Source organism: Chaetodon auriga, chromosome 8 (genome assembly GCF_051107435.1).
Source record: "Chaetodon auriga isolate fChaAug3 chromosome 8, fChaAug3.hap1, whole genome shotgun sequence".
Classification (NCBI taxonomy): domain Eukaryota; kingdom Metazoa; phylum Chordata; class Actinopteri; order Chaetodontiformes; family Chaetodontidae; genus Chaetodon; species Chaetodon auriga.
The window spans coordinates 2,351,300-2,423,388 of NC_135081.1; the positions used below are offsets into that span (position 1 = coordinate 2,351,300).

General features: G+C 41.0%; 2 pseudogenes; both read right to left on the bottom strand.

The window, feature by feature from the left end:
- Window positions 1-29,656: 29,656 nt before the first annotated feature.
- LOC143324311 (uncharacterized) lies at window positions 29,657-33,051 on the bottom strand (annotated as a pseudogene).
- Window positions 33,052-34,430: 1,379 nt separating this feature from the next.
- On the bottom strand, window positions 34,431-35,847 carry LOC143324312 (uncharacterized; annotated as a pseudogene).
- Between the last annotated feature and the right edge of the window lie 36,242 nt (window positions 35,848-72,089).

Sequence of the window (72,089 nt, forward strand, 5' to 3'; positions counted from 1 at the left end):
GTGTGGGCTTGCTTATAGCCCCCCAGCTCAGCCGTCATGTGTTGGAGTTCTCCCCGCTGAGCGAGAGGGTCGCTTCCCTGCGCCTTTGGGTCGGGGATAGGTCTCTCACTGTTGTTTCGGCCTATGGGCCAAACAGCAGTGCAGAGTACCCGGCCTTCTTGGAGTCCTTGGGAGGGGTACTGGAAAGTGCTCCAACCGGGGACTCCATCGTTCTGCTGGGGGACTTCAATGCCCACGTGGGTAGCGACAGTGATACCTGGAGGGGCGTGATTGGGAGGAACGGCCTCCCCGATCTGAACCCGAGTGGTGTTCTGTTGTTAGACTTCTGTGCTAGTCATAGTTTGTCAATAACGAACACCATGTTCAAGCATAAGGGTGTCCATCAGTGCACGTGGCACCAGGACACCCTAGGTCGGAGGTCAATGATCGACTTTGTAGTCGTATCATCTGACCTTCGGCGGTATGTCTTGGACACTCGGGTGAAGAGAGGGGCTGAGCTGTCAACTGATCACCACCTGGTGGTGAGTTGGATCCGCTGGCAGGGGAGGAAGCGGGACAGACTTGGCAGACCCAAACGTATTGTGAGGGTCTGTTGGGAACGTCTGGCGGAACCCGCTGTCAGGGAGGTCTTCAACTCCCACCTCCGGGAGAGCTTCGACCAGATTCCGAGGGAGGTTGGAGACATTGAGTCTGAATGGACCATGTTCTCCACTTCCATTGTTGATGCAGCCGTCCATAGCTGTGGCCGTAAAGTCGCCGGTGCCTGTCGTGGCGGCAATCCCCGAACCCGGTGGTGGACACCGGAAGTAAGGGATGCCGTCAAGCTGAAGAAGGAGTCCTATCGGGCTTGGTTGGCTCATAGGACTCCTGCGGCAGCTGACGGGTACCGGCAGGCTAAGCGGGCAGCAGCTCGGGCGGTTGTAGAAGCAAAAACTCGGGTCTGGGAGGAGTTCGGGGAGGCCATGGAGGAGGACTACCGGTCGGCCTCGAGGAAATTCTGGCAAACCGTTCGGCGCCTCAGGAGGGGGAAGCAGCTCTCCATTAATACTGTTTACAGTGGAGGTGGGGAGCTGCTGACCCCGACTGGGGATATTGTCGGGCGGTGGAAGGAATACTTCGAGGATCTCCTCAATCCCACTGTCATGTCTTCTGCAGAGGAAGCAGAGACTGGGGACTTGGAGGTCGATTCGCCCATCACCCGGGCTGAAGTCACTGAGGTAGTCTGCAAGCTCCTCGGTGGCAAAGCTCCGGGGGTGGACGAGATCCGCCCTGAGTACCTCAAGTCACTGGATGTTGCAGGGCTGTCCTGGTTGACACGCCTCTGCAACATCGCATGGCAGTCGGGGACGGTGCCTTTGGACTGGCAGACCGGGGTGGTGGTCCCTCTGTTTAAAAAGGGGGACCGGAGGGTGTGTTCCAACTATCGGGGGATCACACTCCTCAGCCTCCCTGGGAAAGTCTATTCCAGGGTACTGGAGAGGAGAATCCGGCCAATAGTCGAACCTCGGATTCAGGAGGAACAATGCGGTTTTCGTCCCGGCCGTGGGACACTGGACCAGCTCTATACCCTCCACAGGGTGCTTGAGGGTTCATGGGAGTTTGCCCAACCAGTCCACATGTGTTTTGTGGACTTGGAGAAGGCATTCGACCGTGTCCCTCGCGTCATTCTGTGGGAGGTGCTCCGAGAGTATGGGGTTGCAGGCCCTCTGTTGAGGGCTGTGCAGTCCCTGTACAACCGGAGCAGGAGCTTGGTCCGCATTGCCGGCAGTAAGTCGGACCTGTTCCCGGTGCATGTTGGACTCCGCCAGGGCTGCCCTTTGTCACCGGTTCTGTTCATTATTTTTATGGACAGAATTTCTAGGCGCAGCCAGGGACCGGAGGGGGTTCGGTTCGGGAGCCGGCAGATTTCGTCTCTGCTTTTTGCGGATGATGTTGTCTTGTTGGCTCCATCGAGCCAGGACCTTCAGCGTGCACTGGGACGGTTTGCAGCCGAGTGTGAAGCAGCTGGGATGAGAGTCAGCACCTCCAAGTCCGAGGCCATGGTTCTCGACCGGAAAAAGGTGGCTTGCTCCTTCCGGGTTGGGGGAGAGATCCTGCCTCAAGTGGAGGAGTTTAAGTATCTTGGGATCTTGTTCACGAATGAGGGTAGAATGGAGCGTGAGATTGACAGGCGGATCGGTGCAGCGGCAGCAGTAATGCGGTCGCTGTATCCGTCCGTCGTGGTGAAGAAGGAGCTGAGCCGAAAGGCGAAGCTCTCGATTTACCGGTCAATCTACGTTCCTACCCTCACCTATGGTCATGAACTTTGGGTCATGACCGAAAGAACGAGGTCCCGGATACAAGCGGCTGAAATGAGTTTCCTCCGCAGGGTGGCGGGGCACTCCCTTAGAGATAGGGTGAGGAGCTCTGTCACCCGGGAGGAGCTCAGAGTAGAGTCGCTGCTCCTCCACATCGAGAGGAGTCAGCTGAGGTGGCTCGGGCATCTGTTCCGGATGCCCCCTGGACGCCTCCCTAGGGAGGTGTTCCAGGCATGCCCCACCGGGAGGAGGCCCCGGGGAAGACCCAGGACACGCTGGAGTGACTATGTCGCTCGGCTGGCCTGGGAACGCCTCGGGGTCCTCCCGGAGGAGCTGGAGGAAGTGTCCGGGGAGAGGGAAGTTTGGGCGTCCCTGCTCAGACTGCTGCCCCCGCGACCCGGCCCCGGATAAGCGGGTGTGAATGGATGGATGGATGGATGGATGGATGTTTATTGCAGGTCTGTTAGGGGCACAAACTCTGGTTCTTGCGTGAAAGTCAGGCATAAATTGTGAGATGCAGAACTGTCCAATATGGATGCAATTTCCAGCAATGCTGAACAGTGATGAAAAGATGGCATTTATTTTTGTACATTTTCTGATACGACCAAGAGTATAATGTCGTCAGCGGTGCACCTGCTCTAACTGATGACTGTTTGGCTGGTGATTATTTTCTTTATTGCTAAATCTGTACATTGAATTGTAATTGGAAATTATAGCTCAGCCTTAGCTTTCTATGTGTCTCACCCATGCTTCCCAAATGCAGAGTGATGTATGTACATTATTTTCATATGGTTGGTCAGTTTTGCCCAGATATATGTTGTATTCACTATAAATAAATCATTACATAAATGAAAAGATGGTGTTGTGGATTAAAAATAGATTTGGGATAAAGAACATTTTGACGTCAAAACTACAGTAAATAAAAGGAAGTAAATGAAAGAATTAACTATTGCAGGTTACACTGTAATAGTTATGAATTACATCTAAACAAGTACTTTGTTGATGTTTATATAAACAAACAAATTAATTAATTAATTAATTTAAAAAAAAAAAAAAAACTCTCATGGGCCATCTTCCAAACTATTCCTATTGTAATATATGTACCAATGACAGTCATAAATTATATAGTCATAATATATTCCTAAAAAGACGGTAAATTTAAACAGGTGAAGAGGTGAAAGGCAAGACATTAAAGGACACTGCTCTTGTGTACTAAGGTGTTAAAACCAAATTTTATAATCTATTTTTTGTGACTGAATTTAGAAATACATCATCTAAGTCTTGTGTGTTGTGATGTTTGTAACAGCATTTCTGATTATTTGTATAAATGAGTGGGGAAATATAACCATACTACAATATGTTACTTTTTACATTAACATAGGTAAACTTCTTTTCAGTTTACTCAACTCACTAGATGTACTTTCCCAAACCTTTGCCCTGCTACAAAACCAGTTCCCTTAGACATCAGGCCTGCCTCGGACAACTGGGACTGTTAACCCCAGACAGGCCTCCATTGGAGGATTATTTATTAAAATACATCAGAATTGTATGTGTATGTAGTGTTACTCATCCTGTTCGAGTGGCTGTGTGAATTCATTTTGTGTAACTGATCACAACTGCATGCGATCCCCTGGAGGTGTGTGTATGTGTGCGTGCATGTCTGTATGTGTGTCATATGTCTACTGACAAATCTGTGTCAGTATGTAAGTCTCTATATGCACATAATCTGCTAGCATGATTGTTATGGCCACACAGGTAATTGATGCAATTTATGTAAAATGGTTCCACACATTTGGTCCAGACTGATGACTCAGGGGAGACTGAATAGCGTATTGGAGGAAAGGAGCATTCTACTGAATGTGTGCAAGGCCCTTACTTCCCCTTCTCTTTACATGTCTGAAGTATCATTATCCAGTTACTCTACACTGCAGACCCGATTTCAACCTTTTCTATCCTGGATTATCATGTGAAAAGCTGCTATTTCATCAGGCTTGCTCTTCAATTGGGAACAGATGTTTTCCTCTCCCTGGGAAATGATTCGCTCCTTAGTGACAGAGGGTGGCGGCCCCTGCTTTATTACTCACGTAAAAAGGCTCTTAAATGACAGCATTCAGAGGAAATATAGGCCTATATTCATTCTTTAAATTTGGGGCCAAGTGGTATAGAAATAATTGCACACTCAGTGAGTCTCTGGTGGCACAGTGAAAATGTCTCCAGCCAATTGCCAGCAGAAATGAATATCTGTCCAAGGTATAATTTTGAATTCACACGGCCACAGGTATAATGACAATTCAACATGCATATATAGGGAGTGAATTCAGTCACACGAATAGCTCAAAACTTTCACTAACTGCTGAGCTTGTATGTCTTCAGATGGATCTTAACTGTTCTGAAGCACTACACCATTTATAGGACTATTCAGGCCTATGTTGTAACTCACAAATTGATTGACTCTAGAGAGTCAAAATGAAACTGGAAATTCTGTTCAAGAAGACAGAAATTCCAGATCATAACCATTGTAAAATAGAACAGTTCTCATGTAATTTGTACAATTTGTCCTACGCCCATGACAAAAAACGGTTTAGTTTTTTTTTACAGAAGATTTGTGTATTATTCCATGACAGTTACCATGAATAACAGAAGATTTGGTTTTAATTTAGCCTTCACAGTTAGCCAGGAAAGTCGTTAATGCATCTCACAGCTCTGTTATGAACTATTGGTTTTTTCTGATATTTATCAGCAGCAACTGACCAGATGATTGGGCAGTACTCCAGGTGTGACAGAACAAGTAACCTAACAACATCAATCAATCAAAACAGAAGATAGAACATATGCAGAACATTTCTTTTTTTTCCCATCTTGGGACAACCGTAAACAATATAGCCAGTCGAAGACCGTAAGTTATCCAATTTAGAACCCAGTAATTTGGTTTCAGTGACCTGCCAAGTTAATTTTGTTCTCAAGTCGCTCACTCAGCAGGGCGAGTATACTAATGGGTTTACAATTCAAGTCAGTGAGACCTGCTTTTCCAACTTTGGGTAAAGGTATGATTTTAGGTTCTTTCCAAATCTCCAGAAAGTTTCCACTAATTAAACATTTGTTTAAAATATGACTTATTGGGTTTTAGAGCAGCCTAGCTGCAATTTGAAAAGATTCCATCCAGGTTATCTATACCAGGAGATGTTTCATCTGAAATAGATCCTTAACTTTGGCCTGGCTAACTGTGTCAAATGCAAAACCACATGTTTTATCAATCATAATGCTGTTAATATAAATAGAAGTCAACAGCATCCAATAGCATATAAGATCGCAAATTGACCACCCCGTTTAAAAAAAAAAAAGTAAAAATAATTAGTGGTGTGATATACCAGGACTCACATAACCCACACCACAATTTATTTAAACAAAGTTACTGAAAACTTTTTACAACTTCAGTGAAAGAGATGCAAAATACAACATGGAGAATGTGTTGCTTGGATGAGGTGGCTGGCTAGAAAGAGCACATATTCGCACCATAGGTCTAGTATCCTGGCTCTAGCTAAATGTACACATGTCAAGTGTAACCTGTGATGTAACGTAAGTACATTACGTCATTTAATTTGTGTAAGCAAGTTAAAATAAGTCAACTTGTGTACAGTGTACCTTATATGTCTGTGTGAGACCGACAAAATGTCGGAATTTGATGACCTGGGAATGAGAATGGTCTGGCTCAATGAACTGCTCTCTCTCTGCTGTCAGTGCCTTTCGACTCACTTGGCTGGCTGTAACTACACCAAATGGATAATGTGTTATTTTAAAACATCTGACTGCATCACCCTCATGGGACTTCAACTTATTCTCTCTCAGCTTTACAACACTGCCTTGACATTTTTTCTCTTTTTGGTTGTCTCTTGCTCCTTTCTACTATTTATCCAAATGTCACCACTTAACAGAGATGGGGAAATGGGTGGGGCCCAGGTAAAGTTACAGCAGACTGCACCAGAAGTAAATGACAGAGAGAGAGAGAGAGAGACACTGACCAATAGTTACATCTAAATTGCTAGTATTTTCTGGTGTTGTCAAAGGGGTACTCCAGTGATTTACAGTAGTATTCTTCCTGCTGACTTACAGAGCAGACATTTGTCCTGCTTGCTCTCTGCTTTGCTTCTATTATTTTGCTTATATCTTTGCTTCTTTTTCTGCCAATAGTTTTAGAAAGTGGATCCTGGATATTTACACCTCACAAGGATTTGATTTGATACCAGCACACCTCTAACATGGGATAAAGATAACTGACAATTTCAATATCTTTTGGAACTGTAAAGACATCTTTAATCCCGATGGGATGCACCCAAGCAGGCGATTCTGCATCACCCAATGTCATGTTCTTGGCAAGCCGTACAAAAACAAGAATGTACCAAGCACCACGGACAACACATAGACCCTCACCCGACCCTCTCCTTCACATCACCAAAGGCATTCAGAGGATGTCTCTGTCCTTGTCAAGAGTCCAGTGCCTCCCTTCCCCTTCACCACATTCTGGAGGGACCCAACAGCCTCTTTCCCCACTGCCACAACAATTAGATATCATGGAGTTAGTTAAAGCTGCCACACTGAAGCTCGGTCAAATTGGTGAATTGTTAAATGATAACCACAGCCATCATCACCCAGGTATCTACATGAAATCAGAAATACACATGCCATTTCCTAAAACATGCCAGTGATCTTAAACAGTCAGTGGCATGGTCAAACACATGACAGTAATCACAATCTTGTAACTCATCCACGTGGCCAGCCATCAGAGGGGTTTCATTGCCGGCATCTTGTCAGACCTCCTGTGCTGTTCCACTCATCTGTCCAGCCCCCAAGCTATCCACCTGAGGTCTCCTGCACTGTCGCCGTCCAGTCCCCAGCCTACCCATCTAAGGTTCCCTGCTCTGCCCATGCCCTTTCCCCAGGCTACCTGCGTGAGGTTTTCTGCTCCCCTACTGTCCAGTCCTCCATTCTTCAGCTCCTTGACCATTTTCCTTGTAATGGGAAAACTGCGACTATGTCTGATCTTCTGTCGTCCAGTAAATACTTCAGCCTTCTGTCTCTGACTAAGAGTTTTGCCCTGCACTTCCTGGTTTTTTGTCTGCCTGTGCGTCTTTGGTGGTGTGCTTCACCAAACACTGAAATAAAATCAGAACTCAACAAAAGAGACTGAACTGAGTGAGCTTCCTCTGGTCATTGAGTGCTTTGGAGCATCAATTGAGAGACTTTACATCCAAGCTAGACTTCGAACTTGTTGCTGCTTATCTGTATCTGCCAAGTCTAAGATTAAAGTTGGTACAAGCTTTATCTATGTTATATATGTATATATAACCATAACCTTAGTTGAAAATAAGGAAAATATGACCAGATTTGGGAAAATGACACTTGTGCTTTTGATATTACACATCAACCCAGAGGATGATTTTACAGGACACAGACAAACATATATATGTATATATACACGATGATATATGATTAGCATTTTGTAATATTTTTGTATGTCAGTGTATCTTATTCATTAAATCACTTTGATTGGTTGATTGATCTGGGGTCAATCAAACAATCTGGGGTCTCGGATTAGTGAGATTCCACCAAACTTGTTTTCTCAGTATGATAATTTCTGTTTGTGTTACTGCTGTCAAAATTCAAATCAGTCGACTATGAACAAACATACTATGAATGATTCCTCTCAGCAGACAACAAATCTAATTGACTGCAATGGACAGAAACTTTTCAAAAAAAGAAACATTTTTAGACAGATATTGCTTTTGCTGTCCCCATCAATCAATGGTTATCATACCAACATTTTCTCCCCTTCTCAGCTCAAATATTGTTTAATCAATGTAATGTCACAAGGCTGAGATGCTCAGGCTGCACTGGGGGCTGCAGATGAAACAGGTTCGTATTTGCATTGTACTGCTTAGGGTACAATATGATTTATGGAGTATCGCCTGCACACGGCACAGTGTTGGAAATGTCTTCTCTCATTTAAAGGCAAACCTCGAAAACAAACAATACGTGATTGCCACTTACTTCTATTTGAGGGACTGAAAACAGATTTTCATCGGGAACGGGTTTCTCATTAGCATAGAAATGAATATGATGACAGATAATGAATATATGCCTCTTGATGCTTCACAGCCAGCCCAGAATGATCAAGAGGAGGGGCAGGGGGGAAAAGAAAGATTGCAATTTTTTTTATTTATTTTTTTGCCAAAGTGGATGCATGAAAAGCATACTACGAGAGAGAGACAGAGAGAGAGAGAGAGAGAGAGAGAGAGAGAGAGAGAGAGAGATTCTGTTGAAAGCAGGCAGAGTGGTGGAGAGTCGGGGACAAAGTCAAGGTCAGTTTTAGATAGAGAATAGCCTCCCCCCTAAGTCTCCAACCAGTCCCCCGCCCCTTCAATCTCTCTCTCTCTCCCTCACACACACACACACATACATACACACACACACACACACACACACACACACACACACACACACACACACATTGTGTCATGCCTGCCCAGCTCTTTGGCCATGGAATGAGGTGTCACATTTGGTTGCCTGGGGTAAGATAAGCTCATTATTAGTTTCAAGCCTGCAGATAAACTGACAGAAACAGATTCCTGAATATGCAGTTCATTCTGTTCAATCAGCAGGCTACACGTGTTGTTAGTGTTTGATTCTGTGGGACTGAAAATCACTCTAATGTTTCTTTTTTCAATCATGCATTCATGTGGCCTCAAAGTAGGTATCAAGTTAAATAATAAATACACTTTACCTGGTTGAAAAATTAAACTGCACTGTTAGGGATCAATGACACACACACACACACACACACACACACACACACACACACACACACACACATATATTGTGGTGGTTATACAACTCAGGACTGAGTAAATTGGTTTGCTTTTTTGTCAAGGATGCTAATGGATGTGATGTTAATGAAATATTCAGCAGGGTCTTCATACTTCTGTCCTCTGATATTACACATAAGCTGAAATGGAACTTAAAATAACTACAAAATATGATTTCACAAAAATGAAAAATGTACTGCACATCTGAATTTAAGATGGATTTCAAATTTACATGGTAGCAGTGGCATCTGAATTGAAACAATTTTAACTCTATCAGGTCAAATTCTAATTCTAAAATTATCATCATCATCCGTCTGAAGTCTGAATTTGTCATCTTGACTTTTTACTCTGTTTTTCTCATGTTTTCTTTCTTTTCTTTGAAATATATGGATTCATTGAAATGCCTAGACTTTCAATGTCTCAGAGTTTTTACTCTTTTTGCAGTGTGCAGTGTGAATTCCATCAGTTTTAAAAAACCTGATTATTTGACCTGAATGTAAGCAAATAGCTCTACTTTTCTTAATAGAAGAGGAATGCATAAAGTATTGTGATGTAATGCAAAAGTATTGCAGGCTAACACAACCTTAAAAGTTGTACAGGAAGAATTAGACCTTGAAATTTGATTTGAATCATTTTTTGAATTTAAATTTGAAATTCAAATATGGTTTTCCAAGTAAAATGCTTAAATGTTATTTCTTCGGGGATTCAACATCAGGGATTGAGTATTTGTTAAGGTATTTAGTTGATTATAAGATTAATATGACTACAGCTGTCATTTGCTTTCATAATCTTCTACATTCCTATGTGAAAATTATCAATAATGTGAAAGGCTTCAAAAACTAAATAGACAGAGACTAAAACTAATATATGATAGAACACCAACAGGTCAGGAAATAAACTGAGAATAGTGAAAACAATTACATTTTAGAAAGATAGAAAACAATACAAATAGAAATTTACATTCAAGATATGTAGATAAACATTCTTTATTTGAAAAATCGTGAATTCATATGATGCTACGTTTCCATTTTTTGATGTGTTAACGTTATTGGCATTCACTAGATTATTATGCTGGAGTAAAAGTACACTTTTCATTCAAGTAAATGTAAAAGTAGGTACTTGTGTAATAATGTATAACCCTGATTTCAAAAAAGTTCCTACGCTTTGTAAAATATAAATAGAACAGGATTCGATAACTTGCTAATCCTTTTTGACACAGTACAGCAGTACAAAAATAACATGTTTAATGTTTTACTTCATCAACTCCATTAAATTTTGTAAATATCTGCTTACTCTGAAATTGATGCAAACAACACACTTCAAATACGAGTCAACACAAAATGGGGAAAGTTGTGGAATGCTCATAAAACACCTTCCACAAGTTGAAGGTGCCATGACTGAGTTCACCACTGTGTCAAAACATGACTGGATAAAGGGCATTGCTACATTTGCTCTGAAACACTTAGTAAAACCAATGTTGGCAAACACATTTCCTTTGCAAATGATTCCATTCTGTTTCTCTATAAAATTCTACCCAGCACCCAGACTTTTTTTTGGAATCAAGATTGGAAAAAAAAAGTCTGTTAAAATGTGTTAAGAACATCTGCAGGCAACAATTAAATGTGAATCCAATAATACCAGTGTATCAACATCACACCACTGAGCCCTGCAGATGTTCAATCCAACAACATATTTCATTTGTATAGAGAGATTTTGCACCCTGTGTACAGCTGATCATCAATTATAAATGTACAACAGCCTTCCTCTGTGTAACATCAGTAGAATTCCCCAGAAAAGAAGACAAAACTCGGACAGACAATGACCAACAATAGATAAGAGAGTTTATGCACACTGCATAGTACATACACAGTTGTTGGAGGCCACTCACCTGTCATCATGGTGTGAGTCTTGTTCTTCGTAAAGTCCTCAACAGTCTGCTCTTGGTTCAACAGAGTGGTTTGACCACTCTCATGTTATAACTAGTCCTGTCAGCCTCTATGTCCCTTTCACGCACCTCACTTAAAGTTCGTTAACAATGTAGCAAACATTTAGCCTTTAGCCAGATGCATCTGTTGGTCACGTAACATCTTGGGTGTGTTTTATTTGTGTCACTTTGTCCTCTACGAATTACTTAAGGTAAGTGCAACCTTTTTTTAACTATGTTTTGGTACAATGAGGTTACAAAATACCCATAATGATCCCGTCCTTTATTTTACTGCATTATTTACTGTGAGGTCTGGTCCAGGTGAGACTACACCCCATGCATCGCCCTGACACTCAGCCAATGAACATACACATTCAACACCCTGTCTGCAGAGAGATGCGTCTGTGTGCACTGATATATCTGACGTAACTCTCCCGAGGGGAACCCCACTGACAGCATACAAGGGTTTTCCAATATGTCAGGGCCAACTGTAGGGAGGGAGGGACACTTAAGAATGGGCATTTTCATCTCATAGCCATCTACAATGATAATTTAATTTAACTAATTTAAAGAAACAACGACTGACCCAAAGTTATGTCAATCATTGCCTAATAACGAACAACTTAAGGTGGAAGGAATATCCATTTCCATCACATCATTTATGTTTTCCTGAATTATGTATTAGGATTAAATACATCCCTACCAGATAACTGCTCACACTCACACACGAGCAACTTAGAGCCATCAATTAACCAACATGCCATTGAATATGGAAAGTTAAGTCTGTCCTTTATATATTACAAATTCTACAAGCCCTTTTCAGCAGCACAGGTCTCTGTAAAGGCTTCGCTGGGGAGGAAAACAAGTCATAACTGAAATGGCAGTTGAGTTTTACACTCAGAGTAGTTGGACTGAGGAAACACTCAAAGCACTTTTACAACACAAGTCTGCATTGACCCATTCACACATTCATATGCTGGTGGCTAAGCCACCTGCTCATTACGCACATTAACCATTCACCCACAATCTCATACTGATGGCACAGCATCGGGTGCAATTTGGGGTTCAGTATCTTGCCCAAGGATACTTCGACATGTAGACTGTAGAGAGGCCAGTCCTTCACCCTACCTGTGCTCATTTCAGGCAGGGTGGATGAGAACTTTATAGATCAAAAGACTGCTGCTCAGTTGGGTATTAACACCACTGAGGCCAGCACCCTCAATGGTCAGCTCCTTGCCCAGATAACTGAAAAAGTTGTTCCCTTGGCTCTGCCTCTCTCAGATAACCATCTAGACAAAGTCTGTTTCCATATTACTGATTGCCCTCACACTCCACTAGTTCTTGTTGTCCGTGGTTAAAGCTGCACAATCCTCATATAGATTCGTGAACTGGAAACATTGTTTCTTCTCTACATTCTATCCTGCTCTAGTCCATCCCTGAACCTCCAGATATCTCTGCAATCCCCCCGTGTACCATGACTTGGCTCCTGTGTTCAGAACAATCCACGCCCTTTCACTCGACCAGCCATATGGCTGCGCCAGTGATCTGCAGCCTGGATCTTTTCCTCCCTGCAGCTGGATGTACACACTCTCCCATCCCAAACATGAAGCTATGGAGAAGTACATTAAAGACTCTCTTGCTGCAGGTATATTATTAGATATTCTTCTTCCCTGATTTGTGTTTACTTTTTCTTTGTTGGGAAAAAAGATGGAACTTTGAGACTATGCAATTATGTCTATGGATAAAATAACATCACAGTGAAAAATAAATAAACTGTGCTTGCCCCACTCCATGGAGCCACTGATCTTCATCAAACTGGAACTACAGAAGACTCATCATCTCATCTGCATCAGAGACAAGGATGAGTGGAAAATGGCATTTAACACACTAGTGGGCCACTTCAAGTATCTGGTACTGCCATTTGGTCTTACTAATGCCCCTTCTGTGTTCCAGAACTTGGTGAATGATATGAAGGATACGACTGGATGTTTTGGACTTTTCTATTTGGATGACATTCTGATCTTCTCCAATGACAATCAGGTACACAGCAACACATACATCAAATTTCCCAGCCGCAGCTTCTTCTGTACTTTTTTGGGGTATGCTATGGCTGGGGGTAGGTGTAAATGGGGTCAGCAGTTACTGCATGGCCAGCACCCAACAACCTCAAGCTACTGCAGCATGTGCTTGGATTTTTTAATTTCTACAGGTGCTTCATCGGAAATTATAGGTTTCTGGGACCACCCCTCACTGCTCTCATCTCTACTTTGTCCCCATTCCACTGGACCCCCAAGGCGTTACAATTCATGGTGGTCAAGTGCTGTTTCATCGCAGTGCCAGTCCTTACTCAGCCTGACTCAGCCTTGTAGCTGGAGGTAGTCCTTCTGGTATTTCTGCTGCTTTGGAAATACAACGTTATCCTTGTTATACTTGCTTTAATCAAGCTTTTCATAAAACTTGTTCATTGATTATATTTTTGTTCATGTTAATGCCCCTGTTATTTTTGTCATATAGTGAACATCTCCAGAACTTTTCAACTCTCAAAATGTTTGAGCAATTTCTGATTCATCAATTCGTATTCATAATTTTTGTAAAACTGCCAATATTTGAAATTGATTTCTCACCTCAAAAATGTCATAAATGAATTCAGTGATTAAACAGCATACAAAAATTGTAAAGCACTTTCCATTGTTGGCTTGGCTGGTTGTTATGATTGCTCCAGCACTTGAAGGCCAAGAGAAGGCAAGGTAGAGTGGTCTAATGCATACTGGAGACTTTTCCAAATAAGTGTGACATCCAGTTATTTTTGGCGTACTGCAGATTTTATTATTATTTTTATTAGCAGGTGCTGTTTCAGTGAATGTCTCCTTGTCAATAGATGTTGCAGCTAATGTTCTACATACTGCCGCCTGCTGTACTGGAGGGGGATTTTAGTAAGCACATCAAATAGATGCCTATGCCTCCTGTCACCTTTTATTTATTTATTTTTTCCACAAGGGTTCATAATACAGATTTATTTGAAAATAATTAAGTGGGAGGACAGCAGGAAAGATGGGTAAACACAAGAGAGTCTGGGGAAAAACAGGAGAGTTGATAGGTATGTAATTGATGGCATCTATTTGGTAATATTAAAATGTTATATTTTTCCTTCACATTGCCATCAAAAGTTGAATTTGAAGTTCGAATGAATCTGGATATAATTAATTCCATCAGACCAGGAGACCAGACACTTTGTGCAAAGCTGCATTCTCGATTATTCAAACTGTGTTTTTCCTCAGATAATGACAAGATAAAAACTTGAGTGAAATCAGTTGGACTAAAATGACAAAAAAAAAGAGAGAAACAAAATAAGGGCTTTGCAGGTGCCAGGAATGTTTATGTGAACATAATCCAGGGTCTTCCTGTGCTGGGGTATGGCACATAAAATAGTTCCAGGTCTATTTGATTAAAATCACCAGGAACAATAAATATACATCTGGTTGTTTTTGTCCTGTGAGCGCTGTTGACATACAGTTGATGTAGTGCATTTTTTTATTTTATTTATTTATTTATTTTAATTTGCATCTTATGCATCTCATACTTTGAACTTTGTCATGCCCTACAACCAACAACTAGGAATCAGTTAATGATTTAATCCTCAACAGCACCAGGCAACATTTCACATTGTTTTTTGTGGGACACCTGGCCACTGGAAGCACCAGTGGTGGAAATTCAACCCAAGTCATCAAGTGTTTTTTTAGCTTCTCAACTGAGATTTAACAGCATGTTAAAGATGTACCACATACCTGTCATTTGTGAGCTATGGATGGTACTTCATCAGTGTCACTCTACAGCTCAAAGATAAATAAAATGGAAACTGCTTGGAAATAGACTTGGTACCAGATGAACAAGGTTGTGGCAGCACTATAGACTGAGCAGGCAGAGAGCAAAAACAGGACATCCACATGATGCTCCCATTTTGTGTATATTTGCATACAAATGATACCTACATATGTCACAACAAGGAACATTCTGCTTAGTTATACAGGTCTGTTTACATTGCTTTAAAAGGGTCAGTGTCTAACAAGCCCATACTGAAGACCCTTATGGTATAAATGCTTATCTATATGCTGTCGGAACATTTCTATGCTTTAGATTATTAAACAGTGTATCTGGTTTCAGTGTGGGCTCCATCAAACTGACTGTAGCTGTGCTGGCACTGCAGCATGATGAAGCAGATCCCAGTAAAGATTACATATGGATGTGTTGGCCCCATCTCCCACTGTGACAGTTTCAGCTCTCTCACAGGCTCTGTAGGAGAAGCACAGTGCCAACACGTTGCCTCCCAACTCCCCTCCACTACCCACAGAGACTCCATCACAAACAACATCAAATACACAGCTATGTCTGCCTCTACCTATCATGTATGCCTTCTCAATGTCAAGGATAGGAGACAGGTGAGTAGGGGTGGGGTGCGTCATATCAGGTCTCTATGATTGGCTTGATTAATGTAGTCAGCCGCTGATCTTGGAAAAACAGATGATGTAAATAATTTTAAGACTGATTTGGTGAGTTACACTCTGACTAAATTGCATCTGAGCATTTTAGTGTATCATATGGACAGCAGCCATTTCCCCCACCTGATGAATAATTCTGATTGTGGCATACAGCAGACACAGAGAGTGGATGAGCATACAATGGAAGTGTTTATGCTTTGTCAATGTAGCACAAAAACACCTTTTACTTTTAAAGGTTCCTTAATAATGGACCTATCTTTCAGAAACCAAAATAAATAAAAATCATTTAATAAATAAAACACTATTATATCATTGTATTATACATATATTGATTTATTGAGTTTTGATCAACTGCAGCAGTTGGGCATTTACAATAGTCTTTTCTGAAAACAACTTGAAAAAGTCAAAGATGGTCAATGAATTCAGGATGATTCCAATAATGATATTGTTCTCAGGGATGTTCTGCTGCAGAGCAGTTTACACTGGCCTAGTAATCTGGCAAAACATGTTATATGCAGTTGTCAGAATTCTTTATATATATGTGTATTGTTCTGCTTTGTATAAACATGGGCATTTTAGCGTCAAATCAAGCCTAAAATAGAGAGTAGATTCCAGTTAACTACTGTGTTTGAGTTTCATATGATATACTATATTAATACTTAAAAGCAGAGATGAAGACGCCTGGTTACCTGCAACACTGTTTGATCTGAGCCACCTGTAACTCAGCAATACAAAATAAACTGTAGGTAGTAGTATAACACGTCCTTCCAGGTGGTCTGTAAACATGACACACACATAGCGGTTACATCATATCGATGACATGCAACATGACAAGTGTGAAGAAAAGAAATGTAGATGCAGAATGTCACACTTTTTAAGAGAAATGGAAAAACTTTTTTTGTTACACTTTTATTACATTTCTGTTTGTGGGAGAAAAAGGCACATCAATGGAGCCTTTTGTCTGGACAGGACTGCTGGAGAACACTGCCCCTACCCCAGTGTCAGATGCATCCACCTCTACCACAGACTGGAGGGCAGGGTCGGGGTGTGCCTGCACAGGGGCAGAGGTAAATAATTCCTTGAGCCCCTTGAATGCGTCATGGGTTTCCCAACACAGCCCATGCACAGGTAAGTACACAAATGAATACAGGCACAATGTAAGCACATTTTAACAACCTTTATTTATTATTCACATTAAAATATTTCCTTTAATAAATTATGCTTCTTTTTTAAAAAACGTTGATGTAGTCCCTATTTCCACAGCGTATGATGTTCAGCTAGTGCAATAACCCACTGATTTAGCTAGGAGGAAAGGGCAGGCCACAGCTAGTTGTGGCAGAGGTCCCTGCACACTCTAATAATCACACAAAAAAATAAAAGAAACCAAACAGAATATCTATATACAAATTAACTACTAACTCAAAACAAACAGAAGGAAAAACAAAAGACATGCACCCATTCAGGAGTTTGGCAGGCCCCTACCTACAACTGCTGTGATAAAACCTAACGAGTCACCACCTGAATAGGCTGAGCACACTTGAACTACAACACTGCATTAAAAAGAGACGTCTACATAACAATGGCAGAGTGATAGAGCGGCTACTCAACCATGAGGCAACATGAGGCAAGAGACCAGAGAGGCAAAAAAAAATAAAAATAAAAAGAGGTAGAAGGGGAAAAAAGGCAAGGCAGGGCAAACAGCAGCCTAACTCTGGGCAAGCTGTGTGTTAGCTGCAGCCACACACACACACACACACACCTTTCAGGCCCAACACACCAACCTGGAGAATAAACACACCGCACCTACGACGCCGGGATACCAAGGCTCAGCGGAGCTGCACAATGGAAGTCACTTGCTTCAGAAGAGGAGAGAGAGCAACTAACCAAACAGCGGGGGTATATGAATAGGTCTGCATTAGTGGCCAATGACGCGGCGGCACTACAGGTGCCGGTAAGGGGCGTGCCACACACCTGCTGTGATCGCCATGCCTGCTATAAAATAAAGAGACGGAGGGACACAGCAGAGAAATGCAACAAAGATTATAAACATCCGGTTACACAGACAACCCAAAAGGCATGACCAGATACTCAGAGTGTTCAAGTGGTGTGTTAAAAGCTGTCTTCCACTCATCCCCCTCTCAAATTTTCAACAGATGGCATGCTTTCCAATTTAGTGACAACAACTGCTGCCTGTTGAGGCTTGATAGCAGAGGTGATGAGAAGCAGAGGATATTTGTTATTTACCTTATTTAAACCCCCGTAGTCAATGCATGGATGAAGGGTCTTATTATTCTTTGCCCCAAAGAAGAAGCCTGCACCAACAGGAGGGACAAATTATACCTGCCGCCATGGACTCCTGAATATAGGTCTTCATAGTATGTGGGCATGACAGGTACTAAAGCCGACTGGTAGGCAAAGGGACTACGGACAAGAGGTCTATGGCATGGTCATAAGGACGGTTGGGGGGAAGAGACAACATCAGATCCTCACTGAACTCCTCAAACAGGTCATGATATGCCTGGGGAACCTGAGACCGGACTGGACCTGACAGGGGTGGCGACCTCCTTGGTAAGGAACAAAGCAGATTGCAGTCAATAAGTGACTCCAGGCTATAATTTTAGCCAAGGAAAATGCAGCAGCAGAGGCGTACATGGAGCAGCAATGACACACAAACTGATCTTTTCGGTGTCATTACCAGACAGGCCAGAAAGCTGTCCTTCAGTGCACTAGCAGTAATGGGCTGTGACAAATCTTCTGAAGGTAAGTCACAATGTTTTGCAACTTCCATCAATAAAACTATCTTCAGCTCTGGAGTCAGTTAGAGCCTATAGTGGCAGAGACACACTTTGGTAACTCAGGGTAGCAGGTAACTGTAATTGAGGATGAAGTGGGAGAATGACGCAAGTTTTACTCACCAATACCCCCACAGCTATTGATGAGTTGAGGATTTGCCAGACTGCACAGGTGGCTATGTGGTGTCCGGGCTCACTGCAGGACAGGCCGAGCCCGGCCAGCAACCACTGTTGTCTCTGCTCTTGAGGCAGCCTGACTCCTCAGGCTCCTCAGGCTCACAAACACATCAAATAACACATTTTCCAATTGATTATTGGAATATAAAGCTTCAGCCCAAGCTAACGCTCTTCCCCGGAGCAGGCCTAAGACAAAACATATTTTAGAAATTTCAGACAAGAAGGTTAATGATTTCTGACTGAACATCATGGAGCACTGCAGCACTGCTTCTGGGTCTGTGGGACTCTCTGGTTGGGGAGACTGAGCATCATGGGCACAGGAGGCTGAGGCTGAACTGGTGAAGAGGTGAGAGAAGCCAATAGTGGAGACATTTGGTCAAACTGAGTGGAGAGCTGATTTAAAGAACTGAGCATGGTTTCTTGTTGTAATGATGTGTTCAGAGTCTGGCCATGTTGATTGGTTAGATTTCCCTGATGCCTGATGGACTGTTGCATCTTCCTGACCTTTATGTCTGAGGCCACTGGGTCTATGTGATTGAATTGTTCCATCATGTCTTGCAAGAACTAGGACCCACATAATATAATGGATGATTTGACAAGAAGATTTGGTAGAAGAGCTGGTGCTTATATACTGTCGTTACAAGGATAATAGGTTAATAGGTTACATAATGGAGAAACAGACTGCTGCATCCAGTGTGTAAGAAAGACCGCCACCGCAGGTCCTTCATCCCAACAGCTGTCAGACTGTCAGACTCCAGCATCATGTAATGTTGCACTGTGTTGATGCTGTCTTTCTCAATTCTACACTATAAACCCACTTTGTTTTGCATTACTGTTATCAATGCTAAGAAATGTTCACTATCCATTTCATCAGGTGCAATTTCTAAGTTGTATATTTCTCTCAATTGTTATGTAATTTCCTATTTTTTATAATGTGTACAAATGTACAAATACATAGTTGTTTAAGTTGTTTTTCTATTCTGTATCCTGTATACTTTTTGACCTCTTTATGCCAATGTGCTTGCTCTTTGTAATACTTGCTGGCTGTAATGACTAAATTTCCCTGGTGTGTGATCAATAAAGTCTTATTTTATCTTATCTCTTATCTTAGGAACGTATAGCAATGTGAGTAACATTTGTAAGAACCACTATTCACACCTACACACAAATAACTTTGTGTTTGCTTTAGAAAAAAGTTCCAATTCAAGGATACAATCTATTTAAGAACTAATAGAATAAAGCACTGCAACCTCCTTGTCTAGATGAAAAAGGTTGCACCTATGAATGGTCATGTAAAAAAGTTGAACCAAGAGCAGATTATGAAAATCCACTCCTGTATCACCCTCTAGCTTGCATCACTCTTTCTTCTTTTTTAGCAGACATGGTCCAGGACAGAAAATGTATGTTGTTTTGGTGACAGTTTAAGACTCAGGTTAAGCATAGAAGCAACCACCTCCAACCACCTCATGCTCAACCAGACCAAGTATGTAATACTTTCCATGCATACTGTACCTCATTTCAGCTGTTTGACCACAGTTTTCAGTAGGACTGTTTGACATGGAGCAGGGCTGGGAGATGAATGAATTCCTGCATGACAGCTGTGATTCTTGAACTTCACCACTGACACAAGAGGCTGTGTTAGAAATCGTTGCTGTTCTGTGATCCTCTCGTTTATGTTTCCAAAACCCCTGAAAGACCAAAACACAGAAACAGGTCAAGGTATGCCAATATGAACGGTAAATGGTATACAGCGCTCTTCTAGTCTGACGGCCGTTCAAAGCACTTTTTACAACACAAGTCTGCATTCACACACACATTTATACTACACCTGCTCATTATAAGCATTAACCATTCACACACACTCACCCACTGATGGCACAGCATTGGGAGCATTTTGGGGTTTAGCATCTTGCCCAAGGATACTTCGACATCTAGAGGCCAGGGATTGATAGATAAATAGACAGCCACTCTACCTCTTGAACCACAGCCACCCCACTGAACACTGATTGCAAGAAAGGTAGACTTGTTTTAAGCAAACTGCTCATAAATAAAAGTGAAACTCTGAACTTTAGGTGAAATGAAAGCTATTTATCACATTCTTATGACTTAAATGCTATTTTAGATTTAAGAGAGCTCCAAACGCAAGATGAGGATGACCACCGTCTGAGACATGTTATGGAGTGACTGTACAAAACATAATTTGTCATGATAAATAATGTTATCTGAAACAATATGTGTAGTGCATTTGTAAATGTGGTACTAAATTCTCCCTATTATATTATATGATGAAACCCAGCAGAAATCCTTCACTCTGGTCTGATCATTTATTCAAAGGGTGGCTTATTATTCTGAACAGAACATCTTTCTTGTGATTTTAAAAATAATTATTTCCAGGACAGACTCCCACAGGCAGTCAAAACAAAACCTAACAGGACGTTGAGGTGTATTGATCAAACCCCCTGAAGGGGAGGAAAACTTAAACTTTTTGACATTCTTCAAAAAAGTTCAGTGGCTGGACCATAAAACAGCCTTCTTAAAACCATGATCTCAGACCTTTAAGTTACTTGACTGTGGGATTTATACTCTTTTCCTCGTCATTTCTCATCTTTCTTTCCTCTACTTGGTGATGTGTGCTTTATTGCAGCTGGTATTGTGACCTCTGACCTTTTGACTGCACCCAACTGTGAAACTGATGTCAAAATAGGGCATCTCCCTGCAAGCGCTCCAGCCAACAAAGACAAAAGCACTCCTATTGGTGCAGGAGTCATTAATGTTTCAAAATAATGTACTTGTTCATACAATAGATTTCTCTCAGTGCACTTTCCTGCCGGCAAGGCTGCACATGATGAGCCACTGCACAGTTTTTTATTGCATTTGATCTGAACTTTGCAGTGGAATGGTGTCTGCTAGAGAATGCTGTGTGGAGAGTCATCTCATGCTGGGTAGACATTTTCACCTTGAATGGCTTCTCTCTTTTTCCTGCTCACACACAAATAGCTATACAAATACAAACACAAAACAAGTCAACAACATGAACAACAGCATATATTCAAAAGGGAAAGCACATGGACTTTGTGGAAATGCAAAAAATGTCAAAAAATCAAAAAGTGAAATGTTCTTAGAAAATCGTATCCTTAAATGGGATAAGGGACTGGGGTAAGGAATTTTCACATCAGAGGTCTGGGCCCTCATTTAACTGACAAACAAGCTGAGCAAATAATTTCCACAACCTACTAAATCCAGGAAGTTTGAGGCACCTAGACACTTGTAGGTTTCCACACAATGAAGCTTGGCTTGACGCTCTCAATAATCCCCTCGTTAACATCAACGTCCACAAAAGGGAATCCACAGGACGGCTCGTTAAAGTTTAAACAGTTTACTTAAGCAAAACAAAGAAAGGGTGATACAGAAAAATATAGAAAATTGCGCATTAAGCATCCATCCTATCCAAAACATTAACAACGAGGTAGAGAGGTCAAAAAAACGTGTGGCTCCACTCTCACCTCGCCCGACTGAATGCCTGACTGACCTCACGGGAGCCTCAACCAAGTAATTAAAGCTGTAAAGCACCTCAAAAAACACCAAACTCTTATATGCTCCTATCCATTACAAATATTACATAAATTACATTTTCATCCATTTTAAACCATCAAAATGCATTTTAAATCATAAACTAATTACATTACCATACAAATGAACTGCAAATACCTGTAAATAGGCCTTTTTAAAAAAAGTTAAATCAATTAACTTATATTACCATGTATTTTAACTGTTTTAAACTTAACTTAAATTACTTATTAACCCTTGTTTAACCAAAAATCAAAGAATTGCCTTTAGGCTCCTACAACACTATTCTCTTTGGCCATGCACAAGCCACTGCCACCAGTACTTAAGAGATAGACACCACTGTTCCCTATCCTACTGAAGCTGTTACATTTCTGCCTGCTGGTTTTACTTTGCCCGCTGCTGCTGCTCCAGCCACCGTTTCTGTCCCAGTCAGCTGTACCACATTACATCCAGAGCCCTATGTTGTTGGTGATTGCAAGAAGAGGGGAAGACCCTCTTCATATTCTTGCAACCCATGCTGTCCAGCTGGAGAATCAGTATGATATCCTTGACTTACATGAATTCCCTTCACTGGCTGGAAACTCATGGTCTCCTTCATATGATGGCCTCCTTGATATTATGTAAGCCAGAGCTGATCTCCCATGGGCCGCCTACCAAATAAACCTGGAAGTCCAATCTGCACCACCTGCAGCTGCTTCTCCCATCACCCTTGTTATTAGTGATTCAACTGTGAGGTGTGTGAGGAAAAGATCAGCAGAGGCATATTGTTTCCCAGGTGCTAAGGTGGTTAACATTCTTGACACATTCTCCAGCCTTTTGGTGAAACACTCCTGCACTCCGAACATTAAATCATCCATGTTGGCTGCAATAAAATTTCCAGTAAGACTTCTGAAATCTCAAAGCAGGACTCTTAGTTAGTGCCTTCACTCTCTTAATGAATGTGCCAAGTAAATTTTTTATCTCTGGTCCGGTTCCTCCACTTGGCCAAAGAGGTGGTCATGTCAGTTGGATTCTTAGCCTAGATACATGGCATGAGTCTGTCTGTATGTGCACAACGTGGTTTTTATTGACAATTTTAACCTCCTCTGGTATTGGGACAGTATTCATCGTAGCAGACTGAGTGCACATACCTTTACCCACAGCATGTTTTATCCAGTTTTTAATTCAACAGATTGACTATCCACTGGCACTATGTCCAGACTGTCAGGAAGGCCCATTGCCAGTCAGTTCCAGTCTGCAATGCTGACTTCTTCTTACTAGCTTCTCCTTGTGTCATACCTGATCGTTCCAAAGCCGGGATGGGACAAAAGCGCCTCCTATTACTGTTTCCAATGATAAGAGAAACAACAGGGTGTATGCTGTTTGCTAAGTTAATTTGCCCAACCTACACCCATTCCATGCAACCATAGAATGTTTTAAACCTCCAACTCAAATTACAAACATCAGGATAGCCATGCTTCTTTTACTCAGGTCTGGCATGCTATTACACAAAAAAGAGTGTAATCAGTCAGCAGATAACACCTTGGCTAGTTAAAACCCTGGCACTGGTCCCATGAACCCCTCCCCCTTCAGCTGAATCCAAACCACACCCCACTGCGGTTGCCAATGATATGTACTGATTTTATTTCAATAGGTAATTTCAATATTCAACAACACTGCTAAATCTGATAATTTTGAGCTGTCAAGGCATGTAACTGTCCACTCAGGCTAGAGATCATACTCTAGATTTGGTCATTAGTAAAGGCCTTAGTATTCCTGGGACCTAGCTCTATACAGTCACTTCTACATTTTTTTTTGATGCATTAGTTTCTCCAGTTGTTCAGACTAGATCTAACACTGAAAAGACACATTAATGAGAGCTCTATTTATGGAACCTCCACCAAATTCATCAATCACAAAAGCGGGGCTTGTAGATGATGAATTTAATTTAATTCCAAAATGAATTGCAATCGCACCTGTTAAAATTAAAATAGTCATTGGCAAACAGAAAGCTCAATGGAGAAATGCCTGTACAGCAGCATATCAGAGGAGACAGTGCAGAAAGGCAGAATGAAGATACAGAAAAGCTAAACTAAAGTCAAAAAGGTAAGGAGTTCGGATACTTTTTCCATTACAACATTGAAAATATCAGACAATATATCAGCTCTACTCAGCCCAACAATGTCACTACAACCTTATCAACCCCTGCTAAAAGAATGGTCTATATGTCTGAATTCACTGTAGTAAATGATAATATCATGAACACTATGCAATGGAAAATGCATGCTTGAAAGCATTGATTATGGCTATAACAACAAAAGAAAGCAAGGGATAACACAGATAACTGGACAACCAAAAATATTTCTTTTCGTTTAATTTTATTTGGAATTGTGTGTGTGTTTCTGCAAAGGTGACATTTTATTACCATAGCTTCAATATCTGCATTTTCTAATACTCCTATTTTACTACTCTTCTTCCTGAGCTGCCATTTAAATAATGGATTGAATAGCACATTCAACCTTCGTACAATGAAAAGTTTTTGCTAGACTGCTTTGCTGAAAAACTGACTCGTGGATAAGTCTGTAATGTGTGGAATTTCCTATGACAGTGACAGTACGTCGAAGGCATCAGCACACATGTTGCAAAACTTCAAGGTACGTGATGTAGTGTGAAAAGATGAGAAAGAAATGACTATGTGCGAGCAGTCCAGTTCATTAAACACTGCTGTGTTATTGAGTGTCCTCCTTGTTAATTAGATGTCAAACAGACATCACGTGGTGTAGGAGTGGCACAACTAACTGGAATGGATCAACATGTTGAAGTTTAATCCTCCTGGGGAATTTAAGTTTGCCAGTCTGGGAAACAACAAAAAGGATGAACATGAGTATTAGCAATAGCGAGTTGTTTCAGAAGTTCCAGCTCACTGCAGACTTAATGCAAGAACAAGTTATCCAGCAAGTGTGACACTCTGAGGAGTTTACTAAGCAACTTAAACCCCAGTCCAACCCACAAAAGATGTCAAAGAGAGCAACGCAGCAAAGGATACATAGCATAAGATGCAACAAGCCAGCTAGCAAAATTTGGATCCCAAAACATTCTGGCAAATTTTTATTTTATTTTATTTTATTTTTTTGTTGTAAGTCCAACTGGCATTGAGTAACAGATTTGTGGACATAAACATAACATGAACAATACCATTTTTGCAAATAAATAAGATTAGACTTTATTGATCCCAAACAGGAGGAATTAAGTTATTACAGCCAGAAAGTATTACAAAAAGCAAAAACAGTGGCACAAAAGGGTCAAGAAAAAAATGTACAGAATACAGAATAGAAAAACAATTATTATGTACATTATGTATATAATATGAAAGTAATAAATGCCATAAAAATCCTATTGCCATAGAAAGTACTATTGCCAATATTCATGTTGTATTGCACTTGAAAAATACTAGGTCTATGTATATGCACAATATATACAGTTTATAAAAATACTGTTGCCAATATGGATAATAAATATTGTTATTGCACAGTTCAGAGACATACAGTATATAAATTAGAAATTGAGGAAATGGATATGAGCATAAATTAGCATTAAATCAAAGTAATGCAAAACAAAGTAGGTTTTGATGTAGAATTGGGGAAAGACAGCATCAACACAGTGCTACATGACATGATGCTGGTGTTAAACAGTCTGACAGCTGCTGGGATGAAGGACCTGTGGTAGCCTTCTTTCTTACACACTGAATGCAGCAGTCTGCTGCTGAAGGAGCTGCTTAAGCTCCCTCCTGTCTCATGCAGGGGGTGGGATGGGTTGTCCATGATTGATCAGCCTGGCTAACGTCCTCCTCTCACCTGCCTCCTCGATGGTGTCCAGAGGGCAGTCCAGGACAGAGCCAGCTCTTCTGACTGGTGTGTTTAGTCTTTTTCTGTCCATCTCTGAGCATCCACAAAACCAGCAAATCACTGCATAGAAAACTGCAGATGCTACCACACAGTCATAAAATGTTTTCAACACTGTCCTACATGCTCCAAAGGACCTCAGTCTTCTTAGCAGGTGCAGATGACTTTGGTCCCTCCTGTACAGGATATTTGTGTTGTTTGTCCAGTCCACTTTGTTGTTGAGGTGAACACCCAGGTGTTTTTCATCCCCCACGATCTCAATGTTCAAGCCCTGGATGTTCACCGGCGTAGTCTGTGGTACCTTCCTTGGGAAATCAATCACCATCTCCTTCATCTTGCTGCCATTTACGTGCAGGTGGTTCAGTTCACGCCAGCTAAAAAAGTTGGTCATGACTTCCCTGTATTGCAGTTCATTCTCCTGTGATACACGTCCAACGATGGCTGTATTGTTGGAGAACATCTGGATGTGACAGCTGTCAGTGTTGTATCTGAAGTCTGATGTGTAGAGAGTGAAGAGCACTGTCCCTTGTGAAGCCACCATCCTGCAAACCACCACGTCAGACACACAGTCACGAAGCCTAACATACTGTGGTCAGTTGGTGAGGTAGTTGATAGACCACACAGATGACTGCCTGCAAATGACTGTGATCAATTAACTTTTTAGCTGGAACATGAACATTCTTCGTGTTTTTGACTCTCCAAAAATGGCCATTTGGAGACTCCAGAGGACCTTTGGTAACCATGGTCACATACTTGGGATCAAATGGCTATTATTTTGGAACACTTCAACACAGTCATAATTTTGGGCTCGAATGAAAGGTGATGCTTAGAAGTATCTTGAAACTTGTGCAAATGAAGAATCAAATGGTTTTAGGCTGTTGTTTTTACATATTACTGGCAACATGCCAGACATCGTACGAGAGGGGACAACACAGTACCAGTCAAAAATCTTTCTATTTTTCATTTTCTACATTGAAAATTAATACTGAAGAAATCCAAACTATGAAGGAACACATATGGAATGATGTAGTAAGCAAATCAGACTATGTGTTATATTTTAGATTCTTCATAGTAGCCATGATTTGCTTTGATGACAGCTTTCCACACTCTTGGCATTCTCTTAATCAGCTTCATGAGGTAGTCATCTGGAATGTTTTTCCAACAGTCTTGAAGGAGTTCCAAGAAGTGCTGAGCACTTGTTGGCTGCTTTGTCTTCACTCTGTGGTCCAACTCAGCCCAAACCATTTCAATTGGGTTTGGGTCAGGTAATTGTGGAGGCCAGGTCATCTGACGCAGCACTCCATTGCTATCTTTCTTGGTCAAATAGCCTTTACATAGCATGGAGGTGTGTTTGCGGTCACTGTCTTGATGAAAAACAGATGATGGTCCCACTTAACGCAATATCACTGCAGAATGCTGTAGAAGCTATGCTGGTTAAGCGTGCCTTGAATTTTGAAGAAATCACCAACAGAAAAGCACCCCCACACCATCACGTCCATGCTTCACAGTGGGAACCACACATGTAGAAACCCGCTCACCTTTTCTGCGTCTCACAAAGACATGGCGGGTGGAGCCAAAAATTTCAAATTTGACTCATCAGACCGAAGGACAGATTTCCACTGGTCTAAGCAATTCTCTTCTTGTTGTTGTTCTTCCTCAGAAGTGGCTTCTTTGCAGCAATTCGACCATGAAGGCCTGATTCACGCAGTCTCCTCTGAACAGGTGATGTTGAGATGTGTCTGCTACTTGAACTGCTACTTGAAAACAGAAAAACCATTGAATAGGAAGGTGTGTCCAAACTTTTGACTGGTACTGTATATATCAAACACTTACATCAAAATACACAGTCATCAACTGCATAAGTTACATAATAAAACAGATACTAACTTGTTTAGAGCAATGTCTTCTCCCTTGAGAGACGTTGCCTCTGCGGCATGGAGGATATTTTGCTGTCCTCCTCAGCCAGTTATTTGGAATTTATGGATTGCATGCATGTTTTTAATTAATTTATTGCATTTTTGCTTGCTTGCATGCTTTTAATCTTTAATCCTTGTTTTTATGGTTTGATCCTGGTTTTATTGCATACTTTTAAGTAAAGTTGTAGAGTTCACTTCTGCCCTTGAATGTGACTTGATGTAAGATTACCTGTGGAGTTGTTGATTTTTGGTACAGTTAACCGATCACAAGAGATAGCAGATGGAGGCAGAGCCCATAGTGTTGGATCGAAGAAACTCTGATGATCCTGATCTGGGAGAGTGGCTTTCGACTCTTGAACTGGCCACTGGCCGCTGGCAGGTTGATATGGACCCTTGAGATCAGGAGAAGACAGCTTTTACCACACAGCTGGGGCTGTTTGAGTTTCAGTGAATGCCATTTAGACCCTCATATAGATGAGATGTTCCAAAAGCTGTGATGGCATAGTTCAAAACTGGCACGGTGGTAGCACGGTGGCACGGTGGCAACACTGTCGCCTCACAGCAAGAAGGTCCCGGGTTCGATTCTCGCTGCGGGCACCGGGGGTGTGTCCTCCAACATGCCTTCGGTGCTGCCTGCTGCTTGAGGGAAAAGGTCTTTCTGTGTGGAGTTTGCATGTTCTCCCCGTGTTCACTTGGGGTATCCTCCATAAAAATATACCCCCACTAAAAACATGCAAGAAGATCACAACCTGACCAATGGTGACACAAGGAACTGGGTCCCCGGGCGCCGGTTGGATGGCAGCCCACCGCTCCTGGTCTGCCGCGGAGGAAGGACGACCAGGATGGGTTAAAGGCGGAAGTTAAATTTCACCAGTGCATGGCGTGTTGGGCATGATGCATGTATCTGTGTGACCAATAAAGGGGATTGTCCCTCTGATTCTAAAAACTGCGGCTGGACAAGTGTAAACTTCTACAACACGTGTAGACGAGAGGCAGACGCCACCCGGGCAGAAGGGCAGTGAACAGAGAGAGGTGGACAGCATGTGAGGGAGGAGAGAAGTAGCCAGCGCAGATGACAAGGATTCACAGGACCGCCACTGTCGAGCCACATGCAGCAACAGGCTGCACACCGCAACTGCAATAATTGCAGTAGCATTGGGATGTGAGAAGTAGGCATAAGAAGAGGATGACAGAGCAATTAGCAGATGCAATGCAATGAAGTAATTCACAGAGTGTGATGAATGATGAATAAATTACCAGTGATCTTATATGCCCACTCACAGCAATGTCTCTACTACTACTAGAATTAGGGTACCTACTGGGCCTGCAATGACCATATCCATGTAATTTATCTGCCAATAATCTGACTTCAAAATAGAAGGAGCAACATGAATGATATGCTGAGATCAGCTTTAACTTAAATAATAGGCTTAGAGAAACACCATCTACATGGAGATGATGTGGCTTGGACACATCATCAGTGATGAACCGGGGTCATTGGGTTTTTCAGGTTTTTGGTTATCAGACACCTTCACCTGGGTGACCCAACCGGGGATGATCAGTCCCTAGTTTGTGTCTAAGCAGCACAATACATAATGGATCCCCCCTCTTGATCCACAGCCACCTAGAGGCTTTCTCTGCAAAGCTTTTGGTGGCTTTCCTCTTCCACAATCCTCTGATGCCCAGGAGCCTGAGTGCTCGGTGCAGAGACTGCCCTGGGAATCCCCTGCAGCTCAGCTTGAGGGGTTACAGCGGTTGAGGCTCCATCTGAGCTTTCTCCCCTGCCCTGACGAAGGTGATGCTGCATCCTGCTGGGAGCTGATGTTTGGATCAGATTCCAGCACAAATGGAGATGGCTACTGTCTTCAACACCTGGCCATGGTGCCACATGTCCCTACCCTCTCCCAGGGCTTTGAGGCAGCAGCACAGGATGTGCTCCAAGGAACCTCTCGCGAGACACAGAGGGTATGCTGGAGTTTCTGCAAGACCCTAACAGTGCAGGTGGGATGGGCTTGGGAGGACATCGTACACTGACAGAAATTTGAGTCTTGGTGGTTATAACTTCCAAATTTCTGACCAAATGATCATACAGGAAGATGCGTGGTCCCAGTTAGTCCAAGGTCCTTGCTGTTGCATAGAAACCGTTCTGCTGTGGTGTTCCTCCTCCACCTCTGACCGGATCTCTCCCTGGATGAGCCGCCATCTTTGTCCGCCCTTCACTTTGTCGTAGCATGGTCTACGGTGCCTGCCAAGCTCGGCTCGACCAACTGCCTACCAACCATGTCTCAGCCTTGCTTCCGCATGTTCTACTGCCTCCTGAGCCCACAACTTCCTTCCAGTTGTCACTCTAATGCCTGCAGAGGAGACTCTGGTGTCAGCTGACTCTATGTAAAGTAGCACCTCCCTGGCCCTGGTGACCTTAAACTCCTCTGTCAGGCTGCAAAATGGAAGCTGCATCTTGTTGGTGTGCCCATAAAGAGCAATACTGCTGAGGCTCTTCGGCAGGCCTAGCCACCTTCCTAGGAACTGGCTGGCATTTCTGTCAAAGTTCTCCACCGTGGTTGTTGAGACTTCATATATCAGCAGTGGCCAAAGAAGTTTCTCATGGGAGGATCCCATGCTGATAAATCCAAGCCTTGAACTTGCCTGGGAGTCCTAACTTGTCCACTGCTGACAACCAGCTCCATATAAGTTGACCTGACTGGACTGTGTCTCTCAGACTACCATCAAAGATCTTCTCCAGGCTTTTCACTGGCTTCTCGAACACTGATGGGACTGGGACTCCATACATGTAGAATCAATGCTTGTCCTCTACTTGCCCCTTCCTCAGGACAAGAGATCTTGATTTGGCTGGCTTGAAGGTCAGTAGGAGCAGTAGATCAGTGTAAACCCTAACACCACTGCCATTAAAATGCAATATGTTTCAAAATCTGCACAAACCACATTTACAGAGCAAGTTCCTTTACAAAGATCCTTGAGACATACATTGTTATGACTAGGGAGAAATGCCATTGATTTCACCAAGCCACGGATGGTTTCTGTGAAAATTTTGTCAGAAAATACATTGGCTCTGCATTAAAAGTTTCTGACTGTTGCCAATGCATTTTGTGATTTTGTGATGTTTAGTGATAGGGTCAGCTGTGACCCAAACTGCTAAATGAGATCAGATGATCAGATGAACATGACTAGCTTGATGAGGTCTGTAAAGACTTTGACTGGCTGGTGACTAATTTTATGTTTCCAGCAGAGGAGAGCACATTGTTGTGATACAGGTAGCTGTGAGGAGCCCTTCCACAGAGGGAGTTGAATGTGATTCCTTGGGGCTCTAGGCATGTGTCTTGACTACCTATTACTCAAGCTGGTTGAAACTTAGAGCTAGGTTCTAAATTAAGGACAGCTTGGGGAAAACAAGGGTGAATTCATAAATATACATCTGATCTGTATAAATTGCTTCCATTATGCTAACACTTCACGGCATGGGATTACTCATCCAAATTTTATAGACCTAATTAATTTATCATAAACTGATACAGAATTCTAGATTTTGTAAAGCATCATGTGGTTCAAGAACTTGTGAGGCAAACGGGAAAAAGTTGAAAACAGTAGGTTTCATTGTAGATATAAGCAAATGCCTTTATTGGACAGGAATTTAGAAATACAGGCCTGTCTCTAATATATATGCCTTGAAAAAAATGCATTATCCTTGTAATTGAGGTAAATCCAGACTCAGCTATATGATTTAGAGTAATGTTCCTTATCCCTTGGGTTGACTAAGATGAACTTGACCAGAATTGCAGTGTCCAAAGAAGACCAGTTCAGAGTGTTTGATTAGTAACATAAAGAACGGTTGCTGGAAATTGATTTGAGACACTGGACACAGTGTTCCTATTATTCTGCTCATCAGTCAATAACGGAATAAGAATCAGTTTTTCGGTTTGTCTTTGGATGGATGCAGTGAATCATGTCTACCAAGAAGTCACCAGTGATTGACCTACTGCCAGCAATTTGCATATGACTGCATTTGGCAGGGGCTTAAGCATTTTCCAGGGACTTGAAGGCATGCGTGGATAGCTTGGAATGGAATTAGCCTGAGACTGCACGGTGGTGATCAGAATGTTGAATGGGGTGTCTTGGAATATCAGGTGAGCTGAGTGTGAGCAGGAGAATGGTAGGAGAAGAGACTGAGACTCTTGGCTGAGGAGCCGGACATCAGCTTGCTACTGTAACAAGAACTGAAAAAAAGGTAACTCTTGACACTTGTTACAATTGGCACTGAAATGACAGCAGCATGAATGTGCGCATAACAGCAGTGTGAACAAACCAAGGCAGAGAGAGAGAATCATATTTAAAAAGACAGCAGCAAGCTAGGCTCACCATGACGGTGTGTCACTGTGCTATTGCACTGATATAAGCAACTAATGAGAACAGCTGAGATCTCAATTGACAGCACCAGACAATGACAGCAAATACATTATGAGTGACCAGACGTGAGAGGAGTGAATGCAGGGTGATATCAGAAATAAGCTACAGGCACAGGCATGCAAAAGATCTAATTTTTGCTAGAGCTTCATTACCTTGAGATTCAATAATGTCATTGTATGTATGACACCTCCATACAAAAGGTGGGGTCGTTCATCCACTTTGATGGAGGCAGACTGAGAGGACACTCAGTCAGTTGTGAACCACTACATTCCAAGCCACATAATCAGAACCATGAAGTACTAAGATGAGAGAAAACAATCAGGTGATTATACCCGCTGGAGAAAAAGGTTATAGTGACAATTAAAAGTGACATTCAACAGAGTGAATAGGTAAACAATATAATCACAAAACTAGAACATAATGAGAAGCTTTAGAAAATGATAATACCATAATAACATGAGAAAATATTTCTAAATATTAAAAAGTAAGGTTAAGGATCAAAATAAACGTGCATTGCCAAGGCTACAGTATGTCTTTCATGTAGGATGAGTACTCTGTGCAAATCAGGGGTGCATGCAACTTTAGTCAGGTACTCAGGTGAGTACCAGGAGATGGTCTTTGGTACTCAACCCATCGACAGCATGGTGGTAATTAATGCAATCCTCCTCCCTGTCATCTTCAGTGTCTCCCTGGCTGTTCTCTGCTTCAGCTTTCTGCATTGTAGATGATGAAGATGCACCTCTCAGTCCTTGGTTTAGTCTTAGATTAGTCTCTATCCAAGTGAATGTTCATCAGGGCTGAGAGAAGTATGTGATCTGTACTTGGTTTTTATTATGTTTAGATGTGAGAATCCCCTCACATGCTGCACTGCTCAAAGGTAGTGTAAGTGTAAATGTATCCATAATGGTACATACAGTTATTGATATGGTTCATTGATGCCTGGTGGATATGCAGTTGTACATAGTTATTTATAGTTTATATTAGTAATTGGAGACACAGTGTTGTAGTTTCATGTTATTTTATTGAGTGACACAGGGTTTGATTTATTTGTGATTATTTCAATGATCGCATCTGCAAGCTTGCTCTCGTGCTGTTTTCATGGAGACGTGGTTTTCCTGCTGTTTCCGAGTCACAGGGGGCTGCCGTCTTCTTCACGATATGGATGGACTGTCATAAAACCCGCAGTCTTTTAGATTACATGTTGTTGAATTCGTCAAGCGGAGGACAAGGAAGGGACCATCGTCTCTGTGTCTCATGAACATTTCCCTCTTTGTGGCATGCAGCCAACGAGGTATTTTATCATTTGTGTGTATATTTTTTCGTCCTGTGGCAAGCTAGCTACATGCAGTGCATATTGTGTGGTTTGACGATGTGGTTGGCAGCTAATTTGCTAATTGTGTTAAATGTATTGTTCTGCACAGTTTTCATGGTGTTGGTGAAGAGTTGGAAGCTTCATTAAATCAGTCAAAGAAAACTACTTGTGTTCGTCGTGCCTGGAGGGAATTATAGTAAGGGACAATTTGATGTTGGAGCAATCTGGATTGCTTGTATTTGTTATTTGGACCAAGTCATACTCAGAGAACACTGTGAAGCATTTCTCTTTTTTCTCACAGTAGAGTTTCTGTCAAGTTTCAAGGCCGTTTTTGTGATGCTCTCTGATCCATCAGACCAGCCCTCAGTTCAGTTGACTGCAACTTTGCTCCTAACTCCCCAACTGACAGTTTGTGCAATTCTCTGCATTATCCATGTTCCCCCTTCATGTCAATATGCACCTCTAAAATTCACTCCTAGTGAAAGGAAATTCAACTTGTTGCCTTAATTACTATTGATCTAGACAATAGTGAAGAATTTGCTTAATATTTTGCCTTCGATTGAACCGTTTTGGTGAGTTATTGGATTGTTTTCTTTTCAACTTTGTGTTGGATTGCACTATAACAAAGGTTTTTACCTTGTAAGGTGTGTGGGATTATGCTAGCTATGCAAGAAACATCTCATGGATGCACTGGGACGCATCCTCAGTGATGTATCCTGGGATCAGTGGGTGTTTCGGGTCTCGCAACATCATAAACCCTCACCCAGTCAACCCAGCCGGGGTTGATCAAGTCCTGACTTGCGTCCTAGTAGCAGTCCACGGATCAGCCCTCTTAATCCAAAGCCACCTTGTGGCATTCCCTGCGGCTTTGCTCATGGATTGAACGGCCCTCTTCTTGGCCGCCCCTATAACGCCCAAACGACTGAGGACTTTGCAAAGAGAATGTCCTGCAAAACCTCTACAGCCGACTTCTATGGGCTCATAGAAGGTTCTCCAGCCTCTCTCCCTGCACTCCTCCACCATTTTGTGGTACTTAGCGCGTTTCTACTCAGTGGCTTCCTCAATATGCTCTTCCCAGGGCACTGTAAGTTCCAGGATGATCAGATGTCTTGAAGCCATAGAGGTAATGATCATGTCTGGATGGAGACTTGTTGTTGCAATGTGCTGGGGGAACCTCAGCTGCATTCCCAGGTCAACCTGCAACTGCCAGTCAGCGGCCGTGTGGAGGAGGCCTATTGTTAGTTGGCGCACCCAGGGTTTCTCTCCAGCTTTGATGAAAGGGACTGCCTTCTTTGGAGCATGCTGATGTTTGCTGGTGCTGATGGCTGAGGGTAAGCTCTCAGCAATTGCCTTAAGCACCTGGTCATGGCGCCAATGATAGCAACCATCAGCCAGAGCCTTTGGGCAGCAGCTGAGGAGGTGTTCTAAAGAGCCTCTTCCAGAACAAAGAAGACAGGAGGGTGTCTCACTCTTACCCCAGACATGGAGGTTTGCTGGGCTTGGCAGGGCATCATAGACAGCTTGTACTAGGAAAAGGACCCGATGGAAATCTGCCTGCAAGATGTTTGTACAGGTGATCCTGCGCTGCAGTGCACTCTCCCACCTTGTCCACGCTCCCTGCTGCTGGAGTCCCACCGCCCTGCTCACTTGCTCTGCCTCCACGCCTGCTCGGACCTCTTCCTGGCGTAGATGGTGTCTTTCCTTGCTGTGGGCCTGGCTGACCAGAGTCTTTGGAAAGTAGTTCAAGCACGCTCTGCCTGTCACCACAGTGCCCACCAGTGCCTTTTGTCTGAGGCGTAACTCTGCCACCTCCACTGCTCTCCCAGCCTTCCATTTCCTTCCTGTCTTCACCTAAATGCCAGCTGATGACACCTTGCAGTCCCTGCAATCTCAGAGAACAAGGAAAGCCACTCGTAAGGGATGATGCCACTAAGACAAAGGGAAACACACTCACTTAAATAGACAGGGGAGGAGAACTAATTACAAACAGGTGGACACAATCAAACAATCACAAGGGTGGGAAAACACACAAAGTACACTATGATACGTGAGGGAGTGCCACAAAATAAAACAGGAAATAACAAGACTAAAAAGTCTAAATCCTAACATTTTGTGATTTTTGGTTTTGTTGTGATATTGATGGAGACATTTTATTTCTTTGATTCACTGAGTAAAGTAAAGTTATTGATTACCTTGCTGCCATTGTGGTCAGAGAGACATTTTGTTTTCCCTTTTCCCTCTTTCTGATGACTGGAACTGAGATACACAACTGGACTTGAACTAAACCTGAAAAAAGGGAACCAGATGGTGTTCCATTGTATCTTGTACTTGTTATGTACAATGTTATGGTGTTCGATATGTGAGGGCATTTAATTTTCTGTTAACTGACAAGGTAATTTCTATATCTTACTTCTGATGAAAAGTTAATCTACAAAGGGTTAAACTTGGAAATAAAAGGGTAACTTACCTGTTCACCTCTGAAAGTATGAAAACTAAGGGTTAACTCATGAAGTAACTAACCAAAGTAAGTATAAAATATAAACCTGAAGGAAAGACATCAAATTAGAAATAAAGACCAGTCTAGTCTAACCTAGCCTAGTTGATTATACTTACCCTGAACAAGTTATCTAAACTACTTTGACTTAGGTCTGGGTCAGACTACATGATTTTAGCCTGATTTTGACATGGCTGTCGGCATCATGGCCGATCATGAACGACAGTTGGTCGTCTATACTCGTGTGGTGTGACATACTGAATGACTTATCGTGTCGCATTACACCCCGAGGCAAAGTCTAGCATGTCAGAATTTTTTGTCTTGACTTGTCTAGTGTGACATCTCCCACAATATGTTCCTGACTGTTGACCAATCAGGTGCTCTCTCCAGGGCGCAGTCAGGTCACGATGGCAAGGAGGAGTAGGAGGAGGGATGCTGAGGTTGCTGCCGTCAGGTGGGACAGTGAAAGCGAACAGTACCCCTGTCTATTTGAAGTTGCTTGAGGGAGGAGGACTGAGTCAAAAAAGACAAATGTTGGCGAGAAAGAGCGGAAGTGCTTCATCAGCCAGGCGAGTAGTCAGCTGTGCTGTCATAACATTATCCTCGGCCCTAACTGTGGGAAAGTGCTTATCATTACTAATTCCAGATGTGACATTAGAGTAGCCTGTTTGATGCGGCCAACACAGCCATGTCTTTTAAATAACTATTGAAATGAAATTACGTTATGTGAAACTTATAGATATATAATGACCAAATGAGCCAAAGTTTACAGGGTCTCTTGCATTTGCTTTTAATTTTGTAGCGCATCCACAGCCATTTTCTTTCTTTTCTTTTTTCAGTACATAAGACCACCAGCATCGCACACAACGCTTCTGTCAGTTTGATTAACAGCTGCTCCACCGGCCTCCCAGATGACATCTGATGTTGTGCAAGATCGTGAGATGAGACGTGCAGTGATCGATCTGGGTCAGACGTGTAGTCTGGCCAGTCACCCAACCAAGACACGGCACCAATTTCTGTTAGTGTGATCGTTAAACCTGACAGAGTGACAGTCATTTCAGACAAAAAAATCATGTAGTTTGACACAGGCCTTAGGGAAGGGATTAGGAACGAAGTCATACTCAGAGGACACGAGGATATGAGGAAGTCAGATTTACTTGCCTGTGGTTATCTGCAGAAGACCATTTCTTTGTGCATGATTGTTGTTTGTGGTGTTTCATTGTACATTTCCTGGGTCTCTGGTTATGAATTTGTTATTGTTACTCACCACTCCTATCAAACCTAGATCTGACCCATAGCATACCTATTGCTGTAATATACAGGGATACAAGTGCTACACAAAACCAATTCAGTGTCTGCCTGGTATGCAAAGGCGCATTTGATAAAGCACAGGAATTAATGCATGGCCGGGTAAGTCAGTCTTCATTGATTTTTGAATTAAAATATGTGATACTTACAGTATCTATTGTCGCAGCTGCTTTACACTGTATGAACATCTGCAGCCTACATTTTCGGAAATGCTGTACCAGAACGCAGTGCCATTACAAACAGTCGTCCACTGTGTTTACTTTTATTAAATTTCATGCAAATGACACCCGGCTGTTACAAAATAATACCACACATCTCTACACTCATCAGACTGGTCAATTACTCAGTATTCTGCCTGCCTAATGTCAGATGTCCTTAATCCTGTGCATCACTGCCTCCTTTCTAAAAAATGTTTCATCTTTTATTCTTGAAAAGCATTGGTGCAAATGCTGCTGTATCACATGTATTACAATATAATTTAAACTTTTGAGAAGTGAGATTAAGTTAAAGTAGCATGAAATTGATGCTGCCATATAGGCTTACACAGGTTCACTGAAATGTGTATTATGTATTCCAATGGTAATTGTAGTAATTAACTGTTAAAAACTGCAGCGTATGAGGCAGTCCATTTGTGGCAAAAACAAGGACTTCTAGCACTCGGCTGTGGCTCTCATTTGAATGGATAAATTCACACAACATGACTATCAGCTGAGTAACAATTGACAAACAACTGTGCTAGCCCATTAGTGTATTTGATTGTGAGTGTGTCTGTAAATGGACTATATTTATATAGTCTGACAAGCGCTATTACAACAACTAGCATTCACTGTACACATTTGTATGGCAGCTGCTCATTATGCATTCACACACACACACACACACATCGATGGCACAGCATCAGGGGCAATTTGGGGTTCAGTATCTTGCCTGAGGATACTTTGACATGTAGGCCTGACCTTCTGATAGGCGGACGACCGCTCTACCTCCTGAGCCACGTCCAGAGCCACAGCCGCTGTAGTGATGGAGAGCGATGCAGGAAGAGTTAGAGACAGGTATGATAAGTGATATATGTTAACAATAATACTTTTTTGTGCTATTATCTTGTGTGTGTTCTTGCATGTATATCCATCACAGTATCCCCTCTGACCTCAGTAGTGGGTGTTTTTGTAGATTGACATTATTAACCCATGAGTGCGAGTCTGCCTGTCTATTTTGACTGTGTGTGTGTGTGTGTGTGTGTGTGTGTGTGTGTGTGTGTGAATGCATGCAATGACTGCTGATCAGCCCACATTACATCCAGGTACACATACCACTGATTATTTTTCCACTGCTGTAAATATCAGCTAATTAAGACTGATGAATTAATTGGTACACTTGTAAACAATTGGTTTGTTTGGGTAAAGGTTGTACACAATTTAAAGACCTTCTGTCAACCTCTATTATGAAGTGAACGATCTACCTGGAATCTTAATAATCCCTCAGAGATTCTGGTGTAGGCTGGCAGGCTTTCTGCTGTCATGCACATAGCAAAAACCAGACACGTATTCAGAGAAAATGCCATCCATCATTGCAGTTACAGAGTGACATGGGAGTTTTCACTTGTGTCCCATCCCACAAAAATATGCCTGTCCTGCCTTAATCACATGGAAAAAAAAAAAGATTCCTGTCCCATGAGTCCAGGAAGAATGACTCTCCTGTCCCCTTTCATCCCCCCCCCCCCCCAAAAAAAACAGAACAAGACACAGTAACAGAAATTGACCAAGGTGCCCAAAATTTTGCATGACCTGGGATTTTGCAGAATGTCAAATATCAAAGCTGTCAGATGGTATGGTTAGAATGGAACCAAATCCCTGCAGCCAGGTTTTAAAATCTTGTGGAAAACTTTCCAAAAGAGTGGACTCACAGGTGAATGCAGTGTTCATGTCTCCACATATTTTTTGCCATGTAGTGTATGCTGTTTATTTGCTAAAACATGGTGTAGTTTTGCTCCAGATGTGTGTGTGTATGTGTGTATGTTTGTATGTGTGTGTGTGTGTGTGGGTGTGGGTGTGTGTGTGTTTGTGGACATGTGTTACTCATGTTGTAGAGACAAAAACTTGTTAACACAGTCACATTGTGGGGGCGAAACTAGTCCCTATAACGGAACATAATGGTTGTGGTTATTGTAAGTTGCCCAAAGTGATGGAAACCTGACTTTGTGTGTGTGTGTGTGTGTGTGTGTGAGAGAGAGAGAGAGAGACTATGTGTGCGCATGCGCGCATGTGTGTGACTATGAGTGCATCTGTGTCTGGCAGCTCCTCAGCATTGCATACCTACAGGGAGGGATAAAAACTGGAGGACTCTTAACTCTTGGGAGCTCATTTAGAGCAAAGCAGCCCTGCCTCTCTGTCATCCAAATTGGAGGATTTACCACACACACTCATCATACATACACACTCAGACATTCGAGCACAACACTGCAGGCCCATACACACTCTTCCCACTTCTCCTACTTATTAGCTTGCATTGGGTTTGTTGTTACTTTATACCACTCAGCACCAGTACAGGCAAGTCAATCAGAAAGGTCCCATTATCTCTTCATCCTCCGGCATGCCCACAGCAAATCAAATGGCCGGAGAGCTTGAGTGGCCTTGGGGACACACATCAACATCTCCACACAACTCAAGCAAGGGTGTTGAACAAAGAGAAGCAATCTTGAGGTCTGGTGAGAGAATGTGACAGCAATCAATAATTCTGTGTGAAAGTGTACTGATAGAAATCAGAGGCCAAAGCTTTTAATAAAAGTAATGAGGCAGGTGGAGAGCAGGCCTAAAATGCTGCCTCTAAACAGGTATTGATTACTCAGAATGGTCAGTGGCTGCAGACGAGGGCCAGAGATGGTTGGGGGTGTTGTGGGTTTCTGTGGAGGGATGCTGAAGCAGAGCACAGGATCACACCTGAGACCTATCTGCAGAGAAGCGCAGCATCTGTTCAGCAATGCTGGGTTTCCATGCCTCAAAGGACCTCATCTCACCATGCACTAATCCAACAGCCCACCACATCAGGCTCATTAAAACTACCAGTCAAACATACAGTAGCTGCACACTGAGTGTTGGGAACTGCCGGACTGGAGCCGAGTCTAAAAATGACACTGTTGAAAGATGGTCTGAAAGCTCAAGTTGGTGCTTTCAAGAGCAAGAAAGGACAAGTTGAGAATTGGTGTTGCAGCATGAGGTGAAGGTCAACCTAATTACAAGTCTGGCAGTATGAAAAACCTAACTTCAAATGGCTCTAAGCTCCCTACAGCCTCCAGCAGCTTTATTACATCTAAATGCTGCTGTTTGAAGCTGAATAGTCAGGGGAACCATTTGCTCTTATGTGGAACAACAAAAATGACAAACCTTAACTACAAAACAAGGTTTCTTTATGTTGTTTTTTTTTGTCTTCTGTTATCTGTATCTGTTCAATATAGATCAAACCCTTGGTTACAAAAAAATGTTCCTATGTAAGCACAGTATATTTAAAGTTGATAGATCTATATTACCTCGTAAAACCAAATCAATATATGTGTAGACCATATATATATACTGTGTGTGTGTGTGTGTGTCTGTGTGTGTGTGTGTGTGTATTCAGATTTTCTGAATAAATCTTGGTTTATTAACTCATAGACAGCTACTTATAGACTTAGTCATAGACTATAAGTAACTCGAATTAAACATTTTTGATCAATCAAAGCTTACTAAATGGACAGTTTAAATCTTACATTTGGCCTTACAATTCGCAGCCATCTTGGAGCCAGAAAAATGCTCATTTGGGGTGGAGAATTTAGAGCTGAAGTGAGAACCACTACAGCAGACTGTGATTATCTGTGGGACTCCAGACTGACAGTCTACACACAGCATTTTTCTGTTGAACACAGGGAACTGTATTCTTATAAACACATTATACTGTCCAATGAGAGAACATGTAGCAGAATGCTAGCATATAAGAAGATAATAATATATGTAAATGCAAACTGAAGTCCACTCTCAACTCAGAAGCTCCACTTTTAACCAAAACAATAAAAAGAAAACCTACATACCCCTGGAGAAACAACGATAAATCACATGAACTGAAAAGACTTTGCAGGAGTGCCGAGAGGAGATGGAGGAAATCAAAATTAACAGTCCACCTTGAGACTTTACGGCAACAACTCAAAACCTACAAAAACGCAGTTGTAGGTTTGTGAGAACTTTGCAGACCACTTCAGAACCAAAATCAAGGACATCAGATCCAGCCTTTTATTCCAACAAGTTTTATCTGCTAACACACCTGAATTATTGTCCTTGCCTGAGGAAACACTGGAGAGTTTTGCCCTAGATCCAATTTCCACATCACTTTTAAAATCATTTTATGGATTCTTTGAGGAACATTTTTAAACATAATGAATTGCTCACTTCAGACAGGTGTCTTCCCCACCGCCTTTAAAACAGCTGTGGTGAAGCCCCTTCTGAAGAAGAGCACTTTAGACCCTAACGTTTTTAATAACTACCGACCCGTATCCATCTTACCCTTTTTAAGTAAAATTCTACAAAAACTGTTTTTTAACCAAATCGATGACTTTTTAAACAGAAACAACATTTTGGAGAGATATCAGTCTGGTTTTAGGATGAACCACAGTACCGAGACAGCACTTTTAAAGATTTTAAACGACATCAGGTGGAACTTAGATAACAAGAAACTCACTGTCTTGGTTCTACTGGATCTAAGCGCCGCCTTTGATACAGTAGACCATCACAGACACCTGGTTGGCCTCTCTGGTACTGTTTTTAACTGGTTCCACTCTTATCTCACAGACCGATGTTTTTATGTAAGTATGGATAATTGTTCATCGGGAAGCCATGAAATTAGGTGTGGGGTTCCCCAAGACTCAATTTTAGGTCCAATTCTTTTTAATCTTTACATGCTTCCTCTTGGGGACGTGATCAGGAGATGCGGCATCGGTTTCCATAGCTACGCTGATGATACACAGCTGTACATTTGCGTGTCTCCTGATGACACAGGGCCAATTGATGCCCTTTTTAACTGCATTTTAGATATCAAATCATGGATGGCAGGGAATTTCCTACAGCTCAACCAGGACAAAACAGAGGTTTTAGTTATAGGTCCTGAAGGCCAGACTGAGAAACTTTTACCAAAACTACAAGATTTTAAACCAACACAATCTGTAAAAAACCTGGGCGTGATTTTTGACTCTGAGCTGACTTTTATCCTACACATCAAAAATATAACAAAAAATAGGCTTTTATCATCTTAAGAACATAGCCAGAGTCCGCCCGTTTCTCTCTCAGGCCAGCACAGAGGTGCTAATGCATGCTTTTATTTCCTGTCGTTTAGATTACTGTAATGCCCTGCTCTCTGGTCCTCCAAAAAGAGTACTGCAAACCTCCAGTTACTTCAAAATTCAGTCGTTCGCGATGACGAAGACCAGAGGGCGGGCCCACATTACACCCGTTTTACAGTCGCTGCATTGGCTCCCTGTCCCCTTCAGGATCGATTTTAAGGTTCTTTTACTAGTTTTTAAATGTCTTAACGGCCTTGCACCCTCTTACTTATCTGATCTGCTTTTACCGAATCAACCCTCGTTGACCCTGAGGTCCTCCGACACCGGCCTTTTATCCATACCAAAAGCCAGAACTAAAACCCACAGTGAGGCGCAATTAGCCACTATGCTCCACACCTATGGAACAACGTGCCAGAGGGCCTCCGGACTGCAGAGACTGTTGATATTTTTAAAAGAAGGTTAAAGACACACCTTTTTAATCAGGCTTTTAACTGACCTTTAAATTCTTCTTACGTTCTTATCATTTATCTTATGTTGATGCCTTTTATTATGCTGTTTTATGTTCTGTAGTATTTTATCCTAATTAATCTACTTTATTTATTATTTGATGTATTTTTCTTCCTTTAACTCTTTAATTTATTTTAGTTATCTTATATCATGCCTTTTAGTTTTAACTGCAGTGTTTCCTGTTTCCTCAGGGGGGTCCTCCACACTGAGAGTTGTGTCTGGTCTGCTGCTGGGGGTACTGGTCCAGGGTCCCTTTGGCCCGGCTGGGCAGGGGGCTCCCCACCTTGGTGTGGGGGTCCACCCGACTGTCGGGGTTGGGGGGGCTCGGGTGCTGGCGCCCCCTGTGGCCATAGTCTGACGACTCCTCCCAGTGTAGACGGCCCCAAAGGTAGCGTTTTCCCCGATCCTCAGTGCCTTGCCATGTCTCACTACTGCATATGTGTGCATGTGTGGGTGTGGTCGTAGGTGTGCATATGTACATATGGAGGGTGGGAGGGATGGGTTTTCTGTTTTTATTGTTTCCTTTATAATGTTTTTAACTGCTGTAGAAGTTTGGGCGTTGAACAGTTTCCTGCGCAGTCTCTGTCATCCTCGAAACTTGCCATGCATCTCGCCAGCGGCGTTTTTAAAGGTGAGGCGAGGAGCTGGTGTGATTGGTGAACATTGTGTCAAACCCACTCCACCCCTTCTCCCCTCCCTCCTTGCGCCACTGGGTGGGACTGAGATGAGAAGGGGAGTAGTCGCGCCCGCAGCACAGTGCACGAAAACACCAAAGTCTGCACCGCCACGCCCCATCAGCAAAGCGGACCTGACTTTGCGCCGCGCCTCTGCTGTGCCAGCAGCGGAAATGAAAATAGAACCCAAGGAGTAGAGAAGTATGAATTAAGAAATTCAGATTGTAAATTCTAATAATTCTTTTCAAGTGCTTACATCATATCTGGGTTCAAATCAATTCAAATGTAACTTTAATATATATGTTGTTTATTTCTCTCTGTGTGTTTCTTGAAGATGATTCCAATGTATATAATTACAGGCAGCATTTTTAATTAATTAATTCTGTAGAATCATTATCATTTCTTTTTTAAGCAAAACAATTAGGACTTAAATTTTCCATACAACAGAAATGTGTTATGTTTCCATACAAGCTAAGAGAGAATTTGAACAGTATTCATTTCAAGCTTATAGAATGACCCTTGCACAATAGCCTCTACTCTCATTTTTTACCTGTGTCCTTTAAATTACAGTTTCACAAAAAAATGGTTTTGAAACTACTCATGATAGTATTCACCTGTGCTTTGAGATAACTAGTAAACCTAATAAAGTTAACTCTTGTTACATCAGCTAACATCATCATAACATCATCAGGTAATTTTCCTTGTAAATACATTTTCTTGCCAACAACCATTAATCAAGAGCCATTTTCCCTTCCTGTCCATTGCCTCTAAAGTTAAACATGTAATGTTAGCAGAATAAATTGCATTATGTTTTGAGATACTATCTAGTCTTAAGTCTCTACATTTTTAATTTAGTTTGTGTTGACACAGATTGCTATCTGCTATCACTTGTCTCTTATCGGAGTGATGAAATGGAATTTTAGTGCTGGATATATAGGTGATTCTCCAGGAGCCAATCTGTCATAGCCTGGAGACGCCTTATCTGTCATCAGCTGGGACTTTATTCATGTTTAACTGCTTTCATCCATGCTAAGATTTATGGCCATTTTGCCCATGCACAAATCCTCCTGCAAAACCTCCACCAGCCGTGATTTGTGTTGTTCATCCTTGAAGTATCCTAAATGTCTTCTGTGGTATTGATGTGAAAGAAAATTGTATGTGGGGTTTGTGCATATTTACAGCTTATATTTCAAAATATGTTTCACAAATATAATATGTAAAGGATACATGGCTTTGCAGACAATCACACTAAAATACCTTCAAGTGGCTTCGTTGGTGTGTTGTATGAATTACACTGCAGGGCATCCAGTTTAAATAATGAGTAATAATGAGTTGGAATGCTCATAGGACCCCAAAACACTGCATAGAGGTTTGTAATACTAAGAGACGGGATTTTAAAACTCATGATGACAGTCATTAATTCATCATGTATCATGAGAATTGCGAGAGGACCAGGATGATGTTTACATATCGCTTTATTTCAGAAAATAGATACAATGGAGGAAATCAGGTCAAGTTATTATAGTGCGACAAAGTTGAGAGAGAGGACATCAGGATGGATGGATGGGTCAACAAGACATTGGACTTAAACATGGAAGCCTTTTTTTTTCTCCTGTTTCCAGCATTTAGATAATGTAGTTAAAAGGTAACTCTGGTTATATCTTGTCAAAAATCCCATGTTCAGACCCCAACTAACAATGAATTTAACATACTAACTACTAAGTACTGCCTGATATATCTTATTCCTCTGTGGCATAGAGCTTCAGTGTTGTCCAAAAACTATTAGAAACTCATTAGGGATCCATACTCTTGCAACAATTGCACCATTTCCTGTTTTTTGAGAAATGTTTGTTTAAAAACCACAGTGGCTGTTTTAGGAAATTACTGAATCTTTTTTGAAACAAGCCTTTTTCAAAGATTTAATTTTCCAGTAGGCACCATTGTGTATGGGTTATTATTTTGGGTTGGGCTGAAAGGCACAGACAGGTTATGAAAAACAGAAAGTTTAAGCAGTAACACATTACCAGCCTTTAAAAAATTCAACATAAAGGCAAATTTGTGAACTCTGGCCTACCCATGAAAGTAGGATGCAATGCACAGCAATCCACCAGTTGCATTGGTACTGAACTCTGACTGTGGATGTAGACATGAGGTGCAGAAACATAAAATGTGAATATAAGGAGACTGGGATCAAGTTACAATTGCACTGAATGACAAATTTAATAGTCTTCTATATCCTCGATCTGCTGTGGACTAAATAAAAGACTCAAGGACACACTATTGGATCAACTGAATACTGTCTTCATTTTCTCTAATAGGTACAAAATGCCATTAGACAGTTCAGGAAATTACAGTTACATATCTATTCTTTCCTATGAAAATATAAGAAATTAGAAACATGTAAGATAAGGTGAATTATACTGTTTGCATCACATAGGATCTCCCTGTAATGTGCACTTTCACGTACAATACTCGATTGACCAATGCAGAATTCTGCTTGATGACATTTCAAAACTACAACATGTGTTGACATTTTTGTCTGCAAATTTCAACTTATTTGATCATTTGATCTAACAATTCTACAGTTGCCATGATGTGACCTGCTGGGATAAGTTGATCTGTTTTATCGGTGCTACCACTGGCTTTTTCTTTTACAAAGCAAGTGCTTGAGAAACAGACACAACCAGAGCTGCTTAACTCAAACTGTTAAAACAATAGTCATTCAGAATTAGCATTTTCCATTAATCAAAACTGATAGATAAGGTTGGTGAATTAATGAATTAATCAAAACATGGCAATGAATTGTATCTCGGCGTGCAATAGCTCCATAGCAAATGGATAAGACCCATAGACTCCACTGAAAATGTGCCATTTGGCAAAGGACTGTACTCCTTCCGTAGGAAATACGTATGTGCAGTCAGTATACATGGGAGAAAGAGATAGAAATATATTGAGGAGATATAAATAAGCACTTTTAATTAAAGCTTTGAATTCACAAGAAATTAAACAGAGATCCTCAGTTGCAGGTTAGGGTTACAACGCTGTATGACTGCACTGAAGCTACAGCATGGAAAATCACAGGGGATAGAAAAAAAAACTACAGGCCTTTGATTTTTGATTTGTTTGGAAGGGAATCTTTATCGCCTTTGTTGTCGACAGAAACTGTTCCTGAAAGACATGTCCTGAGCAGCAGATAAGGAGTTTAAAGGTGACAAATCCAACAGCGACGCTCAATTTCATACTTAAGTGCGGACACAAAGCTGCCCAGACTGTTAATTTAGGTGTTGATAGAGCACTGCAGTTTGGACAAAGGAGAAAAACACAATGAAAAAGGAAAGAAACATTTGAGATTAATAGCCTGTCACTACAAGTGGAAACTAATAACATGGATCAGTGAAATCAGAAGTTAGTGATTTGTCTTTCAATGTGGGATAAATATGTTTGAGGGAGCAGACCAAATGTTTCGGAATAGTCTCTGCGCAGGCTTTAGGGCCTTGAGGATTTTAGCCACAAATTGAAAAAGCCGTCAGTAATCGATCACTGTTTGGCATGTTTCATCCAAATAAACAACGCTACCTGAAGCAAAGATGTAGATATTTACAACTCTGATTCCCAAAAAGCTGGGACACTGTGTAAAATGTATATAAAAACAGAATGCAGTCATTTGCAAATGAACTGTGTTTACTGAAGACAGTTTCACGAAGTGTTCCTGAGCCCATGTAGTAATATTCTTTATTGTGTTTGGGTCTAGCCAGCTTCCTTCCTCATTCCAAGTGTTTCTGCTGTTTTCCCCTCCCCCCTACGTGTCTCTGATTCAGTCAGGGTACTGTGACCTAATTTCCTCCTCCTGCCTACTCACCTGCACACCTGCTGTCAATCCACTCATCAGCTACACCTGTAGCCTGCAGCATATCATCCCATCCCTTCACTCTAACACTACATTTACACATAGCCGGCTATTTTCATTAACGGACATTTCACCCTCTCTGTTTTCAAAAGTAACCGTGTGCACACGTGTCCATTTTCAGAAAACTTTTCGTTAACACTAACCCGTGTATGTATGACTGGTTCTTTGTGTTGGGGGGGGGGGGTTGTTGCAAAATTGCTGACCTCCGAGCACTCGATATAATAGAGCAGCTGTATTTGCAAATGCAAACATACCAAAAGGGTGTGCACCAACATAAATGCGAGTGCTACTCTGAATGCATCCATGATCACCATAGCCAAATGAAAATGTAGACATAGGTCACACTTTTGGTGCAGGTGCAAGTTCTGGCATATAATGTGAGGTCGGCTACCTAAAACTCCATTTTTCTCCATTTACATGCAAATGTGCAACTGAAGTTTTCCAATATCTCCACTCTGGCCGGAGTTTTTAGAATGCATCGTTTTCAGAGGCGAATTCTTCGTTTGCATGTAAACGAAGGGCACAAACGATGGGAAATGTCTCCATTTTTCAAAATATCTGTGTACGTGTCAACGGGACTTCCTTTTTGCCAAATGGTTCTGTGTGTCATAGTTCTACTGTGTTTGGCTGAGTCATCTGCTTCTCTGCAATTTCCTCTTATTGTCTTTGAACCTGCCTAATTCTATTTACATGTGCTTCAGATCCATTGTCTCTTGCCCTCCAGATTTGCCTGCTATGCCCTGATCCTTGTCAGTCTCCAGTGTTTATTCTCAAGATTCCAGTCACTGCCTGTCCTGCCTCTGATGCACAACAATCCAGCCAATCCAGCCAACCCTGCTGCATCACTCTAGCTTTCCACCACTAACTAATTTTAGAATAACTTGCTCTTGGTTAAACTTGTACATGGTGTCTGAATCTGAGTTTGCTTTTGAGTCCAGAGTCAGTTACTTAAAACTTGTCACAAAACGGTGAACCTCATTCCATTCTTGCTGATGACTGAGTTGTTCAAGGATGCTGCTTTCATGTCCAATCATTCTCACCTCGATTAGGTTGATGACATAAAACATTGAATGTATTATCTTTGTACTATTTTCAGTTGAGAAAATGTGAATAGTTGGTTCTTTCTCAAACCTTCCTTGGTATCTCCAATCGGGAGTGCTCTCTGGCATGACCAATCACGGAAACTCCAATACCACTTACCCTGTGTTGCAATGGTCAACCCGTCCCACTTCATAAATGCCTCTGATGCCCGACACAGCATACTCAGTTTCTTCCTCTTGAAGATCATTTCAACTGTAAAATAATTTACTTACTTGGTATTAGTAATTTTGTTAACTTTGTTTACTAAGCAACAGTAAAACTTGGTGGTACTGACCTGCTGTCATCCATGCCATGAATGACCATGGCTTTTACTGTTTTTGTTCAATGTTTAGTCTAGACTTTTACCATAAACACTTATGAGCTTTAAGTGAAGTGTTATGTAAAATGAGTAATAATATTTAAATGAGAAAATAAAAATGAACTCGCACACAAATTTATTTAGCAACTGATCAGCCAGTTTCTGTTTCCTCATCCTCATCCTCATCCATATTCTTGAATCTTCTCAAATATTCATCTCATTTAACTGAAAATTACACTTTCTGGATGTTTTTTTTTTTTTCTTCTTCAGTTTTTCATATCTTTCCATAGTTTCTTTTTAATTATGGTGTGTATATTGACACCACATGCTTATAGGTCTAATACAAAAATATTGACATTCAAAGAAGATGCTCATATTCATGAAAACCAAAGAAACTGCCAGCACTTCATTTTATGTTCAATATGTGCAAGATGAAACCTTTATCTGCTGCAGATGAAGCTTCATATTGATACTAACAATTGCAAGTATAAAACACTTCATTTATAACACTACACTTTGTGATCTGGCCTTTCTTATATTGTGCAGTTTTATTGTCAGGTCAGATAAGTTTATTATTCAGGTAAACAATCAGGTATTAAGATTCCACCTTCTCATTGTCTGCTCTCTGGATGTTCACTAGTGAAGGAGGAAAACGTTTGCAGCTGCGGAACTCCACCACCAGCTCTTTGGTTTTCCCTGCAGTGACCAACAGGCAGTCCCACTAGCATCAATCCACAAATTTCTGTGTCAGTTCTCTGTACTCCCTGTCATCTCCGCCTAGGCTGGAGATTGCAGAGTTATCAGAGAGTGTATGTCACAGTCTGTCTCCCTGTTCCTCCTCTACAGTCACATTTCTGTTTTCCCTGGCCTCCATAGCCTTTGGGCCTTTTCTCCTTTCCCTGTCACCTGACTGCCACACCCAAACACACACCTGTTCTCACTCCCTCGATCTGCTCTGAAGTTGCCTGGATTTCCCCACACACCTCTTCAACCGCAACTCACTCTATCATCAGCCACTCACTAGATGCACTGACATACTTCTTTTGTTGCCTGCCAGATAGTGAAGTCCGTTACCATATGCTTCGTATCATCTATCTGTAGCATGTATATTAATATTCTGTTTATCTGTTAACCTGATACCTGTATTTGGAACCTGTTTCTGCATTCCTGACCTTTGACCCTTCAGCTGGTTTATTGGATTTTGGATTCCTGCCCTTCCTGGATTTGGTCACTGGTGTTGGACTGCTTTCTGGTTTTGACCCTTGCCTGCCTCACTTCATAAACTTGTGTACCTACATTGATGTTATCAAATCACTGAAATTTTCCAGATCTGCCTCAGTCATTTGCATTTGGGTCCTTTCTCTGTATTTCTGTTACCTTGCGTGCACATCAGTCATGAGCCAAGCAGACACTACACCTGACAAACTATATGACTTGATTTCTGAAGGAAGACTTTTGACAGGAAGCAGAGAGGCAGCTCTGTCTTTGGTATGTGGGAAAGTGACCTCAAAGCCTCGGCTAAGGAAATCCATACCTGTGTGGGTCACGGACCATCTTAACACCCCTACTTCCCAGCCCATTTTCTTCCAGCACATTAACTTCCAGCCTACACCTAGTGATGGGAATTCCAGCTCTTTTAAGAAAACCGGTTCTTACGGCTCGGCTCTCTTGAAAGAGCCAGCTGTCGGCTCTCAAGTGGTTCCTCAGACTTTTTGTTGCTTAAATTATACTATTACCAAAATAATGTTAAATTGTGTGTAAAATGGATTACTAATGTACAAAACATACTTTCCGCAAATTTTACGACATTTCCTGCAGTCACTCATACTTCACCTTTCCAGTGTTTTGTCTCTGTTACGGCTCTGTGTGTGTGTGTGTGTGTGTGTGTGTGTGTGTGTGTGTGTGTGTGTTCGTGTTCACGTGCGCTGTGTCTGTAACCCCTGCCCCTCCCCCTTCTGCTCAGTGCGTACACACAGAAACCAGTACATATGCACATCATGTAGTTGACCAATCACGTGCAGCTTGAACAGAAAAAAAGTTGAGAAAAAAAGAAAAAAAAAAACAAACAAAAAAAAAAAACAAAGCAGCTCCAGGCAGGAGCTGGCTCCAATCCTTCATTTAAAAGAGTCGGCTCTAAGAACCGTTTCGTTAGCGACCGACACATCACTACCTCTCAGGCTGCTGGCACTCAGTCTGGCGCCCAGCCAGTTAACCTGCAGCACGCTTGCTACCAGTCTACACCTTAGCCTACTAGCATTCAACCTGCTAACCTTGAGTCAGTCTGGCTAACAGCTTCTCCTGGTTCCCAGTCGATGGCTTGGCCACCCTGAGCTGCAGCTGTCTCCTCCCCCAGTTTTTGCTGAGACCAAACACTGCCAATGAACCAACATACTTAGACTGCCCATGCCTCGTGCTAGCTTCAGACGAATTTCAGAAGACATTTTTCCATAGAACTTGAATTGTGGATTTTGAACCCTATTTTCTCTGTAGTCACTCTACAAATGTGTCACTTTATGACCAGTATGGAGAGGATTACAGTGATTCCAACTTAGAATGCTTTCAATATACATATACATGTGAATTTTCTATTACAATGGATTTGAAAAAGTCTGAGTTCTTTTGTCTTGAATGCGTCACTCTTTTTAATCCTCTCTCTGTGTTAAAGTCATCTGGCTTGTACTGTATGTCCATAAAGACTGCAAATATTTCAGGTTGGCCATATTTCAGGCTTAAACTATAGTTGTGAAAGTGCACTCTGCACTCATCTCTCAGAGTCAGACAATTATGCATGGCAGGTTATAATTTGCAATCATATGTGGTATTACATATATGAGAAGTTATGTGTGCCAAGTGCTGTCTGAGACCCTGGCGATGTGTGTCGTCTCTCCTCAAGGGTACAGCAGCATGGAAACTAGTGAATAATGGTGCAAGGATAGTTTTGAATTATAGGATGCCAACAGTGCCTGACCCTCAACAACGATTAGGTTTTCAAAGGGACATTCACAAGGTTATATCTATGTCAAAGGTTGGCAGTAAAAAATAACGTGTGACATAGTAATACCAAAATAGTTATAATGTGATGGCATGTCCCATAGCCTGGTGTTTATGACTGAAGGGAGCAGGCTGCAACATTCTTTTTAAATAACTAAGCATATTCAGCAAATCATGTTGATAGTACCACACCACAGTTTTAAATTCCATTCCAAGTGCAATACTAACTTATGGAACAAATATATCACACTAACCTCTAATGCAATGACTGGAACTGCTTCTCCTTGGTAAGGTGTCTGATGTCAGATGGTTGTGATGATGATGCTATTCACAGCTGGTTTTCCAGGTTTGGGTCAGTCAATCTTGAGCACAACCAAATCATTGCAGGAGTCAGTTTTGAGTTCTTCGTTCCATTTTTAAACTGTCTGTCACTCAATCCTACAAAAAAATACACTAATTTTATGCAGTTTGTATTTGTTAGTTGTACTCCAGTCCCTTCCTGTGCTTCGTTCACTGTTCACTCCTTTTCTGAGGCTGTTTCTCAGAATCATACGCATGCACAAAGTAAAGCGGCAATGTGCCATACCCAAGACTAATTCCCCTCCACTCCCTTAATTCAAACAACACTCAAGTAGAAATGACAAGTTGTGCTGACAGCGACACAGGCTCGGTACATTTTAATTGCAGTATCTACTGCAGAGTGATGCCAGATCCACAAATGAAATGGGAAGAAGTGTTGATATGGATGAGAGAAGGCAGAGAGAGACAGAGGCACTCTATTGGCATGCCAATAACAAGTCTTTTATTTGACTTTGAGGAGCACTCAGTCAATACACTGGATGACATCAAACCCATCAGAGCTCAGAATGAACACCCAGATTGACAGACGTGTGCTGTATTCTAGTGAACATCCAGAGAGCGTGTGCTGTATTCAACACATTATAGGTTCCCCACTGGTGTGCAGAGGCCATACAATAAAAAAGACAACTGAAGTTGCTACTCAGGGAGTTTTCTGGACAATGACATTTTTCGAATAAAATACAGGAAATTGAAATATAAGTGGTACTTGAAGTGAAGTAAACTATTAATGTTATGACAAGTGTTCTCAATTTTCCTTTTTTGTTTGCATTTGTTAAAGTGCCTGCGCAGCAATTCAGAAATTCAGAAAAGTAACTAAGAAATACAAAACAATTCCCTAGACAGCTTTTTCAGTTTTTCAGTAGTAGACTGACGCGTCCTTCCAAGTTTTTTTGTCTGAAATAATTCATAGAGATGAAGGAAAACCTGATGTGGAAACTCAGTGATAGCAAGCGTCTGTGTGATTTGGCCTTCATGGTGAATATTACCAAGTGCTTCTCAGAGCTGAACCTCAAGCTCTGAGCCCTTTGCTTTCAAAAAAAAAAAAAAAAAAAACACTTGAGGAGGTAGCTCCGCGAGTTAGCATAACCTCGTGGTGTGTTAGCCACCGAGCTGGACCATAAGCTCACAGTGTTGTTTACTTTCTTTTGATAGGAGAGAAACACATGTGTGTGCTTGTGTTTGCATGTGTAATGTGCGTGTGGAAAAAGAGTATGTGTGTACATGTTATTTACGTTGTGTGAATAGAGACATCATTAAGGTGAGTGTCATGGGTTATGACACTGCTTAATTCTTCTGTGTAGTACGGTGCTGTTGCACATATGCACGAGATGTAAGGGTTGTGATAACAAACTTAAAACAAGTTCATGTTACATTATTTTACTTACCTTAATCCAGTGTGAGTATTTACTGTTGAGCTGTGAGTGGTTTTATAATAATTTACATATGGATTTTTGATTATTTATCACTTATTTAATGATGTTGACATTTCATATGCTAACGCTGTAATGCAGCAGTTATCTTGTAATAAGTTAACGGTGAAAAGATGTATATGTGAATATATTGATTATATTCAGAAAATACAAACTGTACAGTTAAAAGAAAATGAATAGTTAAGACCTGCTTTGCTAAACAGGCTGGGTTTTCTGGGATACCCTGGATTTTGCATGGAACTGGATTCTCTCCCTGATGAGGGGAATGGGGGCCAATCATGTGACGAGGACCCTCTCCTTCTTCATCTGTAATCCTGTCAGTGTGGTAGGACTGACGAAGACTCAAAGAAATTAAAAGGAATTATTCTTTTTTTTGTTTGTTTGTTTTTTTGGAAAAGAAGAGACATTTTATTTTTTAAAAAAGGTTGTACCCAATTTAAAAGACACTTTAAAAGAAAACAAACTGAAAGCCAGCTTTATTTGTAAAAGTGCTTTATCTTTAATGTGTGTGCTAATACAGTGATCTTGCTAAACTTACTTCTGCGTGTTCCTCTTACTCAATTGCTGTCCTGTCCTATCCCTCATCATCACTTCTCCCTGCGAATCTAGAGAAATCTGGTCCGGTGTTCACTTATCTGCCAGGTGGGTTACAGAACCATGCTGTAAGCGTGCTTATTTCTGCTGTAAAGCTGGGCATTTTGATATGGGGATCTTTGGGCTATCACTTGCTTGTGGAGTTAGCCTCAAGCAGACACTTGAAATGGCCTGATATTGCCTGACACACCTTTCTCATGTTGTAGCGGCACCATCAGTGGATGAAATTCCATGTTTATAGTATGCTACCACACACACTATCAACATTTTAATAACCTTGGTTCAGAAATATGCAGTCATTAAAAACATGCAGTGGACACTCACAAACCTGTGCAGTACAATACTGTACATACACACACACATATACACTATATATAAAGAGAGAGAGAGAGACCAGAGTTTAATAACCATTTGTAGATGGCCAGCCAGTGCACAGCAATGCATGCTACCTTCAAGGATAAAGCAGCAAACCAAGACTGGACCTGCTGACCCCACCAGCTCAAATGGAGGTATAGGCAAGAGACAGTCATAAAGGAGAGCTAGTTTATACAGGCTGTTGGGGCCTAATGATGAGGGATGCACTGGGAGAATGCCGACTGTGGCTGATTGCTTGGCACTACAAAAAAGCCTGTTAACAATGAGCTGGGGAACAATAGAGAAACAGGCTCTGAGGACCTCCTAAAACACTGCTTCTGAAGAGACTTATTAGAGTGAGATTATAATAAATGACCTACAGGACTGACCACATTAATTCTCCTGATTGAAGGCACAAGCATGCTCTGTCCTGTGGCCCAGCTGGCAGGTCAACAAGAGCTGTTGATTTCAATTTGGCTTCATTTATCAGTGATTTAGAACATATAGTAAAGCCTGCACACAGGGTTCATAGTAACAGCAATTTAGATCTAATGTAGCGAAAAGAATTAAAGTAGCCTTCATCCACATGTGACGTGGCATAACAATAGGTTATATTGTTATCAAGAGAACAAACTTCCACACTTTGGTGGAGTGATGACAACTAAACCAGCTGAAGTGTAGTATAGCTGTAACAATTAGTCTGATATTCAATTGGTTGATTGACGGAAAAATTAACTGGGAGCTATAAAAGTAATCAAATAGTCATTTAAGTTATCTTTAAAGCAAAAATAGCATCATCTTGTTCTCTTATCTCTTGTTCTTGTTGATTAAAAATGACACTCGCTAATTCACTCACTACTACACTACCCTCTATGATTAGAAGAGTATGCTTGACTCATACAATATAAAATAAACATTAACCATACAGGAAGATTTTTCATATTAGAATATATATTCACTGGTCAAATAAGTTGACCTGAGGTAGGAAAGAAAAACCTTTTTTTAAAGTATGTAGACATGAGCATAGAAACTACCATACAAGATGAAAATAAAATATACAAATAGAGTAAAAATAGATTACAATTAAGATAAGACAGAACTCTAACAGTGCAAATCAAAGTTGAATGTGCAAAGTTACCCAGGACAGTAAAATAAAGTTTAATAAAGTTCATCAGAAGATGAGTCTCCTCTCCTTGTACAGAGGGGAGTCATTGTACATTATTGCAGTGGGTAGGAATGACTTTCTTCCTGATGACAGCAGAGCTGAAGAAACCTCCAACCAAACACACTCTGCTGTCTGATTAACAGGCCATGCAGGGGGTGTGAAATGTCCAATATGTTGAGCACTTTGTGCAACATCCTTCTCTCAACAACCAACTCTAGGGACTCCGGCAGTCCCCTGCACAGAGCCAGCCTTTGTCAGTTTATTCAGTTTGTCAGTGTCACTGGCTCTGCTGCTACCTCAACATATGGCTGCAAAGAAAGTGCACTTGCAACAACAGGCAGTAAAAGATCTGCAACCTCTCACTGTACACATTAAAGGACCTCCCAGGTATCTGTAGCTCTCCACTATCTCCACCTCTTCTCCAAGGATGGAAATAGAGTTAAAATTACTCCTGGTCCTCCTAAAGTCCACAGCCCTCTCCTTTGTCTTGGTCACATTTAGGAAGAGGTGGTTATTCCCACACCATGCCATAAAGCAGTCCAGCAGTTTGCAGTAGCTAAGATAGGAAGAAGTCATAAAGTCAACAAGAGCAAGAAGTTATTCTTTCAAAAGTTACATAGTCTCACTTTCAGGCTGCAGCACAGTCATAATAGAGAAGATCATCATTGAAGTGAGACCAGTTCCCCTTTGGCATTGACAAACTACTAGCTAAGGAGATTTCCTGACAGGTCGATAGGTTGAAAAGCTTTTTGTGAAATATGGAAAACATTTGATCTAACTGCCATGCATTACTTCACATTGATGTCATTTAACACTGAAAGGTGGATGTGTCACAATTTAGCATCAGCAGATACTCCTTTTGCATGTTACTATGTTATCATTTGCTAACAGCTAAATTCAGCCTGTGTCAGTGTGTAGCCTGTGTCACATTTCACACACTGCTTTGTGCGTGTGTGTGTGTGTGTGTGTGTGTGTGTAAGTGCACTCTCAGGAGGCAGCAGGCAGATCCTTGCTTGAATAAACGCTCCTGTCTCCTCCCATTATATCAGCACTGTAAACACGATAAAACAGAAGATCAGCACCAGTGGAGCAGAGAGGAGCTCAATCCACACTCTGTGTGTCTTTATGATCGTGTCTTTAAAAGCCTGACAGGACACACAGCAGCACAATGTGGCTTCTTCCACATAAAGCTACATCCATCTTTAAATTATGTTACTTGGAAGGACCTGTGATCTCCTGAACGCAAATAAACCTAACCCCAAATCAGATTTTTATACTGACCAGAAATACTTTGGAGAAACCCCCTCATCTGCCATCAGTACTCTATGTCTACTTGTGTTTTTCCCATTCAACTTAGATTTGATCTGATATCAACTGAGACAATTGAGACCTAATCATAGATGATGACCAATCTGGGGATCAACAGTTTAACAACAACAGTTATCCAATGAGCTGATTTCCTAAATATCAATTTACAAGATACGCTATGCAGTGCATTAGCTGAGTCTGATATTAACGTACCAATAATGTGGGCACAGAAATTTGGCACAGTCAGGGAAAGCAAAAACAACCAGATAGCTGGAAGCTTGTCTGTGCCTGAAGCATTACACAACAGAGAATGAGAAATTCAGAGATCAAATTTCCAAACCCCATTTCCTCTGGATTATCAAAATATTGTTGCATCAACAGGATTATACAGAGTTTCTAAATTATGTATCAAGGAAGCAGCTCAGAGTAGGCCAGAGTTTTAAGCTTTACACATTAAAACAGTCTGAACCCAAACATTAACTGACTGCTTCAGAGTAGCGTCAGATAGCTAGAATACCACTGATAACAAACACCAACAATACATAATTTATAACAATGTATAACTCAGAAACAAACAAAATCTTCTGAAGCCAACATTGGCTGTAATTGTATTTTAGGCCCAACCCCAAGGTCCAAATGCTTTTGCCAAAAAGGTCTCCCTTTGGATCCCCTTTAAGGACATTTCGTCCTCATAAGGATACGACCACAAGAACTGACACACATAGACACACTGCCCTGTCATGACAGCACTCAGATCATGGGCAAGGAACACATAATCCATAGCCGCATGACACAGGAGACAATACTCTCCTACTGTAAAATGCAGCCGAGAATTCAGAATCCTGCGGTTTGAAACAGAGTTTTTTATGGGCCACATGTGGAAAGCTAGCAGTGTGCTTCCTGTTTAGTGAGTTTGATATCTTAATGGGATATTATAGCAGCTGTGCATTAGTACAATGATGGGATGGAATCTTGGAGGCAGACTTTAACGAGTGTACCACCCTGATCCCAGTAATTACAGTGTGCATGCCATGTTCTGATTACAGATCTATGGTGAGAAACCTACCACGCCACCTTTAATCACAAATTATATCCTCCATTAATGAATTTTTCTTTTGTGCTCCTCACAAGTAACGTGCCTTCAGGGCAACATGCCGACTTTTTCTGAATGCTCAGCCTGAGTCTGTCTCCTCTCCTGAGGCCTGATGATGAAGAGCAAAGGATTCGTGTTGGTAATCCACACTCTTTCTGTTGTCTCAGAAATGAGTGGATGGCTGGGATGTCACATCTTTTATTTTCTTATAGTTGACAATTACTGTCACACTCAGTATTGTACCTGGGATGCTAGAACATTTCAATCAGTGGTTGATGAGTCCAGATATGATTACAGGGTGTTTACACAATATAACTTGAGTTTGGAGACCACAAATTTATACCACAATATGTGCTTAAGGTGTGGACTTGGAAAAGTGTGGAAATAATCAACCAATCATACCTTGTACACAGGATTAGGAATGACAGAGACTGAAACTCTAAAACTATTGGGGAATTCAGACATTAGGGCCTACTCAGTGCACATGAAGGTTAGCTGATTGTACTACTGGCCTGTAATCACTTGCACAGCACTCACCTACTCGGTACATAAAAATTCTCAGTCTGAAAATGAACAGTGACTAGTCCTACTGTCAGTGTGAGGAAGGATAGATCAAGGCTGTGGAAGGAGTTACTGAACTTGACTCTGTCAGCAGAATGCCTCTATGTCTTCAAAAATTTATGAAGACCTACCTCTTTGAGAGTACTTATTCATCTAATCAAAAAAATCTATTCACTTATATAGTCTTCAAGCACCTGCAACCCTTGTGGCACTCATGTCAGATGGAATGTTGAACTGAGGTACGTCCGTTTGGACAGAAGCATCTGTCAAATGAATATGATGTAAGTGTAAACATTGATTTGACTCCCTTTTAATGTCAGAACTGTGAGGTTTCTACTGATCTACTGATATGGTTCAAAGTTGGATTTTTGGTGATTCTTTCATGAAACACATTCATAAGATTGTCAGATCATATAGTTTATTAACGAAAATATAAAGAATTACATTAGAAATGTATGGGAACACAGTGCTCATTTCTGGTTTGATATACATAATAGTGACATAGTTGACATGCTTTAGAGAATATCAGACAGAATATTAGAGCCATGGACAGAGCCTCATACTTGAGTTTTCTGGGGAGCATTTGTTTCTCTGTAAAATGTTTGCTTCTGCATGCTGTCCTTTCTTAAATCACAGGAGAAAAATGGCTGCAAAACAAATCTAACTAGGTCCCAATTTATATGAAGCCAGGGTTGCGATATCCTGCTTGATCCCCTTGTTTTGCACCTTTCCAGCAATGCTTTATTCCTGCCTGAAATGTATCACACAATTCACTGGGAGGTGAGGTTGCACAGATGAAAACCTGCCAGTCAACCCTGCCAACAAACACCTGTAGATGTAAACACCTGTACACCTGTAAATCATCTGCCGGTGTCATCTGTTCATTAACAAACCTGCACTAATAGCATTAAAACTACAGAAAAGCCAAAAGCATTTTTTTTTATTATTTTAATTAGGGACACACAGGGAAACATCAATCAATAATTATCAAGAACATTGAAATCCACTTGTGAGGCAAAACAAAACACCTCTCAGAATGGTTGGACACAATTTTATTTCCAATGTTTTACTGACATCGGTGACCTCAATCTTTTCAACTATTCTATTAAACTACTTCATTTGTTCAGTTTTTCAGGAGTCCAGGCTTTCATCTGCTCACCCTGAGGAAAGTTTGTTATGGCAACATTCTCCTTCACCAGCAGTGAGTCCTGTTTGATATTAACTTCATTTGATCCCTGCCCCTGTTTTATTGCTGAAGACCGCAAGAACTCATTTCTTTTACATATTTCATCAGTAGGAGGCTCACTGATAAGAAGGATACCAAGAAAAATCAGGGTGCTAATGTGGCTAACGTGTGTGCTCCTGTTACATCCCTGAAAACGGATGAAATAATCACGAGAGTGATAAGTACGTTTTTTCCTCAACAAGTGTTTTACTGGAATGAGGAATATACCGTGAATTTTCCTCGTCTCATAATTTACCAAAATTACACTAAAGTGCATTAACAATTTACAAAAAAAAAACAAAAAAAACCAATAAAACCCATATAACGTGTACCTGTGGAGTATCATCACTATGTGGCGTATGCACTCGACAGGATGGTACGCTGCTTTGTTTCAGCGCAAAAATATTCTCCACAAAACTTTGGTTTAACTTACTCAAACATCACAGTAACGTCTGAAAACTTTTAAAATGTTACTACGTCACTGAAAACATGTTTACACTGTTGACAACCCACAACATACCTGAAAAGGGATGAAATAATCACAAAAGTGATAAGTACATTTTTTCCTCAATAAGTCTTTTACTGGAATGAGAAATATACTGTGAATTTCCCTAAGCAGTGGGTTGAGCCATAAGCAATCGATCTCAGAGTAACAGATCAAGACCACGGTGTAGATAACAGATCACTCCTGGCCGAATTTCACAATAAGGCTAAAGCAAACAATTTAGAACTACTATGCTTTAAGCATTTTATCAATTTTTCTTTTACCATGTAACAGGTTTTAACTGTTTTTAATGACTTTTATGGTTTCTAATCACTCCTTGTGACTCTTGCTTTTAACTGTATTTATATTTTTATCCTCACTATAGATTTTAACATTATGGAAGAACATGAATCAAAATATTTATAACAAGACATGAATATGTAATGTTTTTAACTTGTCACACTCCTCACATATGCTGTGTCTCACTAACAGACTGCTTGCCACAGTCAGTATGTCTTGACTGTGTAGTACCATCACAGAGGAAAAAATATAAAACAAGTGTATTTGCATTAGAGTCAGAGTGTCAGAGAACTCATACATTTTTATTGTTACGAGTAAAAGAGAACATTCGTTTTGCATTTCAGGAAATCAGATATTTAGTTATGCTTTCAAATAAGCAATCTGTTAACAATTTACATTTTACTGTACTTTCCTGTTCCTTTTGTTGCCACACAAAACAAAAGAAAATCCCAGATGCATTCAAACTTTTTCTTTCCAACTTCTTGGGTGTAGCTCTGTAAGGTATGGTTGTCCATGTGTAGCTCAACTAGCAAGATGGCAGAGAGGACAGCCTTTGCCTTGTGGAAGTGTGCATATTATTTTGAATTTTTTGGTGAAATGGACATCACAGTAAAATGTAAATTGTGCCTGGGTGATATCTGCTTGTCGCCTGCAAAGTGCTCTGCTTAAAATTTGAAGTACGAAGCACCTGCAAGCAAAGCAGAGCTCCACAGCGCTCTGGTTCCCTGTTTTCTATTTACTTTCATGTACTTCAAGTAATTAAACTTTTTTATTGCAGCTGAAGTTGTTAGGCTATATGCATTGAACCCCAGTACCTTCTTAATCCTCTTAATTTCATGTTTAGCTTTAATCAAACATAATCATTAATAAAGGTCTGTAAAGTGAATATCGCATCTGTTATTCCTGTTATTAGTCAGCAGAGCTAAAGAATATGGGCTGTAGACTAGGCCATGCAATGAGTCAGTACATTCAAAAGTAGATGTACATTAAGCTGCAGAACCTCTGGACAATATAACCAATTTGTGCAAAAGGAAATGACAAGGGGTTTTCATTTTGATAGCTGAGTTATTTTAAGTGTATCTAAGGTATTTTTAAAAGGAACATTAGCCAATACTGGTGATTGCATGTTTTATATGGAAATACTCCTTTGGATTTATCATTGACTTTTCTTTTAAAAAAAAGTTTAAAAGTCCAGCTAACATTGTTTGTCTGCACAGAAAATGTAATTTCACTTCCGGGTGCTAGAAATACTGCCATTTTGCAACTATATTTTTCATTGTTGTGAGTGGAGGGATGAGCAAGTGAGCTTGAAAAAAAAAACGGCCAAGCAATCACAGAGTAATTGGTGTTGATGTAGGATCTAGTCAAGCCTGCACAAATCTACTGAGGTCTATTGTTTCATGGAACAGGAAAATCCTGCCTTGAAACCCCAAATCCAAAGTTTTATTTCTTGCCTGCAGAAGCCTGACACATCCACATTTAAATCATCTAAAGCAGAAAACACAGCCAATTAAACACGCATACAACTCACAGAAACGCATCCTCCCATAGATCCAATTAAATCACCTGGAGGCATGTACAGCAGCAGCAGCAGCAACAGGTGCTGCAGTCAGCCATTACCTGTGGCAGTGAGGTGATTCTGTCGTGTGACATGCAGCTCCAGCATGTTGTTTGTGAACACAGGGCTTGGGGGGCTCAGCCTCTGTCTATAGAGATGTGAAGGACATTATTGATTTGTCATTTGTTTCCGCAGCATGCTGACTTTTAAATGAGGGAGAACACCTCCCATGGGAAGCCATCTGCTGAAAGGAACATGGAACACATTCATGATTATGTACGGATGTACAGTCATTTTTGGAAGCTTCTCTTTATAATTTTTTCATATTCCTTTTTTCTCTGTTGTCCAGAAAAAGGAAGGCATGACACATGATGCACTAGCAGAAGAATATACTATGTAGGAGTATAGAGAATGGTTAATTGTAGTAGCAAAATTACAATATTTAGTAATATAATCAAAAAAAAAAAAGGGGGGGGGGGGGGGGGGGGGGAGTGGTGGCCTGAAGGTTGGTAAAGGTTAATTTTGGACTGGCAAGATTCATTTCGGCAGGTACACTGCTCTTGAAGAAGGCTGTCAAAGGAGAAAGTTGTCATACGTATGGTATCATTAAGAAAAAAAAAAAAAAAAAGGGTTAGGGTTCTGTACTTTCCGAAAACAGCAGACCACTGCAGTTTTTAGCAAATGTTGCTCAAACATTTATATAAGACTTTTTTTTTTTTTCAGCTATTGATAAATTCACATGGTGCTCCGAGTATTTGAGCATGACGGCATATGCATTAAGAATGTCTGGCATACTCATTTCATCACCACCACTTCTATAATGTTCTGCCATGACATGGATTTTGTAATACCATCATTATAGTGATTAATTGTTAACATGTATGGAATAGGGATTGTAATTGTACAGAAGGAACTTTTATTTTCTAAAAGATATCTTGAGTAGGTGATGGCCAATCAAATGTGTTGATAGGGACATGTGACGCATAATGTATAAAACCGTGTGCTACAATAGACTCTCTTCGTCCTTTGGATTCCCACGATGAGTGTTGAGCAATTTATTCCTCCATATTATTAACCTCTAGGTTCAATGTAACTGAGTATGCCCGAGTCTCCATGCGATTCAACTCTGACAACATTAATGCTTTAGCATTCAGACACGCACATCTGTTTGGAGCTATTAAACACATCCATTCATTGAATCATTTTTTCTTCCTTATATTGCTAATAGAGTTAAAAGAGGTATAATTATGTTTTTAATGGAGTATCCCATTTGTTTTTGTAACTGTTACGCCCCAGTCTAGGGGAGCCAAGACGCAACATAAAAGAGTGACAAAAAAACAAACTTTGTCTCCAAATCAACAAATATTCTACGACCAAACCCAGGTTCAATAGTAAACAATCAATTTATTGGTATTAACAAAAAGAGACCTGATGTACAGGTAAAAAAAGGGCCACAGCCAAAACAAAACAAAATAGTGCTAACTATATACAGTGTTACAAACGACCAACCAAAACCTGAAGAAAATCCAAAACCCACCACCAGAAACCACACTACCAAAACTAACTCTACCACAATACACAACGGAGATCTGGGGACAAAGTTCTTTAGTTCAAAACGCCAGAAACATAGGAGCCACTGCTGTCAAGCCGAGTCCCCCGGTGAATGAGAAATCCCTGGTTTAAGAGAGCTGGATGCTGCAGCAGGGACCAATCGGAGAGCGACACCACTTGGCTTACGGAGGAGGGCAGGACCAGCACAGCTGCTCAAAAAAAAAGAAGAGCACACACTCACACACAGAAACATGAACCGGACAAAAAGACGCCACAGGACCACACAGGAACAAACACATAGCACAATACGGCCAGGGCCGTAACAGTAACACTGTGACATAATACCTGTTATTGAATACCATGATGTAATTTTTAGATCATGTCACCCACTCCTAGTATAAAAAGACTGGATAAAACATGGACGTAGTCTGTGTGACATCACCCATAGGTGTCTGAAGAGCCAATGTAATGGTCAGTGACAGTGGCTCCGCCCATCACCATGACTCCGCCAAACTCCTGGCTAATCCAGAAATGGGCAAAGAGGGGGAGCGTGGGTGTAGCAGAGGCAGGCTGAATGAAGCCTGGGTGCTGAACCCAAGCAGCTAGCTGTCACTCAAAGTCCCTGTGCCCATTACTGAGCATAACTTTAAGCGTTAATATAAAATGATCAAGTGACTTCCATAAAAATTCACCAACCTGTTAGTGAAGCAGATAAGTAAAATCATCATTCAAATGGTGATACAAGCATGAAATTTGGTACTTGTACTCTTCAAAGCCTACTTTAAAATTCAAAAAATGCTGGCTGCGCAAAAATCCAAGATGGCCAACATGTCACACTGAGCCCCATTGTAATGAGTTATAAAACTGAAGAACAAAAACACAATTATTTTCTAAGTCTAGGTTTTTGGACACTAAAATGGCAAGTGATGGTATTTTTGTCCATGGCAGTTGAATTGCTTATTAGACTTTAACCAAGACAGCGTCGAAGATGGCTGCCGCAAAAGACAAAATTAATATTTTTTTGTGTAAAGAGTCACACCTCACATTTGCAAGTGCAGGTGAGACCCAGATTATTTATTAGATTCTTTTTTTTTTGGGGGGGGGGGGGGGCTTTTTTGCCTTTTGCCAAAGACAGCTGAAGACATGACAGGAAAGAGGGCAGAGAGAGGGGACAACACGCAGCAAATGAGCTGCAGGTGGGAGTCGAACTTGTGGCCACTGCAGAGGGCTGACAGCCTCAGTAGATGGTTAGTCACCATTTGGGACACCAAACTAAATTATACTACAACTATGGAGCAGAACTGGTCTGTAACTGACCCTCTTCTCCCCTCTTTGCATTTCTCAGGAGAAGTGTAGTGATAAAACAATCAGACTTTTAAGAGTTATTGACCTTCTGGAAGGTTCACAGGAAGGTGTGAACTCAGGCAAGATGTCTGGTTGTAGAACAACTTTTCACATTCTTTCAGGGCAACAAGAGTCACTGATAACACCTTCACTTCAAATTTACATCTGCTCAAGACGTTCTCATGGAGGTGCTAACTCTTTCTTGATAGCTCATGGGAGTTAAGGACAATAAAACTGCCTGGATGGACGAATGCCATGTCTCAAAGGAATCTTCAAACCAGACAATGCTGATGGGTTGTAAATTTGACATTCCTGAAGCAAACTGTGCTGTATGTCTGTGTGCCTTCTTCTTAACCTACCAAATTAACCAAATCTCTATGTTTGATTTAACTGTAGATGTTATTACATTGCTAAGCTCGTGATCTGTGCAATAACAATGCTTTCCTGGTATTTCTAACTTACAGGATGACGAAACTGTGAATTTAACTATTTTAAAGATTTTCCCTGACTTTCTACCATGTAACCATACTGCCATCTAGAGGTTCATAGCGGTTAGGTTGAATGTGCTTAGCGGGAGACATTTATTAATAAATAACCATAATAGCGATAATCATTTCGGCAAATATAGTCTGCCCTTCTTTATTCCTTCATCATATTAAAGTCGTTATACCCTTAGTCATCATGTTTATTAGGATTAGTATTAGGAAATGTTACCATGTTTATTGTTGAATGTTGTCATTATTCATAAGAATTGTCTAACGCATGTAGTGAACACGCATGTTGTTGTTGAAGTGCCATTGAAAATTGATCATTTAAAATATATTCGATTGACCATAGTGAGAAGCAGATGAGCCCTCATATGAATCATTAATTAATTCCCGCTCCATAGGATGAAATTCCGTCACTCGCCTATGAAGCATCCTACATGCGTGATGTCCTATTGATTAGACACGCCCTGGAGTGATGATAAAGTTAGTCGCGCGCAGCGGACGCCAGTTTAGTTCTGTTTTAGATTTAGTTAAGTTTCTGTTCTGTTATGTGTAGTAGTTCTTTCGTTTCTGTAAGTTCTTTGTCTTTAGTTTTCAAGTATTTTTCCGCTCCGTCGTTTTCTCAGTCTTTTTGTTGCTGCTCACAACTACACAGAGTAGCTTGATTTAATTCTGCAGAAAACGCACTTTCCTAATCTTCTTCGTGAAACTTTCATTTTTGCTCGCCACGCCAAGCCGCATAATTCCTATTTTTGTTGTCAAAGTCTAGTCACGTAATAATAATTTTGAAGACATATTCGACTGGCCATCGAAGAGTTTCTCAATCTTATTATTAGAAGTCAAAAGCCTTGCCAAACGGCCGACAACTAACTGACCGCATTGAAGACCTGTAGCCTGCTGCTGACCCGCTGGTCCGGGTTAAATAACCATCAGAAGCCGTTCCTCGTCTGTTACCGACACCGAAGATCCTCAGCTCCCGAGACATCCCTGTCCAACACCGGCTCTCAACCGTGGTTTGCTTGATTCGTCTGGCAGACCGCTGCGCAGATCAGAGTGACGGACGGTGACGCGGGGCCTCTTCGTGTCAGTTCGGAGCAGACATCGACAGGAGCGTCGCTGACAAAGTAGGCATGCTTAAACAGTTTTGAATAAGAGTTGGTCCGTGAGGTTAAGATACTGTCAATTTGTTTAAATTCTCTAAATCGTTCATTCAACAAATTAACTTTATATTCGCGTCCCCATTTTCCTTTTTAAACCTACTTCTCACTATCGCCATATATCATCCATATAATCTATCGCATTATCCATGATTCATATTCATTTCAGTATTGTGTTTAATAAATAATCTTGTTCATGCAAGTCGTTGTAAGACGGTGTCCTTTTGAGCTGGGTATAAGCAATCCCTGTACTGAGAGTTTACGCCTTAGATTATCAGACTGATTTACTGTTGGTTCATTCGTTCACTACATCAGCATTACAAGACATGATATACAAAATCCTTCTTAGCTGAAGAAGGTTGGTGCCCCTACTCTTATTAACAAATGCAACATTAATTTAGAGGTAATAATTAATTCCCCTACAACTACTAGTCTAATACTACAGTATTAGCAAAGCTAAATCAGCTGACACTGAAGCCCATGCTGAGTTACACAGCAGCGATGTCACCAGTGTGCCCTGGTTGTGTGCTGACATTCACTTTATTGCATTTGTAAGCTCTAATCATTGCCTTAATTCTTACACTTACAAATGTGAAAATGGCTCCATTGGATTCTATGGCCCAAAAATTTATGTGCAAACCAAAAAATCATGTGTATATGTTCAGTAGTTGCCTAGGTATGAATTCTTTAAATTATTGGTGGCCATCTTGGATGCCATCTTTGTAATCAAATTGTATGTTATGACAATAATTAAAACAACTCATGAAGCTAGTTATCAAGAAACATTTTCATTTTTAAAAAATCCATTAGGGAACAATAAAAAAAGAAAGAAAGAAAGCAAAATGTGATCAGGCAAGGCAGCCATCTTAAAAATAACGGCCATCTTGGATTTTTGCATGGCCAGCGTTATTTTTGAAAAGAGTAAACCTTGAAGAGTACATGTACCAAATTTCATGCTTGTATCACTATGTGAACGATTCCTGTGAAATATGCAGTTATTTGCTGCACTAGTACGGTTGTCATTTAACGGGGAAAGTAGTAATAGACACCAAAACAGTTTTTCAAACCAGGCTGTAAACATTTTTATTCTTCTGTAGATTTGCTCGCTTTTGGAGTCAGCATCAAGTGGCCATTGAAGCAACTGCAGTGTTTTGGCACCTCAGCCATGGCTTCATTTTTCAGCCCCAGAGGTTGCTGCTTGGGTGCAGGTGGGATTGAGTCAAAATAAAGTACAGTCTGTGTGTTCATGATAATAAAGAAACATGATTAATACATACAGACCATGACTGTTTTCAAAAATGTTTTAGCCTACTCACATTGATGACCCTTGCTGTGCACATTATCTTTATGAGACACAGTGTGATCAGGCGTTAATATATGACTTCAAAAGGTGCTGATTCACACAGAACGGTACACAGGTGCATTTTGGTTTGGTGAAAAATATCTAACCTCTTAGGACCTGGTGTCCACATATGAGGACATTATAGTGCTAATAATAATAATATCTATCTATCTATCTATCTATCTATCTATCTATCTATCTATCTATCTATCTATAACATAAATTCATGGCTGGTAATATGTAACTGTCAATGTTACCCATTATCTCATCATGGTAGCCAGTGGCAATTTTTTGTAATTATTGATTCCAACAATATCTGTGCATAGGATACACTGCTAAAAAAAATTAAGGGAACACTTAAATCACACATTGGATCATGATGAACAAATTATTTAAATTGAAAATCTTGACTGATGTACATTGTACAATTTGTTGCAAACAAAATGATGTAACAACAGTCAATGGAAACCCAAATCATCAACCCACTGAGGGCAGGATTCAAAATCACACCAAAAGTCGAAGTGAAAAATGAAAATCACAGGCTGATCACGGCAACTCATAATGTGACTCAGTAGTGTATATAGCCCCTGCATGCCTGTATGCACTCCCCACAACATCTGGGCATGATCCAGATCTTCCCAGATCTGGATCAGGGTGTTGGTAAGCTCCTGGTCAGTCTGTGGTGGTACTTGATACATAAAGGCCCATATGTGCTCAATTGGATTTAGGTCAAGCGAACGTGAAGGCCAGTCAATGGCATCAATGCCTTCGTCATCCAGGAACTGCCTACACCCTCCGGCCACATGAGGCTGGGCATTGTCCAGCACCAGGAGGAACCCAGATCTCACTACACCAGTGTAAGATCACTTGCACAAGAATTTTAGATAAAGGTCTGTAATTTTGAACAATGTTTAGCTTCATAGAATGAGGTTGTAATCATGGACGTAGACATTAGTGTAAAGAGTTGAAAAAAAAACAAAAAACAAAACAGTTTTAGATACCCAAGATATCCTGTGATTTGACATCACTACACACAGCATGGTCATGTTCACAGCAGGTCTGTGATGTGATTCCTCACTATTGACCACATGAATCCATAATATTGTTTTGGTGCATAGGTGGTTGACGCTGTTTCAAATGTTTTGCACCAAGTCCAAGTCATGTCTCTTGAGAGCAGGTCCATGTTTGTATGTGTCAAATACTTAAGTGTCAAAAAGAAGGTCCACCTGTGCAAAAAGCCTTATGATGATTTTTCGTCTCTTTGAAAGATTATAGTGTTTCTGTACATCACCCGTAATGAAAAAAATACACTAAAATGCACTAAATCTTAGTATGCTGAGCACACTGAAGTGGACTTGCAACCAGACTTAAATAGCGTACTTTAAATGTGCTAAAAACTGATTTTGTACTTATTAGACTTAAATTGTATTGAAGCTGCACAAAGTCCAACTTAAGTTGTATTAATTATATTTGACTGTGCTAAAATGGGACTAAAATTCCTAATATTTTAAAGATATACTAATTATTTCAAATTCACTCATGCTTTTCAATATCCTGTGATCATGTTTTTGGTGTACATCGCACATTTAATGTTTTAATGTTATGTAACAGGCCTTCAGAAAAAAATCTTTTCCTGTCAATGTAGCCTCAATATATTTTTCCTTTCCCTGCAGATAAATGTCAGTATCATTTTTTGAATATATGGCAGTTGAATTACATGCCACTTGACTTAAGGCTACATATATTTGGGCAGCTGAGTTTTTTTTTTAATGATTCCACTGCTTTGTCTATAGATAAGCCTTACATTTTCTGTATTCTCTATGCCCAGACTGAATGTAATGAAAATTGATGACTGTTTCTCACTTTGTCCTTGTCAGCAACTATTAAAGCCCTGCCATTGTTAATGGAAATTTAACTCTAAGCTGTCTGCCAGTCTCTTTATCATCAATCAGCAATCTCCTCCTCCGGTTGCACAAAGGGACGCTATATCTTTCCAATCACTGCACTGCTCTCAATGTGCATTGCCTCCATGGGCTGCCAAGTGTGACTTGCATGAGGGCTTGGACCCCGTTAATACTGACACTGAAGTCTTCATGCCTGGTTGATTTGGCAACACCTGGAGTTATTGGTGGCAACAGTAAGTGATGTTTAATGCCAAACCAATGAGATTTTACCACAACTGAGATAATCATATTGTTGCCGTCACATCTTACAACTGTGTCCTACTCTGCTGCTGTTAGCTGTCAATATACAGAATATTGCCCCCGATGCTGTGCCATCAACGTCTGAGTGTATAAATGCTTGTAATGCCTAGCCATCATATGAACATGTGTGTGTGAATGTAGGCTGGTGTTGTAGAAAGCGCTTTGAGTGGTCATCAGACTAGAAATAGACTTTATGAATACATTACATTTACCTCCAGTTTTCATCAGATTCAGTCCCCATGGGTCTTTTTGCCAAGCTCACCAGAGGTCCTGCTCCACATCACATTCATCCAAATCTTCAGCCATTGCATCTGTCACTACCAGTGTCTAGAGTCCATCAGCCCCCCTGAACATATAATGTTAGGATGATGTTTAATAGCTGGAGACTCCATTTCTTCAACTCTCCTCTGGTTCACTACTTTAAAATGAATCTATTTCTATAATGCTTAAGCCTCTTTTAAGTTTAAGTCTCTCCCTACACATTGTCATGAAGACACAAGTGTTCTCTTCTGGCTGATGCTACACTTTGCCACTTAAAGGATTGAAAGCTCAGAGATATTCTATATGTAAGAATATCCCAAGCTAGGACTTAAACTAAATTTAGTTTTTATCTGGCAACAGAATTGCCATCTCATGTTGGAACATGAGAGGGCATTCCCCAAACTGGCCGCAAAGTTGGAATCACATTGTTGTCTGAAATACAATTAAGTGCTTTAGTAAGCAAATTATTATTATCTCCACCAAGTGCTATCTGTATTAAAACTGCTTCATTGTCTTAAAATAATAATTGTTGTAATGATACCTTTTTGTGTTTGTAAGACTTCAAGAGAAAAATCCTGCAGATTATGTCTGGCATGACTCCAAGTGAGGGGTACAGTACTTAAACTGTTTAGAGCTAATTGTTAGAAAAACCTCTTCATTATCTACTGACCTGCGCCTACAAGGCTACAATTATTTATTTCTTTCAGTCCTCATAGAGTGAGCACATTGTAATCAGTTTAATTAGATCAAATACACTTCCTCCATCCTCTCTCCGGGGCTCAGCACACAGATCTGAACCTAGAAGGGCATTGGAGAAAACCACAGTCTATTATTCTTTAGCTGTGATAAATGATGTTTAAGATTATGCTGGATAAAGTTCCATGTATGCAGGCGGGCAGATTTTCTTGAATGCTAATATATGCAGTGCTTGGCATTTGGCCATGCATACTTGCTTTCTAATGTAACACAAAGTCGCAGAAGGCTACGTTTTATGGACAGGAACCATTTTTTTGATTAAAGGCTCCCTTTGAGAGAGGTAGACTTCATATCAGTCAGGAAAAATAACCCATCAAGGAACAAAAGA